This window comes from Azolla caroliniana, unplaced genomic scaffold, assembly GCF_043228905.1.
Source record: "Azolla caroliniana isolate FFs.n. ecotype wild unplaced genomic scaffold, voAzoCaro1.0.p SCAF_4, whole genome shotgun sequence".
In the NCBI taxonomy this organism is placed as follows: domain Eukaryota; kingdom Viridiplantae; phylum Streptophyta; class Polypodiopsida; order Salviniales; family Salviniaceae; genus Azolla; species Azolla caroliniana.
This window is the reverse complement of record NW_028230439.1, coordinates 14411635-14483723: the sequence shown is the minus strand read 5'-3', so window position 1 is coordinate 14483723 and position 72089 is coordinate 14411635. Positions and strand designations below refer to the sequence as shown.

The window sequence follows — 72089 nt, the reverse complement described above, 5'->3', positions numbered from 1 at the left end:
CTACTGTCTGTATCTAGAAGTCTGTTGTGTATACAATACATATATACATTCAACATTACACACAATTGAATGTACATATATGCATGTACCTTAATAAGATCAAAACATTTTAATGAGAATTTACACTCCTTAAGATAAGCAAAAATATACTCAAAAAGAATATTAGACATGTATATATATGGATATATATACTGTATTCTGGTTAGTAGATAGTATTATCTAACTGGAGACTTTATACATTCATGCTTTAGGACTTCTGATATAGACTTGCAACCACCACACTACGTCAATGGTAATGTAATTGTGCATCATAGTGAAATGATGTAAACAATTACAGAATTGCAAAAAAATGACACAAAAAATTGATATTGGGTACCTTTTGTATGGGTATACCTGAGAGTTAAATCAGTTTCATAGGAGAAGAACAAGCCTGGAGTCTTTTCCAATAGCTTGAGGAGACTGAAAAAGTGGGCTTCATCTTGTCTCTATTAGTTCAAAATGGGGAATTTATTTGAAGGAAAGGAGGTCAAACAATGTAATGCACAATCTGGTTCTGGTTTCAAAAAAAATATGGTTTACTTATCCACCTCCTGCCTGGTAAGCATTTTCAAGTCTGAGTTACAAAAAAGAAATTTCATTTCTGATATCCTATAAACAGCACTTCCACCATAAGAGCCAGCATACTCCCTCCCAGTTATGACAAGCATATAGGACCCTGTACGAAAATCTTAAAAGAGTAAAAAGCAGGTCCAAATCTGCAAATTAAAAAGCGCATAGGCCTAGAAGTGCTAACTATGAGTACATAATTGAAGATGGGGAAAAAACAAATACTGAATAGATACTAAAAAGGCTTCAAGTACACGATATGAAAAGTGGAGACAATTTTGAAAAGGTGCTCTCTGATTTACGGAAGGACATCCTTTCATTGAATCAATTCAAGTTACAAGGATACAGTAATAAACTCAACTTTGCAGTTCATGTGAACTGTAATGAGATTGGAACCAAATATTGTAGAGCAATGATTAAATTCTCAGGGTTGGAATTTAGTGTTAAACGTTTCCACAAAGAGAGGCTCAACATAATTTAAGTTCAACAAAAATAAGAACACAATAGTGTGGGACTCAGCAAACCACATAAACTCTTGTGTTCAATCGCTATCCTTGTATGAACTATTTTTTCCCTTCATAGGAGTCTTCTTTTCAGTAATCAGAGCTATTGTTTGAACTTCTCTGCAACTGAAATATTCTCTTTATAAATGCAATAACAATCTCAATCTTACACATCAATAATGAAACCAAACTTAAAAAGAAGAAAGGGCAAGAGGATACCTGCTAAAAGATTTATCACTCCAATCACTCCATAAATTGTGCTTTTGCTTAGCAACTCCTGGCCAGTAACTCCAGATATCTCATCTGGCAGAAAATAAAGCTTTAAGTTAAAGTAAAATAAACTTTTGTTCTTGCTCAATTAACAGCTGAAGAATGCACAACCTAACACAAATCTTAGATTTTCAATTCTTTATTGCAATAACCAGTTTAACAAAATGAACCAAACTCTGATTTTGCATCCAAGTAATGACGGAGACTGTTGTAGGCATAACCTTACAAACCAAAATATAGTTAATTTTAAGAGGTTAAGGGTAGGATAGTCGAGTAACTGGTTATCCTAGGATATCACAATAGGTCTTAGGCCTAGTCAAAATTACTTCTTGCATGAAACTCCTAATTCCAAAACTTTATCGACGGGTAAGTGTGCTAAATGAGCTGCACACTGTTGTGGACCTTTCACAGTCCTAACGTGTATTTGTTCAACTGTGTTGGAAATATGAGATGTTGCGCAACGGAAGAATGTTGAGGACCTGTAGTTAGTGTCAAGTAAACATAGATAAACTAGAGAAACAGATTATGCGCGGTAGGCAGGAAGAAAGAAACAAGAAGCACACTGTTAAGCTCTAATGGAAGACTGTATTATTCTCTCTGAAAAAACTCTCTTTTTTACAATATATCAATTGGGCATATATAGTCAAGCCCTAACTGGTTCGTGTGTTCACAGTGTAGATACAAATGAGTAGAGTCGGCCTTTTATGCCAACAATCTGCATATTTTCTTGATCTTCCTGATGGTGCCAATGTTCTTCCTGTTTTCCATGTTAGTCGCCTCAAAGAACTTATTTGTTCCAACAGCATAGTAACCATGAAAGATTTGGTAACTCATGAGGATTTATCTTGTAAACTCATTTGCCAAACAAAAAACTTGATTCTCAAACTAAACATTTAAAATGAATCTGAGAATTCAAAATTAGTTGATTGGATCAAACTAGAAGTGATGCCACATGGTATAAAGAGCAAGTTCTTAAGTCTTCCTTCCCTGATTTTGTTTTGTCATTGCAAGTGTAATGTTTTGGAAATGAGGAGTATGTTATAGAAATCAGCTTATGAACCCAGTGTATAGCTAATTTTAATAGGTTAAGGGTTGGATAGGCAGTATCAGTTACCCCAGGAACTGAGAAGAACCTATATGTACCGGGAGCCTTAGTTGTTGAGCTATATAAAGGGGATTCGCTAACCCCTACATCAAGACATCTTGAGACGTTGTCGAGACTCTATTGTTGAGGTTAATATCTCTTCTTCAGACCTGTTATTCAACAACCAAGGTATAGCAGAAGGTAATATTTGGTGGTACGGGATATCGATGGTATTTTATGTTTATCTCATGTCCTTCGCTTGGGGGTAGTCAGTGTGGTTAAGCATCCTTAAACTATTATTCTCCTTAATCTCTTATTCTTTTGTTCATCGTTAGTATGATCCATTATTGAGTCCTTATTACAATCTAACTTAAATCAAGGAATACATTATTGATTAATAAATTTTCAGATGAAAATATAGAGCTAGGATATGAGAATAGTATATCAATGTGGTATCTCATAATGTCTGAAACTTCCAAAGAACTTTCCCACTACTATTGAAAGTGTGAATAGTATTCATTCAGACATCAGCTACAGACTTTTTATTCTTTCTCATGTGTGGTTTTGCATCTTGTCTTGTTTTATTACTCCTACATGAAGTAGAAAGGAGATGGAGAACGAATTAAAGATTATATCAATTCCTATCAAGGATAGCAGGGCTCTCATAAGTGGATCTACAATCAATTGATTGCAGAGCTATTGATGTGGCCAATAATTCTCTCTTTGAAAAAATGATAAGGGAGAAAGTATGAAGTGACGTTGATTTTTTCATCATTTCCTTAAATGCTGCAGGATTTCGCTATTTCCTGAAATCCCCCAATGAAAGATAGAAAAAAAAGGGATGAATTGACCTTATTACAGTTCAGACCACACATAGAACTAAGAAAAAACATATGAATTGACAACGTGATTACGCAAATAGCACAAGTCACTTGAGCCAGGGTTGAACATGAGATTTGGGAAATGATAATAACTTAGAGACTTTTGGGGAATAAAGATAAAATCATCCGTATTGCAGAGTTTTTCCCAAATAATGACACCAAGTACAAAATAATGATTCTCTTTTCTTTATGCTCTATGGAGGAGAACAGAACTGTTCGTTGACAAATTGGTCAAAAAATCTTTTCAGTATTAATGATTGAACTGAATGCTCTATCAGCAACTGGAAAATAGGACCTTCGAAAGTGCAGTGAAGTATTAATGGTTGGATTGAGCTTTACATCAGCTGCAGGTAATATGAGACACAACAAGAGGACATGATGTGTCATTGATGTACATCCAATCAGCTGATACATTTCTCACCCATAAGCTACTCACCCATGCACACATGTCACACATACAAACACTATTATTCTAGCAATGCATGATATTCCTGGTGGGAAACATCAAAATAAGGTGCAAAACCACAGAGAATGTTTACAACATCTCAGATTAGAAACAACATTTCAAAGACTAGAGCATAAATATGCCCATCAATGTCATGGGACACATACAAATGTAAAGAATTTGCCAGAGAAAATCTAAATAGGTGATACAGATTCCAAAACAGATTGCCTAGAATTCATCTGACTATGAATTTGCTATACCATCCATCGAGCACTAAAATAAACCCAGATGCAGATACATACATACATACATACATACATACATACATACATACATACATGTATGTGTGTGTGTGTATACATGTATTTATAAGTAGATTTTCAACTCTTTCCTCTTCTTTTCGAGAGAATTAATCTAATCAATGAGAGATCAATAAAATAGTATGTGATTATTTAATTGTTTCGGTACGTGCGGATAGATCCCATCAATTGTTGATATATGCTGACACACACACATAGAGAGAGAGAGATGCATTTCCTAACCACCTCATATTTGTCAAATTTAATTTCAGAATTTCATTGCAATACGAAATATATATGCCACAGGTGTCAAAATATTGTAATTTTCACATCCAGAAACAAGTATAAGAAGCAACTTACCAAACAGCTGAAATCTCCCATCAGTTCGATCAAAAGAGAGGATTTGATGAAATTTTCCATCTGTTGGCTCAATAACAAACTGACCCGAGTATTCAGATAGACTCATTTCACTACATAATCCAGAATAAGTGGTACACTTTCTCATAATCTCTTGTTCTGCTATCTGTAGGTGGTTGAGTACATCTATTTAAGTTTCAACAAAATAGGTATTATTTAAATTGCTTGAAAGAGTGCCAGAATTCTAAACTTAATACTTGCATTACTGGCGGAATCACTGAAACTGAGATAAAAACCAACAGGCGTATCTATTTGGAAATTCGCAAACAAGGAACACAGCTTGCAATGCATTACACACTGTGTTACTCAAACATTATCCAGCTAACTTATCGAGTGTTTATGGCTGCAGCTAATAGAGGATTTCCAAAAGAAAACAATACAAAAAAACTACTGACCAGTAAGGGAAACAAAAACAAAGTTGACTTGCAATGCATGTGTATGCTATTGGGCTAGAAAGAAGGGGCTCTTTGGTATTCCTTCTCCAGTTAGGAATCTTCATGAGGAACAACCACATCTACAATCATTTACATGTAATGTGTACCGATATATACACATATTATATGCAGCTATATAATATGTATGTTGTTTCGAATTGGATTCATTATAATCAGAAAGAATGTGGTCATAATTGAGGATCTTACAGAGATTGCACCTTGAAAGAAACTGGCCTGATCCAACATTCATTAGATGTAGTAATTTGGCACATTTATTACCTAATCATTGTGAGATATATCTTATGTGAATTCATGTATCATGAAGGTTAACTACATGAAATTGAATTTGATTTCTCTTCTTCACAATTTTAGCCTGCAAAAGGCACACACATATTCCATATTTGACGGTTGATATTATCCATCATCAGTTAGAACTCTATGATTTCAAGTACGAAAGGCTAAGCCAAAGCAAAAAAAACATCAGGAATGATATTCCTGTAAATGAAGATCTAAAACATCTTAGGACACACCAAGAAAGAAGAAAGTCTTGGCCATGTAAAAACCTAAAATCTTAAGACAAAAGAATAGTAAAGAAATGCCTCAAATTTTGAAAAAACTCAAAATCTACAGGCAAACAATATAAAGGAATTCTTGATTGAAATTTCCAAAAATCCAAAACGAACTAAATGAAAGAAGATTTGACATAATGGAAAGGTTAACCATCTAAGACGAAGAAAATGAAGGTCTAGGGACAAATTTCTGCTTAAGGAAACGAATTACGAAAAGAAGAAAGCGTGGTCAATTAAAAACCCTAAAATTATAAGCCATAATAAATGAATAAAAGAATAAGGAAAAAAGTTGAATACTGGAATAAAACCCCAAGATAAAACCAAACATTGATAAAAGGCTTTGGTTGAAAACCTAAGACAAAACCAAAAATTGGATGAAAGACATGATTAAACAAGGACAAGATACATACCGTCATCGGAAATATCTAGCCTCGTGCTAATTTCGTCTTCTTCCATAGAATGTTCCCACATAAATGAGACCTCTGTCACTCTGAAAAGCTCTCTTCAGAATCTCTTTCAAAACAAGGACACAAAAAACTCTGTTAAAATGTGGGAGTGTGTGTGCCTGTTAAATTCCCTCTCTTCCTATGTCTGTCAGACTCTCAGTGACAGCTTGTTAAATGAGGAAGAAGAAGCTACGGACACATGTATCTATCTATCTGTCTGTCTGTCTGTCTGTCTGTCTATGTATAATGTATAATGTATAATATGTATATATGTATGTATAATGTACATACATGTATTTAATTATGTACTCAAAAGTAAGCGTTTGTTGGTTCCCTTCCCTTTTTTGTTTCGTGCGAGCGTGTCTGTCGTGTGTGTATGTATATGTATGTACATATGTGTTGTTTAAAGTAATCGAAATTACCGTACACTTTATCGATTACAAACCCACACAAAGATGTCACTACGACATTGTAGTGATCTCCTAGGACTTTCCTTCGTGCGTGAAAATTACTAGCTTTCTTTGCTCCTAACTTTTCTCCTGATTACCTGGCTTGGTACGAGAAGAGGTTGATAACTTGTGTGTATGTGTGTGGTATAACTTGTGTGTGTGTTGGCGACATGTCTAACTAGTACCAAATATTTAAGAGGGCAAGTGCGGGCGTGGACAGTGCAGGTCGCATCGTTGATGGCGCGTGCGATCTCCACCGTCCAATCTAGATAATAAAAAGCACGCACTCAAGTTTTCACTTTATGGGAGCCCGACTTACAAGAGGGAGGAGCCCGACTCTAACCTATATATATGTTGTTGTGTGAGAAGAGAAATTTGAAATTTTATTTTTGTTTTGAGCGAGGGCAGGGAAACAAGGAAACCCTAACAGTCGGTTTAGGGTTTATTATGCAATCCCTCTGAGAACAAAGAAAATAAGGAGACTTCGAAGAAGAAGAAGAAGAAGAGTAAGGAGACTTCAACTATTCTCGAACCATCTGAACCAAAACTTCCTCTTGATTCGACCTCCATCTCCAACACTTACTGTGACAAAGAAAAGGTAACTACTTCCTCTTCCTTTCTTCTTCTTCTAAGCAATTATAATGATGGGAAGATGTCCCCATCACCATCACCATCATCCATTATATTTTTTAATAGATAATGATGAAAAGGTACATTATTCCTCCTCCTCCTCATCTTCCTCTTCTTCTTCTGCAACCATTTTGTAATCATAATGATGGAAAGTTACAACTTTTCTTAACCTAATATCATCATTAGAAATAAATTTGTTTCCATTAATGTATTCATTCTTTCATTGTTATATTCTTGAATGAAGTTTTTTCGTCATTATTTAAAATTGTCTCGTGTTCAATCTCATGTTGGTTTGCTTTTTCTTTTTGCTTTTGCTACCACCTATCATCCACCTACATCCTTAGATTTCTCAGTTGAGGTCACCTTACTTTAGTGTACATAGCCAAGTTCAAGATAGAACCTTTACCTCTCCATGCCTTCATTCCATTATGAGCATGAGGCAAAAGGTTCTTTACTGAAACATTTATGTTGTCTCAGTTATTAGGTTTGTGGTAACTAACCCAATCCTTGCAACCCTACCTTGCCTTAGTGGAACATTGCTCTGGCTTCACAATTGCATTTCTAATACTTATAGAAAGACAGTAGAATATCCTATATTTGATGATGGTAGCCGTTCCTGGAAAATTGCAAGAACAGATGTTGTCACAGAAACGATTCTCAGTGTTTCTATTTGTCAAAGATTTATGATTGTACTAGATATAAGCCTGAAATAAATACAAAGAAGACTAAGTTTAAAGACCAAAACAATCAGATAGCAAGTAATTTTTAACTCAGATCCAGACCTCGATTTCAAGTACTATCATTAATCTAGAAAACAGTAAGTGTAATGACTCATTGAATGGATTTTCATAAAGATACAAATTATCTTACAGAATTTTCAAGGTGACCCTTTTTTCAAAATTCAGGTGAGTTGTATAACTGTAAATCGTCCATTCTGCATATGACACTAAATATAATAACACAATGAATTTATGTACTAAAGTTAATCTATCTTGTAGTGTAGATGGGTCGATATCCTCTATTGAAGTCTTTTTATGGAAGTTCACCAAGACTGAGGTTAATATTTTTTGTAAGTTTTTTCCTTTCTAGGAAGCATCTCATGATTACCTCAATAGGTGAGTTCCAAATGGAAACCTATGATTGTGAGAATTTGGGGTTTATGTGTAAAGGAATAGAGGTGCATTTGTAAGCCAGGACGAGAGTTTTCTTGCTGTATATAAATCACAAGCATAAAAGACAAGGATCAGAATGGTTATGGTTGTTTGTTTGCATTCTCTTTAGAGAAAGATACATATATATTACTATAAAAGGTATACCTCAAACCACTAGATGCAAAGTGTGTCAAGGCCTTGTCTCTATGACATGTGTATAAAATAGTTGTCTATATAAGAGAAGTTTGAGATGTGCCTGTGAAGCATCCTATAGATTGGAATTGACCCTATTAAATATATAAGGTTTAGGGTTTACCAAAAAACTTATTTCACTAATAGAGCTCATAATGTTCATCGAAGTATTACGAAGAGAACATTAAAAACGAGGGTGCAAGAGATTACTACCAGGAGTATATTGCCATTGGGAGATGTAATACTGGATGCTTCTAGTGATGAGGAAGCTCTTGAATTTCCTACCATAGCTATCAAATATATGGTCACAAAGAGCTCACAACAATAAATCTACCATAGAGCACAATCCAAACTAAGAACTTTCTTCCTTTGTTCAGTGATTATTGAAATGTTCCAATGTGGAGGGAAAACAACAAAGCGAATCAAGGTGGTTATTGAAATGGCATGTGGTTTGTACAGATGGCTAGTTGGTCCAATACCTTCATAGACTTTGATGCAGATTGGGGTGAAATAAAACCCTATGAAGGCAGGTATGGCCTGAATCATTTCTCAACTATATATTATGTATAAATAGTGATGTTTGTGTGCTAACTTGAATGATGGTTTAGGGTTTATGTAAGAAAGGGTGCTCGCTGCCCTAAATCCAACAATATGGATAGTGAAAACATCATTATTGAAAAGCCTATGAATGACTCGAACATGGATACGAACCCCATACACAATGTGGGGCCATTTGTTGAAGACGTCAAACTAAATGGTGAGTTTAGGGTTGCATTCTTGTAATCATTATTGAAGTAAGTATATATTGGGGTTTTCTAATGCAAATGTCACACCAATGTTGTAGTGGACCCTATGTCCCTCTTCAAGTGTGGAAGAGACTCAACCGGTATCAAATGTCGCATATGTATTGTTGGAGATTCATGTAGAAAAGAGGTATGATTGTTTCGCAAGAAAGCTAAGATGGAAGCTCACTTACAGAAGGCACATGGCATTCGTGTAATATTGCCTCGGGGGCTGAAATTAGAGGAAGAAGAGCAATCGACCTCCATGAAGAGCACAACCACCTCATTCTTTAGCAACTACGAAAGACATCGATCGATAAGGCATTTTTTGGATCCGGAGCTAAAGTACAACAGATCACGCCAATCGTACATGGGGAAGTTGAAGACAAGTGCGATTAAAATCTTCAAAGCCACTCTAGACACACTTCAAACATCCAAGGATGCTGATTTCATTGCCCGATTTATCAACCAAGAGATGGTCAGGTACGACGGGGGGAAGGAGCACCGGATGGCAAAATTGAAGTTGAAGATTGTGGTTGCATCTGAATCGTATGTAAGTATGGTAAATGATTATGTGTGCATCTTATGTGAGTCTAAATCTAGTGTAAATGATTATGTGTGAATCTTATGTATGAATTTCAGTGTAAGAATCATGGGTTTCCCATGCCCGAAGATGTGGGAAATGTAGAGACCGATGGTGGTCAGGACGAACTATCAGAATCGACAATCCGACAACCAAGGAGGTCGAAAATCCAAATTCGCAAGAAAAAAGTGGACCTAGCCAAATTGGACATTATATCATCCGACACAGATGAGAGTGAGGACATTGGGATTGTCTTTATTGGTCCTAGGACAATCACGAAAACATGGGATAACACAACAAAAAATAAGTTCACTAGGTATGTCATTATGGTGGGGGCATGAGATCAAAAGTTAACTTTATGTATTTTTATACTTGCTAATGTGGCCTAATAAACAGGTTTCAGGTGGCTTGCCGAAGAATAGATCTAGCGGTCTTTTTGACTGAGGTAGAACTATGTTCGTTGTGCATTGCAGGGGAGATGGCATCCACGTCGACAATGACCCTCTTCCACTTATGGATGGAGTACTCACTACCCCCTGAGATCAACAAGCGGTTTCATATTGTTGATCCATTATGGGTACAACTAGTAGAGCAACGTCATAAGGTAGAAAACATACTCACTCGGGTCCCTGAACGGGAATATGTCTTCATTCCAATATTGCACTCAGGGCATTGGCTTAGGGTTATTTTAATCATTCAGAGTTGTATTTTGTAACATCAAATACATGATCTTGATGTACTATCTAATGCGGTTGCTAGCCTTTTTTGTATATTATGGAACCAAGGTTGCCATCAATGTTGTATTTTGGAATCAAGGCGGCTTGCCTTTTTTGTATATTCTGGAACTAAGGTTGTATTTTGGAATCAAGGCAGCATGCCTTCTTTGTATATTATTGGCCATATCAATATAGTTAATTTTGTAATCTCAAATCAACATTTGAATGTCATTTTGGTTGTATATGACTCAATGTGAATTTATTTCATTCTTGATTCTTACCTATATAAACGGTGTATGTAATGCTTTAGTAAAAAGCCAGTTTCTTGGTTGGGGTTCTTCAAAGAGTTGAAATAATCCTCTGCTAGTGTTGCATACGCCCTAGTAAGTCAATACTGAAGAAGATCGGCTTTGTGAACACTACACAAGATTATGTTCGAAATCCTCACAAATTTTCAATATTCCAAATTTTCCACAATGAGGAGCCCGGCACATATCAAAAGAGGGAGCCTTACTGATTAATGAGGAGCTCGGCCCATATCAAAGGAGGGAGCCCTACTGATTAATGAGGAGCCCAGCCCATATCAAAGGAGGGAGCCCTACTGATTAATGAGGAGCCCGGCTCATATCAAAGGAGGGAGCCCTACTGATTAATGAGGAGCCCGGCTCATATCCAAGGAGGGAGCCCTACTGATTAATGAGGAGCCCGGCTCATATCAAAGGAGGGAACCCGACTAATTAATGAGGAGCCCGACTCATATCAAAGGAGGGAGCCCGACTGATTAATAGGCAGGTGCCCAACTACGTGAAATGATGGCATTGCAACGATCATACTAACGATCACACTAAATTGATTAACTACTAGTCACTAACTCATTCACTAAGAGCTGAAATCATTCCCTTCATTCACCGTCTATTAATCACTCGCACTGATTTTATTCACCGTAGAGATTAATCAAACCACAAATTCAATCATTCACGAACAGTTGGCATTCTCGATCATTCACTAAGAGTTGAAATCATTCTCGAAGTGCTGAAATCATTGAAGAAATTGAAATCATCCACTTCATTCATGTGCATTATCGATTATGTTCGAATTCATTTGAACTTCAATCATTGGCATTCATTTGAGTTCATTCACTTTATTCATTGGCATAATTACTCACATTCCCTTCACTTGTCGTAGTAATCGACCACAACCATCTATGGAGAGTACAATGCATCATGGTGTCTTTGCAATGTCGGAAGATTAATTGGAGGATACATCATGGTCATCCGGTGCATCGTTTGTATTTGAGGTCTTGGGGTTTTGTATCCATGTTTATCCTTTTGCTGGAAGTTAAAAGCTATATAACTTTTGAGGTTCATTTCTGACACGGTGGTGGTAATAGTGTCAGTAACTATTGGTGGAGTCATATCTGCTTATGTTGGCACATGATCCATAGGTAGAGTATTCCATGGTATAAAGTCAAATAATAAAGAAAAAGCCCAAATTATGAGAGTTAACTTTACTTGGAACATGAGTGAGTTGCATATTAAAGTGACAATCAAACATAGCCCAAATGGTAAGAGCTAACTTTACTTGAACAAAAGTGTTAAGGGCTCGATGCGGATTAGAAGGATCATAGGGTAAAAGATCTACAATTGCAAAAGACGAGAATTCATCATGTTGTCACTTGTAGATGCAAAACTATCATATAATAATTGTGGAAGCTAAGTGGCCATCTAGGGAGAAGTAGTGGGGCTTGCCATTCTATTTTTATTTGGCAAATGAGCTTTTGAAAGTTGGGCACAAATGTACGGTCAACAACATATGGTTAAGTGTTTGATGATGACAATTTTACATCTTTTAGACTATTATGGCACCATGAACACATTTGGTAATTAAGGTGTTGAATTAAATACCACTGTTATGACCCCTTAAATGTAAATGAAGTGTAAAGTGACTAGATACCCTAAAGCAAATGTCAAAACCCTAAAAAAGAAAGAAATCAAAGAAGAAGAAAACCAAAAAGAAAGAATTCAAAGAAGAAAAGGATTTGAACCATAGACCTAACATATCTTAGAAAAATCTATAACCACTACCCTATTCACTCTTATTTTATATCTCATTGTTTTATTCTTTATTAGTTTTATTTTTTGAGAGTTGGGCTCCTACCCAAAGTTGGTCAGGCTCCTCGTGGCAGAGGCTGTCCGACAGCGGGGCTCCTTGTGACAGAGTTGGGCTCCTGGTGACAGAGACTGTTAGAGAGTCGGGCTCCTGGTGACAGTCGTTGTCAGCTTTTTATCCACATTGGATGATGGAGATCGCACGCGCCATCAATGTCCACGCCCGCGATTCCCTCACTTGCCCTCTTTAATTTTTTGTTGTAGTTAGTCACGAGCGTGTGTTGGGGTTTGGCTAGCTGGCATACATAATGCACATATGTACATAAACCCACCCACCCACCCAATAAATAAAATGATCTTCTTCTTCTTCTTCTTCTTCTTCTTGCTAATAGAGGTGCCCCCACACTTGATTAAAACAAAAGACATCCAAAATCCCCCCCCCCCCTTCCCTTATATACCACTTCATAAATAATTAGAACTATGGGTTATGGCTACAACTACAACTATGACTATTGGCGCGACCCTTCATTTAGTTTGTGCAACCAGTCAGTCAATACTAGAACCCGTGAGTACCTATATCAAGATAGATATTGGAAGCTAGACAGAGGGTGGTTGGGCAGTATGTTCTGCGAGTCCAAATTCTTCACGTAGTAATCCTTCACACAATCGAGCAGCGTGGTCACGCGAGTCCGAGTCCCATCGGAGATCCACCCTAATCATAAAATTCCAATGGTGTAACCCTGCCGAATATGGGAATAATGGACGTATTCACACTATCCTATTTGGACATACTAGGTTTTAGGCTATTTATGTAAATAGTGGAAAGGGCAGTTGGACCTATTTAAACTGACTCTTGTAACCTAGTTTTAGAGGTTGTTCATTTTGTATATGATGTCATTGTAACTTTGAGAGAATAATACAATTAACACTATTCTATGTCTATTGGTGTCTTCTTCACTTCTTGTTGCCTTTTCTATTGATCTTGTCTATGTTGCTTTCTTTGTATACTGTGTCATTGTAACTTTGAGTGAATAATACAATTACACTGTTCTGTGCCTATTGGTGTCTTCTTCACTTCTTGTTGCCTTTTCTATTGATATTGTCTATGTTGCTTTCTTTATCTTCCATGTCATGACCATTGCGTACATGAAGGAGCCAATTGTCGGTGCATACGGTACCGTCTTAGTATCTTCCCCCCCCCCCCCCCCCCCCCACCCCCACCCAGACCGGATGTTAGGCAGTCTCACCAAGACAGTCGAAGACTAATTGGGAGCGCAGTCGACCTAGATTTGGCCTATTGAAGTCCGAAGAGTAACTTTTCCCGAAGTGCCAGCCCTTCATGAAGGTCTGGCCTATAACACAAGGTTGGCTTCACGGGTGGTCGAATCCTCTAACATCGATTCTACTCCAACCGATTCGGCACTGCCGAATATTTTTGCTTCGGATAGTCCGACCCAGACACCCGATCAGGCACGTCCAGTCATACCAAGGAGATCTGAAAGACTGTCGCAGCCTTTGGAGGAGTACTCTCCTGGAATCTTCTTCACAGACGTCGACAAACTGACATCATTCAAAGACGCATCAACATCAATTGATTCGGCGACATGGCATTTGGCGATGGAGTCAAAGATGAATTCCCATCATCAAAATCAGACTTGGGACCTAGCCGACCTACCGAAAAATTGACGTGCTCTTCCGTGCAAGTGAGTCTATAGATTGAAAGAGACGTCTAATTCAGCCACCTCCAAATTCAAGACCAGATTGGTCGCGAAAGGGTTTCGACAAGAATACGGCGTCAACTTCGACGAAATCTTTTCACTAGTAGTGAAAATGACAACCCTACGCTTTATGCTCGGTGTCATGGCAACCAAGAATTTGGAGTTGATTTACCTAGATGTAAAAACGACATTCCTCAATGGTGACCTAGAGGAGGAAATTTATATGGAGTAGCCAAAAGGCTTCATGGTATCCAGCCAGAAACATCTAGTCTACCGACTCAAGAAGAGTCTATACAGCTTGAATCAAGCACCCAAACAGTGGTACAAGAAGTTCGACAACTTCATCCAATCGGCCGGCTTCTCCAAGAGTGATGAGGACCACTGCCTCTTCACTAAAACAACTCGAGCTAGGGTCACCCATCTTCCTCATCATTTACGTGGACGACATGCTACTCTTCGCCCGACATGCTGGAGAGTTCGCCGAACTCATTCAACAACTATAATTGAAGTTCATCATGAAGGACCTTGGTTCGACGAGACACATTCTGGGGATGAAGATAAGGGGGCTTTAGAAGCGAAGACAATTGATCCTGTCTCAAGCCGACTGACTATATTGGATGTATCTTTGAATGCTTCAACATGCAATTGGCCAAATCTACTTCGACCTTGCTCCCAATTAGTCTTCGGTAGATATGAAGTCGGTACTGTATGCACCGACAGTTGCCTCCTTGATGTACGAGATGATCGCGAAATGGCTTGACATTGCTCATGTCGTAGGAGTCGTCATCAGATTTATGCACAATCCCGGTCGATCGCATTGGAACGCAGTAAAGCATGTGTTTAGATACCTCATGGGCACAAAAGACTATGGCATACTATTCGGCCCGAACAATACTTCAGGTGTAGTTGATTATACCAACTCAAACTTTGCCGGTTGTGTGGACAGTCGAAAATCGACAACCGGATACTACTTAAAATTCGGCAATGGAGCAATCTCATGGAAGTTGAAACTTCAGGAGTACAGTGCTACGTCAACAGCCGAGGCCGAATATGCGGCAAAAGAAGCCTTATGGCTTGGTCGGCTAGTGCACACGTTTCGACAAGTTGACTCCAACTTGGCTCCAGTTTTCTATAGTGGCAGTCAAGGTGTTGTCGCTCTGTTGAGAAATCCGGTTTAGCACAACACCTCGAAGATCATTGACGTGATATATAACTTCGTTCAGGACTGCATCATTTCGGGGAGAATCGGCCTTGGGAAGATACCTATAGCTGATAATGTTGCAAATGGGATGACCGAGTGTCTTCCGGCGGATCGATTTTGATCCCTTCGGCACCAGATGGGCGTAACGAAGAATAAGTCTGATTGAGTCGGACATTTAGGATGGTTTTGGACAAAAGTTGATTTGTTCGACAACCCTTTGTATAAATCTATATTTTTTGTTTATTCTCTTGATTATAGATTTTTTGTTGTATACACCCATTACGGGGGAGTTTCGAATATGGGAAATAATTGATGTATTCACACTGTCCTATTTGGACATACTAGGTTTTAGGCTATTTATGTAAATAGTGAAAAGGGCAATTGCCCAAATTAGTTGGTATTTAAACCGACTCTTGTAATGTAGTTTCAGAGGTTGTTCATTTTGTATAGTGTGCCATTGTAACTTTGAGAGAATAATACATTTACACAATTCTATTCCTATTGGTTTCTTCTTGTGAAGAAAAGAGGAGACAAGAGTGGTTGTAATGCAACGGAAGATGAGTGAGTGAGTGAGTGTGTGTCTCAAGATAGATAGATAGAGAGAGAGTGAGAGACAAACGGTATATTAACCAAAATTACATCAAAGCATAAAACATCCAACAATCACTAAGTTACAATGCGTTGGTTTATATACCAACTAAGCTAGGGCAAGTGCCCTTTCTACTATTTACAAAACTAGGCCAACATGTCCATGAGCTAGTGTGAAACCTATCTATGGGAAGTTGAGTTTGACTCTCAACACTCCCCTTCGAACGCAACTTCCATTTGTCAAAAAGTTGTTTCGGTCTTCGGGGTACTTCGATTTAAGGAGTCAGATTCTGGCTTTATTGCTTTACACTTTTTTTTGTGTGTTGCATATGTTGTCTGTGCTGCGTATGCGTACTCCCCCTCAAGCACGACAATGTAGATGTCGTGAGACCAAGGTCCGATGCAAATTGCCCAAGCTTGTAGACGCCTAGAGCTTTTGTAAAAATATCAGCAACCTGGAGGTGCGTACTGATGTGTTGTAGGTCGAGCTCTTCGGCCCGTATGCGCTCGCGGATGAAGTGGTACTGGACTTCGAGATGCTTAGTCCGCACGTGGAATACAGGATTCCACGCTAGGTAGATACTGCTCATGTTGTCGCAGTAGAGGCGAATTGGATCCTTGATGGGTATGCTTAGATCCTTTAGTACGTGTTTGAGCTAGATGGCTTCGCATGCGGCGACTATTGCGCCCCTGTATTTGGCTTCTGTGCTCGACAGTGAGACTGTCGGCTGCTTCTTACTACTCCAGGAGAGCGCTCCACTACCAAGAGAGAAGACGAATCTGGATGTGGATCGCCTGTCCGCTTTATATCTTGCCCAGTCTGCGTCTGTGTACTCTTCGAGTCGAATGATCACATTCGTCTTGTACATAATGCCGTAGTCCATTGTCGTACCGACATACCGAAGTATCCTCTTAGCGCAGTCCAGATGAAGATTTCGTGGATTCTACATAAACTGGCTAAGTAGGCCGACCGAGTAACTGAGGTTGGGTCGCGTAATGGTCAGATAGATCAAACTATCGATCAGTTGTCGATACTGAGTTGGCTCACTCTTAGTGGTTCCGGAACTGGCATCAATCTTGAGATTACGATCAAGAGGGGTGGACACAGGCTTGCACTCAGTCATTCCGAACTTGTAGAGTAAGTTGAGAATGTAGTGCCATTGAGAGATTATTATTCCGACTTGTGTCCGAATTACTTCAATACCTAGGAAGTAATAGAGCTCGTGTACGTCTTTCATTTCGAATTTGCCAGAAAGAAGCGATTTGACTTTGTTAATCTCGGCGAGATCCTTTCCTCCGATGACCAAATCATCCACGTATAGGATGATGATGATCAGGCTATCCGACTCGTTTTGAATGTACAGAGAGGTGTCGGATTTTGACATCCGAAATCCGACTTGGTGAAGATACTGCGTGATCTTCGAGTGCCAAGCACGCGGTGCTTGTTTGAGGCCGTAGAGTGGCTTCTTGAGTTGGCATACGGCGTGCGGATGCTTACGCGATTCGAATCCGGGTGGTTGTATCATGTACACCTCTTCTTCTAACTGTCCTTGGAGGAAAGCATTTTTCACGTCCATTTGGTGGAGGTGCCATCCCTTCGATGCGGCGAGTGCAATTACTGTTCGTACAGTTGTCATCTTTCCCACCGGGGCAAAGGTTTCTTCGTAGTCTATGCTGTGCGTTTGCGCGTAGCCTTTCGCAACGAGCCGTGCTTTGAAGCGATTTACGGATCCGTCGGCATTGTATTTTACTTTGTATATCCATCTGCAACCAATCGCTTTCTTGTTCGGCGGGTGAGGTACGAGATCCCATGTCTCGTTTTTGCATAGTGCTTCCATTTCCTCATGCATCACGTTGACCCATCGCGGATCATTTACGGCTTCGGAAAGCGTTTCTAGCTCCCGTACTGTTGCTACCTTCATCATAAAGGCGTAATGATACGCCATGTACTCGTCATGGCTGTAGCGGTTTACGGGGTTCTTGTCACGTGTGGATCAGCGTAGCTGTCTTCGCTCCATCTATGCAGATGTTGAGATCTTCAAATTCATTGTAAAGAGAGTGAAGCATCTCGGTCTCTTCTTGATCTTCATATTCCCACATTTTCGCCTTCCGTTTGTCTAGCTTCGGACTCGACCGAGATGTGCTTTCATCGCTCGCCGGCTCTGATGGCCCACTCAGCTGTGTTGAAATTGGGATGTCTTCTAACATCTGTGAGGGCCGATCCCCAACTTCTATTTCTATTTCAGTGTCATCCGCGTCGAGCGGGGTTGGAGTCGAGGTATTGTCATGATATGGCAAGACTCAAACCCATGACCTTATGTTATATGGGTCGAGCTCTTGACCATTATACCATCTATTGTAATACGTAGGATATTATTTTCATTTAAGTTTTATTATAGGAAATTAATGTATATTCTAGATTTCCCTGGAACATTCTAGAAGCTTCAAGATTACTCCTGAGAACACTATAAAAGAAGGCACTAGGCATTATTTTGAACCAAATTGGTTCAACGCCAGTCTTAAGCCTCATATCCCTTTTGTACTTACTCTTCACATAATATATCCTCTGTTATCATCATCTCTATCTCTCTCTCTCTCTCTCTCTCGTCCTCGCTATCTCTCTCTCTCCTCTTCTCTCTTCCTCTCTCGGGAGTCTTACGCAGTCTCGTCCTCTTAGTACTAATAGTACTTCCCTTTTCCAGTACTAATTCTCTCTCTGTTTTAGTACTATTCCTGACAGTTTGAACCAATTTTCCTCTCTAGTCTTTCTTTTGGTTTCCCTCATCCTCTTATCCTTTTTCTATACAATGGCTTCTGTTAGCGCCCAAGAATACCAATCCGTTTTCTTCGAGCTACAGTGTCTAAAAGAAAAATTTGTTGCATTGGAACAAGAAAACCTACGGTTGTTAGGGGATCTTCAACAAATCGCCCTAGAAAAACAACAAACACAACAACAACAACAACAACATGGGGAGTTAGCGTTACGTGTGCAACAACTCGAAGTAGCGTTGCAACAACAAGGTTCAAGTCCCCAAGGATTTCATAAAGAGCCCAAGATTTGACTTCCTGTGAAATTTGATGGAACACGATCGCAATTTAGGGGATTCCTCAATCAGGTACGCTTAGTCATTCAAATGCATCCTTCTCAATACCCCACTTATGCATCCCGAGTCGGCCTAATAGGCACGTTGCTTAGTGGCTCAGCCTTGGCATGGTTTGCTCCGCTTCTTGAAAAACAATCGCCCTTACCTAATAACTTTGAAGACTTTATTGGTGAGTTTAAAGCTTGCTTTGGAGATATAGACAACATTAGGAAGACGATCAACAAAATCCGACGATTGCTTTAAGGCGATCGTCCAGCCTTTGCCTACATGGCAGATTTCCATCTACTCGCCTCAGATATCCCTTGGGATGATCAAGCACTAATGGAGCAGTTTCGCTACGACCTGCAAAACGATGTCAAAGATCTACTTCTAACCTTCCTCGAAGAACCAAAGTGTCTTATAGAGGCGATCAGTCGAGCGGTTCGTTGCGACAACTGCCTTTTCGAATGGCATTCGGAACGTCAATTACAAATACCACGCCCTAGGCCGGAGCCCACATATGCCTTAGTCGTGGCTAAACCGTTTGCACGAGACATATCTCAAGCAAATACTCCGACACTGATGGAGATCGACACCATGCGTCAACGTGGCCCGTTATCAGAAGAAGAAAAGCAATGACATGTGCAAATCGATTATGTCTTTATTGCGGTGGATCAGGGCATATCGCAATCAACTGTCCCCATAGGCCAAGAAGTGTTGTTCGCCGGAATAGTAACCGACGGACAAGAGCATAGGAATAAGAAATAATATAAGATCATAACGCATGTCACGGTTCACGCAGGAAGCGTGAACGACTAAATAGACCCTGCGTATATAAAGGGTAGAAAACCTCTGATAGAGGGAGCGTGTAATTTTGGAATGTAAAAGAACGTATCATAATAGAATTCTATCTTCTCTGAAAGTCTGTGTATAGCTATGGCTAATCTACTGTATGTCTGGAATACCTGAGCGTGTAAGAACGTAAGTGTAACCATTGCTAAGGAGTCGGTTGTAGCCGTCTCCCTTATACGCTGATAGGTTACAGGGAACATTCCCCTACGCATTATGCATAGACACCTATTCGTTGTTCCACAACCACTTGGAGGTCTAGGTCGAAGGACTAACTGCAAACCGTGTTCCTAATCGGTAACACTTTTGGCACGCTTGGTGATTTGTGTCTTCTCACAGATGAGCAATGACGAATGGATGTTTAGCCGCAAATGCCCCAGAGAACCAACACGACAAGACCGGCCAATCACAAGGTCCGTCACACGCCAGGTAGAAGAACGCGCATGGCAAAAGCCTCGCCTCAGCGACCTCAGTACTACCTGCTATGATTACAAAGGTGAGTCTTCGCTCTCCAAATACCTCGATGAGATGCGGGGAGTACGCTCACCACAGCCACCCTGTGGTCTTTCCCGACCCGCCGTAGCCCCCAGCATGGCCTTTGCCTACCCCCGCTTTAACGGTGAAACCGACGCCGCAACCCATATTCGCATGTTCCTTAATGTCTGGAATGAGAACCACATGGCGCAGAGCCTTTCGGAGGTGGTAGCGCACCAGTCGAAAATGACGGAGTTCGGGTTAACATTGGACGGGCGAGCGGCGTTTTGGCATTCACATATGGATTTACCAGCAATCACAACCTTCGATCAGCTGCAGTCCGCTTTCTTGTGGTTCTTCCATTAGAGGGTTCCACAATGCAAAATCCTCGGACAGTTCTACACGATTAAGCAACTGCCGACCGAGACGATCACAGATTTCAGCTTACGTTTCCAAAATCTACGGCGGAAACTAGAACGGAGCCCCGCGGAGGACGAGGCTCGAGAAACATTTATGGCAGCATTACGTCAACCCATCTGGGCAACGCTCAACAACAATAGCGTGAAAGGGGAAACGACGGATATGGTCATTGAACAAGCGTTACAACTTGATTTGGACGAGGAGGAGGAAAGGTTTTCTATGTCCTCCTTACGACAAGCGTTACCCTAGGACGAGGAACGCCAGTTTTGTCAAGAAATCTAGTGCACGATTTGCTTGAACTTGGGGCATTCCGCAGTGGAGTGCAATATGCGAATCCACTGCCCAATCTGCCACTCAAAGGTTCACACAGTCGAACAATGCGAATACAATATGCTGAATAGAGCCACTCCCGTAGTCTGCAGCATGGACACCCAACGTCCACCATGCCAGACTGAACAAAGGAGGCAAGAAGACCGACCACGGTATGTGGATCGCAACCCATGGGATGACCGGCACCACTGGAATCGCCAAAATCACAACGACTCCAAGGAAGATGAACTAGATGACGAGGATTATCGTGGACATCCGAGTTATGCTAAAGGGGGCCGGCGCTACGAGAATCACCGACCAACAAACAAACGGGGCGGCTTCAATGGTTATCGTGGTAAGCCGCGACAATATCGAGATCACCGGCGTTATGACGAAAGCTCGGGAGATGAGCGACACTAGGAACAACGACGGGACCAATAGCAACCACCACGTGCATTCCGACAAACAAGGCCGGACCGCGAGGAGCAAGTAGCACCAGGGGGGCAGCACACACCACCAGGAGCTGAGAAGGGTGAATCACGCAATGCCCAACACGCAAGGGAAAGGGGCCCGCCGTCAATATGATTACGGCGGAAGTGCCGCAAGTCATGACACGCCAACAAACAAAAACGGCTTATTGGGCTGCGCAAGACAAGATACGATGACAAGCCCAGGCATGGGTGGAAAAAGCAAACGCGACCAATGTAGAGCGCATGTGGAAGGAGTCCGCGAACGTGAGGGAGCGAGCAGAGGACGAAGGACAGGTCCTGGACCCCATTTGGCAGGCATTAGCGGGCTGCGAGATAACGTTAACCATGGAGAAACTGTTGCAGCTAGTCCCACGCTTCCGCCAGACCATGGAAGAACGGGTGACAAGCATACCCGGGGTGAGCGTCATTACAAACCTTACAGACGTTAGCGACGGACCGCCGATAGTGGATCAACACAACCCGGCTATTACATTAATATTACATGGACAGGAAAATCCTGGATGCGTAATCGATGGCGGCTCAGGCGTCAATGTAATTAGCGCAAAAACTTGCGAGCAGTTAGGCATTTTAGAATGGGAGGCTTGCCCATTCTGGCTCCGAATGGCAGATACCCGCTTAGTACGACCATTGGGGTTAATTCACAAAATAGGCATTATCGTGGGCGGACATCGCTTCGACATCTCGGCGGTCGTCCTCGCCTTGGACGCCCCATGGGCATACCCAGTGCTTCTGGGCAGACCATGGCTTCGGGCAGCATATATCAAGCAGAGCTGGCAACACAAGTGTATCAGTTTCCAACACGGATTGCACCAAGGTTCGCGTACCTACAGAAGGAAGCACGCCACAACCCAAGGGTATAACACCATTATACGTAGAATATATAAATATATTGGCTGGGGTGGAGGATGCAGAATTAGAGGCATATCTAGATGAGCACCCACGGATCATTCCGCTGTTCGAAATCGATGTCATTGCAACCGCGACAAGATATGCCACGGCCACTATTCTCCACGATGAGGCTTACGAACCAAACCCAGAGTCCATAGTGGAACTCAGCAGAGCACGAGCGGCATTTGAAAGGGAAATGGAGATTTCACGACGAGTCACCGCTTCCACCCTGGAAGAAGAAAATGTGGGTGCGGAGTCGGAACCCCGTTTCCTCTCCATCGCAAAGGAATTAAGGCCGGACCAGAGAAACACGATGATCGCACTACTCACGAAATATAAAGATGTGTTCGCTTGGGCTCACGAGGACATGAAGTGGTTAGATCCCAAGTTCTATCAACATAAGATCAATTTAGCAACAGACGCAAAACCCGTCCAGCAGCGCCTCTACCGCATGAACCCGAACTATGCGACCCGCGTGAAAGAAGAAATTGACAAGCTCCTGAAGGCGGGGTTCATATGGCCAGTTAAACAAGTGACATGGTTAAACCCGATAGTGGTCCTTCCAAAGAAAAACGGCAAAATACAGGTATGCGTAGATTACCGAAAATTAAACGCCGTAACCATTACAGACACATTTCCTTTACCATTCACCGATAGCGTACTAGACGCCGTCGTGGGACATGAGATGTACAGTTTTTTAGATGGCTTCAATGGGTATAACCAAGTACGCATGCATCCCGAAGACCAAGAAAAGACGACATTTGTCACGGACTAGGGAGTCTATGTGGCAGTCGTCATGATGTTCAGACTAAAGACGACGCCGGCAACATTTCAACGGACAATTACGGAGATATTTGGGGAATACATTCCGGCATTCATGCAAGTTTCTTTAGATGACTTTGCGGTATATGGGAGAACAATAGACCATTTTACGCACTTACAACTGTGCCTGGAACGTTGCCGCACCGCACGCTTAAGCCTGAATCCCGCGAAATGTGCTTTTGGCGTGACCAGCGGGACTCTCCTGGGCCATATAGTCAGCACGGAGGGAATAGCAGTCGATCCGAACAAGATCATCGCGATTACACAAGCCAAAACTCTGACAAACACTAAATTGCTTAGCCGGTTTTTAGGACAAATACGGTGGCACAGTCGGATGATACGATATTTGGCGGACTTCGCCACGCCGTTACATGCTGCCGTACACCGGACTCCTTTCCAATGGACTGCAACGGAGGATAAGGCCTATGAGGCACTTAAGATAATGCTCACACAGGCCCCCGTCGTACAACCCCTAGTTTGGGCGAAGCCATTCTATGTGTTTGTCGACGCCTCGGACATAGCAATAGGAAGTGCACTAATGCAGCTCACCGAACCAAACTGGTATCGACCAGTGTACTATGCTAGTCGTAAATTATCAACAACAGAGCGTAACTATTCCACAACGGAGCGGGAGGCGCTAGGGATGATCTATAACATCAATAAATTCCGGCATTATTTACTAGGGAGGAAATTCACGTTCCACGTGGATCATTCGGCGCTGCTATATTTGGTGGAGAAACAAACCTTGATGGGGAAATTGGCGCGATGGATGTTGTTGCTCCAAGAATTCGATTTCATAATCCAACACCGACTAGGAGCGCAACACGCAATGGCGGATTTTTTGAGCAGACTCGAGAATGGAGAAACAGTACAGAAAGATGACAACGATTTTCCGGACACCGACATCCTGCGGGTAGCAGCACTAGCAGAAAGAACGGAATCGACCTTTCCGGACCGGTGGCTTATGCAAATGACGTACTTTTTTACTACGGGACTGCCTCCACCCCAATTACGCACGGACGAGAAGAAACGACTAGCCATCCGAAGCCGTCACTTCTGCCTCGTAGAAGGAGTTTTATATCACAAAGGATGTGACGGCATTTGGCGACATGGGGTATGTCAGGATGAGAAGGAAGCAGTTTTACGGGAGGCGCACTGCGGCACGGCAGGTGGCCATTACGCGGGCGATGTTACATCCCGGAAAGGCATATAGAACGAAGCAGATCCCGGATCCCTTCTTCCATGAAGTTGCCAAGTTCCTGTTAGAGGTCGGTTGCGTACATGTCAACGCATATGGGATGCCCAAGCAGAAGGTGGGCATCATTATCGATACCTTTGAAGGACGTGCGGTCGACTGGGGGGTCATCATAGGGCCAACGTTACGGAAAGGCATGCATGTGTATTAGGCAGGAAAAAAGCTCAGGCCGATCATACAACAGTACCTTACGGTTCTATTCCCACCTCGAGGCCTGCCGGCACCACAACCTAGCCGACCCACGCCCCCACCCCGATCCGCGAAACGCAGGTTAGCGGAGTTAGCGGCCCCAGAGTGGGAAGAGGAACCCCAACCCGCCCAGCAAGACACGCGGACAACACCTCCCGCCCAGCCAGACACATAGACAACGTAGGAGGAACAACCGACACGTTCCGTGGCAGCAGCCCCAGAGCCTGACATAGACACACGACAGGATAGCCCCAGACCAAAACGACGTAGATTGGACAGGAAAGATGGGCGGGGATTGGTCAAAGACGTCCCCATGGCGGCAGAAACAACGACTGACAGAGATGGCTCCGCAGCTACGGAGAACAATACCACCTTCGAAATCATCCGGGAGCCACGACCGATCATTACGACCTAGTCCTAATGAGTGAAAGCCGTATTGACGGTGGAAAGCGAGGTGTTGGCATATCCAGATATCCCGGATACGGCCCATGAGTTCAACGCCCTCTTACAATTCGGAACCTCTTTTGAGATCATGGAATTCCTGGCAACACAACAGATAAAAGCCTCCCAACGAATGGCCGAGGAGCATGGAAAGCGCCATATGATCGAGCGCGCCCTGACACAAACGGCGAAGAGCGACGATGAGGACCGGCTAGCTAAGGTCGACAGACAGAGGAACGCCGGGGTACGCCGAGTAGGGATGGGGCTACCCCCATTAAACATGGCCCTAGTCGACGTCCATAGGGAACTGGCAAAGGTCAACACGGGCGCCAAGGAGATGGCCATTAAAAATAAGAATGTCTGGAAGAAGGTGAAAATGACCCAAGCCGAGCTGCAAAAAGCCAACGAATGCATCGCGGAGTTGGAAGCTAACATGACTACGACGCCACACACAACTCCGCCACCAAACCACGCCATCGACTCTTTGAAGGAAGAAATTGAGGCTCAGACCGCCATTGCCTCGAAAGCAAAAAGGGTCGTGCAACTTGCGGAATCAGAAATTGACCACCTTTGAGCTGAACTGCACCAATCCTCAAACAGAGAAAAGGAGATCCGGGCTAACGGCTGGAAGGTAGTAAAAATCCTTGAAGAGAAACTCACTACGGAGGTAGCTTAACACATCCGGACAAAAGATGAAAACGCCCAATTACAGGATGAAGCGAAGAAATTGGAGGCGGCAATCGGAGGACTTCGGGCCTTATTAGAGAAAAAGAAGGTATGGTTCGACGAGCAGCTGGTGGTCAAATAGGAAAGAAGGCATCAGCTCGAAATCCGCCTAAACAATGAAATGGGGAAATTAGAAGAACAACATGCAAAGGAATCCCAGCTGTGGGCGGGGCGGGTCTGAAGGCCACGTACGAAGAAGCGGCGGCGGTTAAACAACAAGAAATTGCAAACCTCCAGAAGTCGATGGAGGGCGCACACAACCGTTGCCAGGCCATCACAGACAACGTTGTCGTGCCTTTCGGCTTCGGATCGTTGCATGAGTCGGGTGGGAACCGCAGAGGTTTTGGACTAGGAGAAAGAAAAATACAAATAAGGCTAGTAAAGAATAGGTATAAAGAGTTATAAGATAAGAATCTCGTGAATCCCACGAGTTTAGTATATTTAGTCAATATTTAGGTAGTACGAGAAAAATATTTTAGCAAATTCGTGAATCCCACAAATATTTTAGATTGATTGATCATTATAGAAAAATAATCAACAAAAACTACAATGTGCTCCCCATCCTTATATAGTGATGGGAGAGACTAAGCATAGCTACATGCTTTTTCTCATATGTTCATGCACACTAAATGTGCATGTGATGCTTTTCTAATCCTTGCTTTTATTTGCTAAATATAGTGCTCATGCACGCTAGATGTGCATGAGTCACTTTTTAGTTGCTTGCGTTTTTCTATAAAATATTCACGCACTCTAAAAATGCATGATTTACCTTTTTAATAAAGGTAGGCGCAAATAAAGCACTTATAGTTATTAAATCTATTTATAAAACACTAAAGATAAGGTAGCATAATGGTAAAGTTGAGGTTTGGCTACGTGGAGGTACAGGTTCGAATCTTGCCCTATGCACGTGATAAATATCTTGATATATTATTTTATTTATTTATATGTAATTAAATCGGTTATATTATTTTTACTTTTTCACATAGTGTACGAAATACACTACGACAACGTGCGTATCCTTCTCCAAAAAAATTGGGAGAGGTTCACAGTGCAATTGAAAATGGCGCTGGACAAAGGATGGATGGCGTGGGCAACCCAGGCAGCGGAATTGTACGCGTATCGTGCAGACTGGGAGAACCGGCGAAAAGACAGCCGAGGTTTCTATAAACTAAATGAGGAGAGCATTGCGGTCGTACGAGAGGACCTAGCGCAAGACTATCGTGCACTAGCAAACCAACACTCTGAAGAACTCGTGCAACTCTTAGACGATTTTGGTGAAAGCTAGGAGGAGCTATTTCACTAGATCACACAAGCCGGCAACACGCGAACAAATGAGGAATCCAGCGAGACGCCAATCTGGGCACGGCCGAAGAACAGGAACCTCAGGCCAGATCACCAAAAATTACAACGACGGTGAACTGCGCGGACCGATGAGCGGAGTCCCCCACAGTACCAAACAACGAAACCACTGCCCAAGAGGAGGTTCATCCGCACGAGCCTACGCTATCATCGGACCACACGGAGAACGGTGTGGGCCAGGCGGAATCGCAGCCCCACTCCCCGGAACGTACAAAGACGGCCGACACCGCGGAGGAAGTAACGATTGAGACAGTGCCGCAGTCGATCGCAAGCATGACGACGACGGAGCCCAACCCACTAGCTCAAGAAGAGCCCACCGTACCCGGACCAACCACACACGACGACTGCGAAACCGGGAGAAACCATTCCGACCAAACAGGGGAGCCCCACCACGATGCACCTACGGGCCGGAAGAAGATTAAACCTTGGTGGCCTGAAATGTAACCTTTTTCATCTAGTGAAACAATCACTAATATCCCGATTAAGCCACTATGTCGCCTCCGGACGCGGACACCGCAACAGAGCCAAACATCCGGGCCATTTTGGAAGAAGATTATCAGGATGGGTCCAACGTGCCAGGGCAGTGTCCCACAAGCGTGCCAGGTGTTGTCCGCCGGAATAGTAACCGACGGAAAAGAGCGTAGGAATAAGAAATAATATAAGATCATAACGCATGTAACGGTTCATGCAGGAAGCGTGAATGACTAAATAGACCCTGCGTATATAAAGGGTAGAAAACCTCTGATAGAGGGAGCGTGTAATTTTGGAATGTAAAGGAACGTATCATAATAGAATTCTAACTTCTCTGAAAGTCTGTGTATAGCTACGGCTAATCTATTGTATGTCTAGAATACCTGAGCGTGTAAGAACGTAAGTGTAACCATTGCTAAGGAGTCGGTTGTAGCCGTCTCCCTTATACGCTGATAGGTTACAGGGAACATTCCCCTACGCATTACGCATAGACGCCTATTCGTTGTTCCACAACCACTTGGAGGTCTAGGTCGAAGGACTGACTGCAAACCGTGTTCCTAATCGGTAACAAGAAGACAGGTAAATCAAATCGTAGCCTGTACTAAACCCGAGTTAATTCTTCCCTTAGGAGTGTCTGATAGTATTAATAGTACTACTAGCCCAAGTATCTCAAACAAATTTGAAATCCTTAGTCAATTAAATGAAGAGTTAAATGACTGAGTCCAGCCAAAATAGGAGCCGTTTGGTTGGAGAACCCTATATCTGTACAACCCATTAGTGGTTCCATTCCCTCCAAGCAAGTTAGCAATGTGTTCCTAGCCCAAGTCATGGTTAATACTAAAATTACTCCTCCAGTATACGTCCTAGCACTTCTAGATTCCGGAGCCAATTCCTGTTTCATGGATCGAAATTTTGCCCAAGCTTCTCAGATATCCTTAAGAAAACTTCCTTGCCCCGCATCTGCAGTAGTCATTGATGGTCGTCCCATTGCTTTCGGGAATATTGTAGAAGAGTCAAAACCCATTCAAGTTGTCCTAGATAGTTTTCTGTGTAGTAAAATTCAATATAATTAGTAGTCCAGAGCATCCCATTGTCCTGGGATTACCTTGGTTTGAATTACATAATCCAGACATAGATTGGAGAACAAGAGAAGTCTGATATTGACAACCCCAAGAATCTACTCATCGAGTTTGGACCATTTCACTCCATCAATTACGCGAAGAAGGACACAAGGAGGCAATGTTCCTATTTGCAATATCAATACATCCTTCTAGCACTATTAAGAAGGAATCCCTAGTGCAACTTCCGGCGAAATATCATCCTTATGCCGATGTATTTGACAAGGTAAAAGCCAGTACTCTTCCTCATCATCGTCCCTATGATTGTCCCATTGATTTACAACCAGGAGCAGAGCCACCATGGGGACCAATCTACAACTTGTCACCCAAAGAGTTAGAATTCCTTCGAGCCTACATAGAGGAGAACTTGGCAAGCGGGTTTATTCGTCATTCGAAATCTCTGGCCGGTGCACCCATCTTCTTTGTCAAGAAGAAAGATGGCTCACTTCCTCTCGTCGTTGATTACCGCGACTTGAATAAAGTCACCATCCGGAATAGGTATGCACTTCCTCTTATATCAAGTCTTTTAGAGCGAGTTAATGGTGCCAAGTTTTTTACAAAAATCGATCTACGAGGAGCGTATAACCTCGTGCGAATCCGATCAGGAGATGAATGGAAGACCGCCTTTCGCACGCGGTATGGGCATTTCGAGTATACCGTTATGCCATTCAATCTAACCAATGCACCCATAGTCTTCCAACACATGGCAAATGATATATTTAGAGACCTCTTGGATATCTGTTTGATCATTTATTTGGATGATCTATTGATTTATTCATAGACCCAGGAAGAGCATGATTCTTATGTACTATTAGTACTAAAACGACTCCGCGAGAATGGACTTTATGCCAAGCTAGAAAAATGTAGCTTTGACTGCAAGCAAGTGGAATTTCTAGGCTACGTCATCTCCTCAAGGGGCATCTCCATGGATCCAGCTAAAGTCCAAATTGTGCTAGAGTGGCAAATTCCATCGGTACGAGATGTACAATGTTTTCTAGGTTTTGCTAACTTCTACCACAAGTTTATATAGGATTACTCGAAGATTATTTTACCTCTCACACAACTTACGAAGAAGGGACAAGCATTTCTTTGGTCCAATGAAGCGGACATGGCTTTTCGGCATCTTAAGTAAGCCTTTACATCAGCTCCTATTCTAGCTCATGTGGATACAAACAAACCATTCATCATGGAGGCCGACACATCGGATTTCGTCCTTGGTAGCATCCTTTCTCAACAAGGAGATAAAGGAGAGTTACATCCTGTGGCTTTCCATTCGCACAAATTCGATGCCGTAGAAATCAACTACGAAATACATGACAAGGAGTTATTAGCCATCGTGGATTCCTTTGTCAATGGCGGCATTTCTTAGAGGGCTCTCCACATCAGGTCATCATCTTTAGTGATCACAAAAATCTTGCTTATTTCTAGAACGCTCAGGTGCTAAATCGACGGCAAGCTCGGTGGGCTCAATTCCTCATGCGTTTTGACTTCAAAATCACATATCGACTGCGGAAGTAGCAAGGAAAAGCAGATGCGCTATCACGGTGTTCATATCTTGCACCTCGTCCTGGTGATCTAGCGTTTGATAATCAAAAGCAAGTAGTCTTGGGACCAACATGATTGCACACAACAAGGATTTTTCACACCCCAATGGATTCCCGGATTACCGATGCCATACGTGCGAACTTGAAGACAAACAGTTTTGCTCAAGACATTCTGGTGCACATTGATACCTCTCGGGCATCATGTTCCCAATCTCAACAACCAGGTATGGACTACCAACAATTCGAATATCATGATGGTTTGTTATTCTTTAAAAAGCTTGTATATGTCCCTGATTTCTCATGTCGCCTTCAAATCATTCAAAATTGTCACGACACCCATACGGCGGGACATTTCGGTAGTACTAAGACGTTGGATCTCGTTCAACGATCTTTTTGGTGGCCCCATATGCGACGTTTTGTCAACGACTACATTCGGACTTGTGATGCTTGCTGCCGAGCAAAGATGCCCGGACACCATCCATATGGCTTGTTGGAACCCTTACCGATTCCAAGTAAGCCATGGTAGTCTATTTGTCTTGATTTTATCACAGATCTGCCGGTCTCGAAGGGGTTTGATGCTATCTTAACCGTCGTCGATAGATATACTAAGATGGCACATTTTGTGCCGTGTACTAAGGCCATCACTAGCGAGGAAACCGCCGCCCTTGTCATGCGTGAGGTATTTCGGCATCATGGCCTCTCAAACAGTATCATCAGTGACCGAGGACCTCAATTCGTCTCCAAATTTTGGCAGCATCTCTTCAAGATGCTCAAGGTCTCTTGCAACCTCTCCTCCGGCTACCATCCCCAGACCGATGGGCAGGCGGAACGAACAAACCAAACGTTGGAACAATATCTCCGATGTTTTCTGAGCTATCAACAGGACGATTGGGCTGAGATTCTCCACTTTGCGGAGTTTGCATATACTAATGTTGTTCAGTCCTTGACTCGGGTCTCCCCATTTTACACTTATATCGGTTCTCATCCTCGTTGGTCGGTGATCGACACCCCGGAGCTACCTACCAATCCTCGTGCCGAGGATCATTTGGAGAGGCTATGCAAGATCCAGATGGATCTCTCTACTCATCTTCGTCATGCTCAACACACACAGAAGACTTATGTGGATCGTCATCGGCTTCCCTCCTCTTTTGCCATCAAAGATCGAGTATGGCTCTTACGTCGTCACATCAAGACTACTCGACCGTGCAACAAGTTGGATTATCGACGACTTGGTCCTTTCCGTATTCCTAGTAAGGTTAATAATGTCACGTTCCGCCTTGATCTCCCTCCGTATCTTTAGATACATCTGGTTTTCCATAGCTCTCTTCTTGAACCTTATAAAGCAAACACTATTCATGATCGTGTTACACCACCGCCGCCCCCACTTGAGGTGGAAGCCGGCCCGGAGTATAAAGTTGTTGTCGTCCTCGATTCCAAACTTGTTTGCAACAAACTTTATTATTTGGTCAATTGGCTCGGCTATAGTCCGAGCGAACGTACTTGGGAACTCGTCGAGCATGTCGCCAATGCTCAGGATCTTCTTCCTGAGTTCCACCAAAAGTATCCGGACAAACCTGGTTCGCAATCAACGCCGACTCGTTCCACTCGTCCTCTTAAGGGGGAGATGATGGCAAGACTCAAATCCATGACCTTATGTTATATGGGTCGAGCTCTTGACCATTATACCATCTATTGTAATACGTAGGATATTCTTTTCATTTAAGTTTTATTATAGGAAATTAATGTATATTCTAGATTTCCCTGGAACATTCTAGAAGCTTCAAGATTACTCCTAAGAACACTATAAAAGAAGGCGCCAGGGATTATTTTGAACCAAATTGGTTCAACGCCAATCTTAAGCCTCATAGCCCTTTTGTACTTACTCTTCACATAATATATCCTCTGTTATCATCATCATCTCTCTCTCTCTCTCTCTCTCTCTCTCTCTCTCGTCCTCGCTATCTCTCTCTCTCCTCTTCTCTCTTCCTCTCTCGGGAGTCTTACGCAGTCCCGTCCTCTTAGTACTAATAGTACTTCCCTTTTCCAATACTAATTCTCTCTTTGTTTTAGTACTATTCCTGACAGGTATTTTCTAGTGCGTACCAGGATGCGTATTCGTCAAAGACTACGTCTCGACTTGTTCAAACCTTATGGGTAGATGGGTTGTAGCATTTGTACCCCTTTTGTTCGAGTGAGTATCTTACGAGGATACATTTCTCCAACTTTGGGTCAAGATTTTGCCGCGTATCGTCGGGAATATTTATGTAGGCGATAGAACCGAAAATACGGACATGTGACAAGTCCGGCTTCTTTCCGAAGAACTTCTCATGCGGAGTTATATCGTGTACTCTTGAGGTTGTGCACCTGGTCATGAGATATACAGCCGTATTTGCCGCTTCTGCCCATTATGATTTCGGCAGGTTCTTCTCGTTCATCATGGCTCGTGCAATTTCTACTACATGGCGATTTTTGCACTTTGCTACACCGTTTTGCTGAGGCGTGTGTTGACACGAGAACTCTCATCGGATTCCTTCTTTTCGGAGATACGCCGTAAATTCATCCGAAAAATAGTCTTTGCCTCCATCTGATCGAAGACAACGTACATGCCGACCCGAAGTTTTTTCGACTTCGGCTTTGAATGTCTGGAAGTGCCTGAACACTTCACTCTTTTGCTTCATCGGATAGATCTAGGTGTTCCTAGAGAAGTGGTCGATGAACGTGACATAGTATCGGCATTCGCCGAGTGTTGCTGTCTGGGTTGGTTCATTATGAACATTTCGTCACGGTCGCCGTAGTCGGAGTTCGTGGCGTAATTTGTTAGTTGTCAGCCTTACTCATGCTTCTTCTTTCGACACTCCTCTTCGTAGTGGCCAAGTTTTCCACAGTACCCGCACTCAACTGGGTTCCTACGGTTGCTTGGTCCGACGTGATGACTCCCCCTTCCGCCGAACTCTCTGGGGCCGTTTCTGTCCGCTTGCCATTAGTGGGAGTTACGCTCTTGGTTGTGTCAACCTTGGCCGAATCAACCTCTCCTACCGCGGCTTTGTCCTCTTCCTCCATCGAAGTTCGAATATAGCATTTTTCCTTAATGCGCGTTGTTCCTTTGACGCATGTGATTCGCTTTGACCAGCAACAATGATTGGAGATCAAAAGAGGGAGGATTCTCTCTCACGAGAACAACCAATCTTATTGCGCCAAAGCGCAGTGCCAAGCCATTGAGGCATACCTGCACCATTTCTTCATCGTCAATGCTAACATTGATTGATCCAAGGGCATCACACAACTCCTTGATCTTTAAGGTGTAGTTTCCGATTGACATGTCCCTTTGTTGAAGATTGTTCAGCTTCTATCGAAGTTGGAGCTTTCGTGCGGCCGTATTGGCTGCAAGAATCTTCTTGAGGTTTTCCCATGCTTGCTTCGGCCTTTTTGCCTCTCGAATGTAGCCAAGCATGTGATCATGAACGCATGATGCAAGGCAATACAACACACGGCTTGCGGCCTGCTCCCAAGCGGGATAGTCGGCGTGTGTTGGGTTGGGGTGTGATTCGTGAGTTCCTTCGATGTAGCTCCAGTAGCCTTTTCCGACAAGATATTGATGCATCTTGTATTTCCAAGATGCAAAGTTCGTTCTGTCGAGCTTCTCGGTAGGAAGGGCGCTTCCCATTTGAGTATTCATGGTGATTCCTTCTTTGTCGATGGGTCGGTACTGTTGATCGTCGGCGTGCAGCACAACACAGTCGAAAATGCTTGATCAGGCAACCACACGCTCTGATACCATGTGAAGAAAAGAGGAGGCAAGAGTGGTTGTAATGCAACGGAAGATGTGTGTGTGTGTGTGTGTGTGTATGTGTGTGTGTGTCTCAAGACAGAGAGAGAGAGAGTGAGTGAGAGACAAACTGTATATTACCCAAAATTACATCAAAGCATAAAACATCCAACAATTACTAAGTTACAATGTGTTGGTTTATATACCAACTAAGCTAGGGAAAGTGCCCTTTCTACTATTTACAAAACTAGCCCAACATGTCCATGAGCTAGTGTGAAACCTATCTATGGGAAGTTGAGTTCGACTCTCAACACTTCTCTTCTTGCTACCTTTTCTATTGATCCTGTCTATGTTGCTTTCTTTGCCTTCTAGAATATGTTAATATATCTCTGTATTTGTTATCAACTCGATGGTCTTCATCTGAAGAGTGATGATATTGTTTCGCACCTGACGGCTAGTTTCAACAACCCCCCCCCCCACCCCACCAAAGGTCATCATCATTAATTAAACTTGGTTGTGGAAGAGAGGTATTTGGGTGAATAGAGAAGAACTCGAGACTTGTTGAGAGTTTTACACAAGATAAATATATTTCTTCAACTTAAATTTACTTTCTGTTTACATGTTGACCCTATTCAATTTAGAGTCATTTTCACTATGATGCAATAAGCATACAGAATCAAGTTAGATCACTAATATTCTCCATTTCCGCTTTTTGTCATTTGCAATTACTCCATATCATGTCCAAGTGTTCTTGCCGTGCACAATCAAATACCTTCATCTCCTTGCATGATAAATTCATCATCATTCACATTGGTTTGGAGTTAGACCATATGATTCTTAGTTGAGGACACCCTTCATCCCTAATTCTTAGTTTGGCAGGTGCTATTTCATCCCCTAGTGCCAAATATTTTATTCTAAACTAAGGGGCTGAATTTCATTTGTTTGTTATAGGAAAGTAGGCAAATTAGTTGTTATTGTTGTGTAATTTCTTCTTGATTTTTATTTTATTGTTAAAGAGTGTTTGCCTAAAGGACTACGGTAAAACTCTCTATGCTCTTTCAAACAACATATTTCAATTTATTAAGTATAATTTTTTAATAGGCGAATTCATTAAAATGTCATTCTTCTATCCAACCCATAATTCCACACATATTCATGCCTTCATCAAAATTCCACTCTCTTTAGGATAGTGTATGAGAATGTGTCAACTGAATTCATTGATTCCAATTTTTATTGATTGATCAAGATGTAGGTGTGTCTAGTGAATTCGTCATAACCTATTATGCAATTAATTGCTCCCTAATGTATTCTTTCTATTATTTGTTTACTAGATTTGGGTTAGCAATGTTCTAGTACTTAGTCAACATTAATCAACCAAACCATTAAAAATTATAATTTGTGTTAATTGAGAAATGCATCTCTATTAAATTTATTAAGTAAGAAGCACATCACAAACGACCTAATTTATGAACAACAATGCTAGCAATTAATCTAAACTTAATGAAGGACTCAAATCTTGGAGAAGGCCCACAAGGATTGATCATGATGTCATAACAAAGTGGTACCTAAAATTGTAGAGTCATGGTAGAACGGCTCCTCTTCTTGCAAATGCTCACTAAGGACATAACACTCTCACTATTGAAGGGGTGCAATATCAAGGAGTTATCATTTATAATCCGCTACAACACCTCACACAAGGAGAATGAATAATATCCTTTCCACTAGTTGTGATCCTATTGGATAAACATAATTTCCAAAGGAAAATAAGTTTTTTCTTCCACCATCCCTCAAATTTAGTGATTTGCCAAAGAGCATTTTCATGCCCTTGGACCCAAGGAGATGGGAAGGCATAGCTTGTGAATTCTTTATGACCTCATTGGACACAAAAGTTACCTCACTTCAAATTTCAATAAAAAAATCTATTTTATGCTTCTAAAGGTGACATGAGGGTAAATGCTTGCAATTATTCCATTATTTTAGACCAAATTTATTTGTGTTTGAGGACCTAAATTGTATCTTGAAATGTTAGTGCATGCCCTTTGCCATCACTATTTCTTTGCGATCGAGTGTTTGTCTCCTAATGGATTGGATTGAAGTTAAGCCCTCCCCCATTCGCTATGCAAAATGCCCTACATGGCTCCACATTGGCTAAAGGGTTATCAAAAAGAGAATTCCAATGGATACTCAAATTTCATGGAGTTACTAGCATACATTCCCTTGTTCAAACAAAGCTTTTGTGGGATTAACTTCTAATCTTTGTCCAATTTGGTGCTAAAGGGATACCCTTTGGTACAAACATTAAACTTGCCAACACGCATTTCCCAACAAGTGATTTCCCAAACACCAAAAGTAGGAGTTTGAAGATGTACTAACAAACAAGCCAATATTTTCATACACTAGAGACTTTGTTGGGCTAAAGTACGTAGCAACCAAGCTTTTCTTATAACATGTATATCTTTGATTGAATCAACTTAAATCCATGATTGCACCAATCAACAAGCAATCAATACTCGAGATAAGCCATTAATCTCGATTGCACTATTCCTAAATCAACCTGTAATAGTCCGGTTCTTTGGTTGCTTTGAGTTTTCTTGTTTGTTGAATATTAACCAAGAGGATACCCAAAATGCCTTATGGTCTTATTTGGATTATATGCCTTGGCCATACTTGTGCATGTCAACCATATGTGTGCAAGATTGAGAGTTTTGATGTAGAAATTCACATGCAACCTAACAACAAAGGCCATCAACTCAAGAGCATCCATTACTCTTTGCATATTCTGTGAATGCGCATGGCATAAAATATGAGTCATCCAAATGCAATTGGCTAAATGTCACAAGATTATCCATTTGTAATAACAATGGGCGTGTTGCAATCATGTAGAATATTGCACTAATGGAGCTACCTTGATGTATTGAACTATACTATGTTTAATCAAACCTTTGGGCAATGTTTAATCAAATCCTCTGTCCCATGTATAAGGGATTCTACAAATCTTCCCAGGTTTTATTTGCAATGCATAATTTGGCCTTCTTCAAGCAGTCCCAAAATGTGATAAAAAATGGAACAATAATGTCATCCCATCTTGATGCTTTCCACCATCCTAACCCAATTCTTGCCTCCAAAGTGCCATCCTTTGTAATAGTTTGTGTTGTGTTGCCTCTATGCATAAGGTTTCTTCCACTATAAGAATGGGTTGGACATGATAAAACAATGTGTTGGTCAAGGTCTAACATACATAATCATTGCATCTTGTATTGGTTCCCTCTTATCTTTATAAAGGGTTTAGCATCTCCGTTTAAAAGAACTTTTATCAAATGCCATTGTTTTCCATTGGATAAATTTTGGGCATTGGGAACCATTTGAATAACTCAAAACCATGTAAAATTTTGACAACTAACTTTTGATGAATTTCATTTCCAACTCTTTGAGACTATCTTTATGATTGCCTCCTTTTTGCCAAAAACTTTCTACAACTATGTCAGCTTTATTTTGAGTGCTTTTGAGCAATGAAATTTTTTATAACTTTTGTTAGTTTTTAACTCATATTGAGGTTTCCTACCAGCAATGTATGTATTGCTAAAAAATGGTGCAGTACACATCTTTGAGATAGGGAGAAACGAAACAGTCGTAGCTTACATTGGTCAGGTTGTCTGATAGGGACCTCGTACATTATGTTTCTGGCCTACCATCATGGATACTAAAATATCGCCATTATCTCCAACATAATATAGTCAAGTTTTCAGTCTTGTTTTAGAATCATGTTTGATTTCCATTAATGAATATCCTTGTTCTAATGACGCATTTTTTCTTTTCCTGTACCACATGATAGGGAACTATTAAAAAATGGCAAAATAAGTAGCAAGTTCCTAAAACAACAATCCCTGAAATAGCAAGTCTCATCTGAATACAATAATGCAAGTGCCTTACAAGAGAGGAAATCTGAATAGGCTGGTATTCATCCTTCCAAATAAGTTTTTAGTACACTGTTCCTTCCAGTAGGAATAAATCATCAAGTAACAATACAAAAACTATTGATTGTGATGTCCAACTAGCTAGGTGAGAGGCTGTTGACAGCGGTATCACAAAATTCTCTAACATAACCCTACGTCATATCATAGAATTCTCTAATATAAACTATGTTTGCAGGTGAGCCAGATGAAGGTCCTGAAGTTCTTTAATACAAGCCACATTGTTGAATCAGGGAAAGAAAACAAATACAGAGTGCCTATTCACATTATGAATGGACCTTTGGATTCCAATTTTCTCTCATTTCAAAAAATATCCACGATGATGATGCTGCTTCCACCTCTCCATAGATGCTTGTGCACATTAAAGCTTTGTGTGTGTATATATATATAAGGGCTGATAACCATATGTTGGAAAGCTACATGAATAGATTCAAGTTCTATCCCCAACTTTCTTTCCAAAGTAATGTGCCTGTTGGAAATGTAGTGGTTCATTTCCCCATGAAGTCCACTCTGGATTCATATCCCTTGCAAACAGCTCTAACCCTCTAACTGGAGCTTGCTTGGGCATAAATTTTGAAAGTAGCACTGCACGAAGCAAAAGAATCCAAATAAAGTGAGACAAGTAACACACCTATAGGATGACTGTATTTAAAAATGAACGTAAGAGATGGCATATGTACATGGTAGTGGTGGTTTCCGTGAATGATGACCTGGAATGCTGATGAAAACATAGTTTTCTGGAAGAACCTTCGACAAATGACTTTGCTAAAATAAGTGGAATGGAAATAAGAAACAGGCATTGCAATAGGAGGGGAATTGCTCAGATAGCTTATAGAAGCACAAACATTCGTTTTAACTTTTAACCTTTAAAAAACAAATAATACAAAAATCTTCCTTTACAATATTGAACCTGTGAATCAGCTGCAGCTATTTGAGGGGAAATGAATCCTAGAAGTAAACATTCATAAGGCTTCTGACGTGAAAGATCCAGCTCACTAATCATTTCTCCGGAAGATTTAATCTGTAAAGCAATAAATAAATCAATAAATCAATAAATCAATAAATCACAAGGTACTGAAAATATAAGTAGCACATGCCAAATAGGCATGTACATCAATATCGACATTGTACCTTCAGCCAATACCATGTTGTGCAGTTGACCATGCCCCATGTTGGGAAAAGCTCATTATCGACAAATGTCCGCAATTTCTCACGATTAGTAACCCATAAGCCTACTACAGCACCGTCACTATGTGCCAATTCTTTCAAAGGAAGAGAGAGGAGATATTTGTCTGGCAGTGTGGGATACCTGATACAAAATTTCAATTGATTCAGAAGTATGGTAGACTACAAATATTCCAAGATCATTAAATTTCAATACTCACAACCCATGTCGATGTACACTCTTATTCTCCCAGGGTGGATCTATCAATATGAGATTGTAGCCATTTTCTTTCTGACCTATGGAAGTAGCATATTCTGATTACTTTTATCACTTACAGTGAAATGTACATTCAATATAACACCTCAAGCAGTGTCTAGTAATATCTTTTGCAGCACAGAAAAAAAAAGGAAGGATGTGCAACTGAATGATTCCAAAGGCCAATGAAAATCTGTAAATATTTTCACCTACGAGATAGCCTAACATCAAGTCATTCTTGAAGTAGATCATATCAAGAACTGGTCTTAGACTTGAAAACCAACAGTTGACCATACAACTATCAATTGAAATGGACACATTCAATCTTTCTTTGATGTCATCCACACTGCGTATGTTTTTTGTCAATCCCACCTTCACTAGCTTGGCCCTGGTCTCATACCATGCTCCCCACCTTTTTGTGATTCCGACAATGAGCTTATTTTATCTACCATTGTTCTTCGAGTTGTGGTGATGCCATCAAACCTTAATGGAGAGTTCTAATAGACCTTGAAACCAATCCGTGATTTGTCTCTGTGAGTTCACTTGACACAATTTGAATACGAAATTCTTTATCCAGGGAATGCGGATGGGACAAAAATGGGCATTCTCGTAGGGGAGCTTAGACAAGACAATGATAAAGGAAATGGAAGAATGTAAAGGAGCATGGTAATGAAGCTGTAACTTACCATTCCTCATGACTATGTAATAAAGACAAACTTCTTCATATCTGTGTCTTAGTCTCTGTTTATTCAACTGCTATGCTAGGTTGTCAATCTTGGTCTTGTAAATTGTCAGTCTACCAAGCATTAAATGTTAGCTTTGTGTTGATTCCTGAATAAACAACAAAAGGTCAGTTGGGCTCTCCCTGGTAACATTGCCTCTACAGATTCTGAGATGCTATATAGATGGTGGAATCCCCTCATTGTGTGGTCCTTGTGAAACAGTCAGGCAAACGGTTTATATGCTGGAGGAACTAAGGTCTACAATCCCCATGATTGACCTGTGGTTGGTCCAGCTAGCACTGGGTTCTGATGCGGAGGTGTCCAATCATAAAGTCGTGCCTAATAAAGTCACTGAAAGTTATGAACTACACAAAGGCACTTAGAAGTGATAAGTGAGAGGGCTAACTTTTTTTGGAAGAGGTTTCACTTGGCAAACAAACCTCTTGACACTAACACTTGACTTGCCTTACACAAACCCCTTTTGATATAGAATTCAAACTTCTATTTTACATCGAATGGAGTCATTTTGTAATGCTGAAATTTGCAGGCCTTGTAACTGATTTGTGCTATTTTTTACTGTGCACAGTTTGTTTTGCTTTCTTTTGTACTGTGCTGAGGTGTGAACTTGTTCAGATCTAGCTTCCTGAATGAGAAATTAAATCTTCACGAGTCTAAATCTTAAGGAGATGTTTCTTCATTTATAGGACTTATGCAATGATGAAATTCTAGTTAAATTGGTGGTTTGATTCATGTTTTCGAAGTTCTATAGGATGTTTTTAGTTTAAGCCTTTATTACAAAGCTTCCGTAAGGTCAGGGTTACACTCATACTAGTAAAGTAAACATGTAAAAGCATTGGATTTTACTTCCAAGCATTGGGGCAGAATTTGTATATGTCATAAGATCTTAATAATATGTGTGATAAATACTATGTAATTATCTTTACCAGTTTTCTTGTGTGGCAACTGGAAAGTTAGTTGATCAATCCATATGAGGTGGGAAACCGTCAAGTTTGTTTCTAATGAAATTCTATATCTAAATTGGTGGTTTGATTTCTATAAGACAATTTCTAATTTAGACTTAATACTTGGTTTCCGTATCAAACAACTACAAAATTATGCATTTAAATTCTTACGACCAGAGTGACAAACTTCAGAATATAGGTCCTAATACTCATAATAGTAACAGCAAATATGCAAAAGTACTGGAAATTTACTTCCAAGCATTGGGGCAGAATTCTTATGTGTTACATGATCTTCATAGTATGGCTGTGGTACTATGTGCCATTATCTTTAACAGTTTTCTTGTGCGCTAACTGACAAGATAAATCACCTGAGAGTTTCACATTTTTTTCTTACCAATAAACTATAATTGATTAAAATGCTCATGTATACACTGCCACATTTGGGAAATTACTTTCCTTGAAATTGTTATATATATGGCAAGTTACATGTATAGGAATTATTTTGAGGTTTCCCAAATTTTGGGTCATTCTAGTAATTTCCCAATAGCCAATCGTACACAATATGAATTATAGTGAATAATACCTAAAAATGTGGATTTATTTGGTAATCAATTTAGAATTTCCCTTGTGGAATCATGATCAAAATCATACTTGAAAAACTATTAATAGAATATGCATGGGCTTGTTGGCAAGTGCATGGATGTGTATGTGGGTTGGCAAGATTGTATGCACCAGAGAGAGTGTGCGAGTACATGTGTGTATAAGAGACAGAGAACATACAAGGAATGAGCTCCTGAATGTCTGCAATATCAGACTGCTCAATTCAAGAAGCAAATACAAATTAGTGACATTTTTCAGTATTGCCATTTGCAAGTAGTTGTAATGCATACATACTCACCATAAAAAATCGGCTTTTCTTGGGAATGACATATGAAGTGTCAAAACTTGTTCCAACCAGTTCTTCATCATCATTATTTTCAACCATGTATTTGAATAATGGGAAAGTAGGTAGATCATCGTATGTCCCTGTCAGAACAGGAAGAAATTCAAGAATGGGCTAGTAAATCATAAGAAGTTAAATTTCTACATCGTAATCATGATTTATGATCAGGAATATATTGAATCAATGCAAATTTTCTCATAAGTCATGTTTCATAAATTTCCTTAGCCTGAAATAGCTCTGAGTTTTTCTTTATTCCTCAAAATATCCAAGTTTTCCCTGCAAAAGTGCAATGTGTTATTCGAGCAAATGCATGGTCAATTCATCCCCTTTTTGCTCAAATATACTGTGCTATTTGATCAATTATATGGTCCACTTATCCCCTTTCTCTTTCTTTCATGGGTTGACAAAGGGCATTTGGAGAAATAACAAGAACTCAGCAGCAGTTTTGGGAAATAAGGAAAACATCAGGAGTATTTCACAGTGTTCCCAAAACATCTGTAATATGCAACCAGATAGATCTGAAAACAATGTGGCTCAACTTAATGGAAAGAAGGATCTATAAAAGGTTACCACTTCCTCCAACTTTTGAAAATGTCATCTCACAAAGAGAAGCTTGCCATACTGTGCCAAGTTCCACAAGGTCCATACCCTTGATCTCTCTATTCTCTTTTGTACTCTGGTCTAGATGATGAGCTACTTCATTTGTTGTAGATCTAAAGATCCGGGCTTCAATGTTCCTCAGAAGGTTAGTAACTCCAGGTGACTCCAAGAATGCATTATGAGCATCAAAAATCAACTTACGTATCTCCTGCAGGAACAAAGTAAAACCCTAAAAATATGAATATTCTATATGAATATTTTGCGTATATTTTGTGAAAACTTTCCTAGGAACAAAGAGCCCCAGGCATATGATGGGTATTTAAAATTTTTGCATTAAAAGGAAATTCAAATATTTAAACTTCTTTTTCCCCTTTACTTCTCCCCTTCCATTTAAGTTTGTCACTTTGGAGCAATCACAAGTCTTTGTAGTGTTTGGCCATCCTACACAGAAAAATTTCCTTTCCTATATGCAGACGACAAATAGATTAAGGTACACTGAGATAGATGACTGAGTCCATACAACTGAAGGCTGTGGAAAGATGTATCCTAGGCCCTTACAGACATGGTCATTAGTTTTCATCTTCCTCAGATAGGGTCTCCATTGCTTTCCAAATTCTTAAGCAGCGAAGATACAAGAGTTTTTTCAGTGTGGCCAATATTGGAATTTACTAAATTTCTTACAAAAGTTTCTTCTTCAATGTCCTGAAAATCACCTTCTTGGTCTATAGAGGGCATCAAAATATGTGTATTCTGGAACATTGAGCAATGCATTTTCTCTTTCTTAAATGAGAAATTCAAGGAGTTACCAATGTCTTCTGGTGTATATTTCTTCTTCCAAAATGCCTGTTATAAATCACACGGCATAGGAATTTTGCACATGCATGTGCAAGACATTCGAATTGATACAATAACTGGTGCAAACCCTCTAGAAATAACTTATAGTCCTCAATGGAAAAGAAAATATTTGTGCATCATCAGATCAAATATTTTCCAAACATTCAGGAGACCTCACAATCAACATCCTCAGCTTTATTAAACTTGCCACTAAGGGAAGTTGACTAACATAATTGGCAGATGGACGTATTTATATCCCAAAAACAAGGGACATGTTCTTCCTCTTGCTTTTATAAGGTTCCTGCTGTCCAAAGACACCATGGAGTCTAAATGGACAAAAAATGAAAATATGGATCTTAACACGCACGACGAGGGTCCAGATCCATGGAAGACCCCAAGAAGATACCATAGACGAAAAGGACGGGATGGAAGCACCCCGAATAGGGTTAGAAGGGCGCACAAGGCACCCAGAACACAAGCCCCATTTGACATTCCATTTGATGTCGAAAATTGGAAACATGATCTATTACACCATTTGATTGCACAAGAGATCAATTTAGAGAGGATATAAAAATAGCACTAAAAGAAGAAATGAAAAAGGAGATAGAGAAACAAAAAACAGAGTTGTATGCCTCTCTCAGAACTGAGTTATTAGAAGAGATGCGGAAAGACATAATAAGCCATGTGAAGATATCACACTTAGAGTTCAAGGATGACATGACACAATAACATAAGGATGAAATATCCTCAAGTAAGGTTGAGTTAGGAGCTATAAAAGTGGATTTAGAAAAAGGACAAGAAGTGAAGGGCAGTATGAGGATTAGGGTTTAGGTCAACTACAGAGGGAGAGAGTCTGAGTGAGAGACAAAGGGAGAGAGAGAGAAAGAGATGCACGTTGTCTTGGGTACAAAGAGTGTATCACTTTGTTGGTTTTTAGATATTATGTATATACAAGTCAAAAATGTGCTACGAGTGCACGATGGCCCTTTATTCCCAACAACCTCCCACCTAAAGGCAATGTGCTGTGAGACAAAAAAAAAAGTCAACTAAGTCCAAGTATGTACAAAGCTGAACTACATACATCTATCCAACTCCCATCATTTGTTGGCAATGAGCAAATCACTCAGCTGGAAGATCCTTCGTGAGTAGATCTACAGGATTATTATTTGTATGTACTTTGACAAGCTCAATGTTCTTGCTGTCAAGTACATCTCTGATGAAGTGATACTTCACTTGTATGTGCTTCGTCTTTGCATGAGAGACAAGATTCCAAGCTAGCATGATAGCACTCTGACTATCACAATGAAGAATAGGTAACTTTGTAATGCCCAAATCTCTCACTAGATATGAAAGTTGTAAAGCCTCCTTGCATGCCTCAGTGGCTGGTACATACTCTGCCTCTGTAGTAGATAATGCAACACATTTCTGTAGTCTAGAGATCCAAGAGACCGCTCCTCCTGTGAAAGTAAACACATACCCAGAAGTAGACTTTCTGCAGTCCGCGTGACCAACATAGTCCGCATCCATAAAACCAACGACAGATGCCTTTTGCTTTCCAAAGCAACTGCACAAGTCCTTTGTGCCTTTGAGGTATCTCATAATGCCTTTCACCACTTCCCAATGCTTTTTGCCAGGATTTTCCATGTACCTACTAACCACTCCCACTGCAAAAGCAATATCAAGGCGTGTAGCCTTATTGTTGTGGCGAAGCCTTGATATGAATCCAGAAGGGCGGCAAGAACTTTAGAAACTAGCTGCTTGTCTGAAATCATTTCATCAATGTTGAGTAGTTGTTCCTTGAAATCCTTGATTTTTGTTAAGAATGCGTCCATGGATTCACCTTCTTGCATCCTTGTTTCTTCAAGTTGTCGCTTAAGCATAGCAACTCTTGCTTCATTCCTTTGAGCATACAGGTTCTTTAACACATCCCAAGCACTTTTTGAGGTCGTGTAAGATCGGATATGTGGAACAATGTGATGTTTGACCGATAATGCGATGAGAACATGGACTTGAGTGCCCTTAACATCCCACTTAAGTTGTGAAGAAGTGGATTGTTGAGTGGAGCTTGAAGCATTGTTTGCATCAATTGTTCCTGAAGGGGGGAGAGAGTTTGGAGAAGAACTTGAAGCTAAACGTTCATCGGACCCGATGACAATGTCCCATAGTTGCTTTGCTACCAGTACATGTCTCATCATGTACACCCACATGGGATAGTTAGTACAATCCAACTTGTCTTCAGTATTAATCATAGAAAAAATATTAGTTTGCTCAGTCATTGCAGAAGCAAGAAATATGGATGAGATATTGTAGTACTTGGTGCTAATATTCACCAAAAATGTACTAAAGCAATATAATATTGAAGAAAAAGATGAGAGATAAGAGTCACTTTGTTGTGCTGAAAACTTATTTTGTTGTGGTAAAAACTGGTTGTTGCAGTTGTTGTGCAGTCAAGGTTTGAGATTGCTACAAAACTTGTTTCGACTGTACCTCTAAAACCAAAAATCCAATTTGGGCGTGCAAGTAATCAAAAGAATCAAATCATAATCTACTTTTTGAAAATGTGAAAATAGGGAAAGATCGCCTCTGCTGCAGTTTTTTGTTGTTCGAACTTTCATTGTTGTAGATGGAGGGGTTTGATGTCTTCTTAGGTGGGAAGAGATAAACAGAAAGATCTGTGTATGCCTATTTGGAAGGATAGGATAGAGAAAAGTAACCTAAACCTGCTCTGATACCATATGTAGAAAATGCAGGGATCTTAGACTAACTCTCACAAGAAGCACTAGAGGTTCGGGAGGAGTGGTTGTGCTATACAAAAAGGAGCTCCACAATAGAGCGCATGTTGTCCATAAGAATGTAGATGCATGCTACATGTGGGTATGAATCAAAAGAGGGGATCTTAGGGAGCTATATATTGCAATTTGCTACTTTCCACCTGCGTATTCAAGGTTTGCACCTCTAGGTGAATCACCATATCTACCATTATATGATGATATCATAAGATTTGCTACTATGGGGGACATAATACTATTAGGAGATTTTAATGCACGAACCAAGGATGAACGAACGACTATGGTTAACACCAACAAGGCTGTTTATGAAGAAGTTATGCCAGAAGAGGTTGGTCTAAAGCGACAACCTCAAGATATGAGTGTTATAACTGAATATGGAAAACACTTTCTAGCCTTGGGAAGTGCGCATGGATTTGTGATATATAATGGCTTGTCACAATGGCCTGGATTAGATGCTTTGACATGTTGGAACCCAAAAGGAGGTGCAAGCGCAATTGATTATTTAATGGGATCTCTATCTCTTATACCTGAAATAAAATAGTTCACTATATCAAGTAGACCTATTGGCTTGGCAACAGATCATGCATCTCTACGCTTCGAGGTAAAGGATGTATATGCTATGGAGAATGGGCTGGCTAAGTATCTATTTACTCGCGAGACAATTGATGTGTATAGTTGTGGTGTATACAATGGCATGCTCGATTTGGATCCTTTCGCACCCCTTGAACTTACCCTAGCATTGTCAAAATCATTGCATAAAGCAGCCACAAATGCCTTTCCTCACACAACAACCAATCCCCCCAAACTTGGTAGAGTAATACAAAATAGTTGGTATGATGGGGAATGTCGTGATACAAGGAGATGCTTGCAACATGATGTAACTCGGGGCATTTATACCCACAAACAAGCGAGAGCAACCTTCCAACGCCTTGTAAGGAAGAAGAAGAGATTGTCTTTGGCTAAATTTGAAGATCATTTGTATCGCTTGTTTCTAGGACAAGAAAGTAAAAGAGCATGGAAAATGTTTAATGAGAGGCAACCTACCACACAACTGACCTCACCTCAAGATGGCATGAATATGCAAAGGCTCCTCTTCCCCACCCACATGGCTCATGCCCACATGAATCAACCTTTTTTACTCCACAAAATGTAAGAAATGCAATTGATCGGCTACAATTTGCTCCCATTGCTAGCACACACATTTAATAGAGTCATGTGTGAAGGTTTCCCTACTAGATGGACCCAACATACCATTGTGCCAATCCTCAAGAGTGGCGACCCCATGATGCCAAGCAACTATAGGACAATCATGATTGGCCATTACTTGGCTAAACTATATGGCTCAATTCTAGAATCAGAATTGAGTATATGGGCAAAGCGGAATGGCTGCCATTCAGTTGGTTTGTTGTTCTCAAAGACGAGCCAACACTTAAGATGTAATCTCTTGTTTGGTCTTATAGGCCATTTTGGCCTCTTAAAAGACGTTAATCTCTCTCTCTCTCTCTCTCTCTCTCTCTCTCTCTTGTTTTTGATTTGTTGTTCTCAAAGACAAGACAACACTTAAGATGTAATCTCTTGTTTGGTCTTATAGGCTAGTTTGGCCTCTTAAAAGACGTTAATATTTCTTTCTTTCTTTCTTTCTTTATCTTTTATTAATTTTTTATCAACTACTCCTAGGCAACATACAAAATTTCTTGAATGAATGAAATGCACATTCATAACTCGCCCTTTAGAGTTCAGTCTTTCATATTACGGTGGATTGAATAGCCGATAGGCTAAACCACGAAGTTTTTATTAAGTGATGAATAATATTTCCAGCATATATATTTTTCTAGCACGAAATTATTGAGAGATCATGGGAGCAAATTGATTAAAAACAATTACAAATGGCAATATAATTGTCCTGATGAAGGATGTCATTTCTTTCAAATTTCAAACAATTGGCATCTGTTTGCAAGTAAACTAGATAGAGTGGGTCACATCTAAAGACGTTACCATGTGAAGAAGCAAGGCATTGGTTTCAATTTTCGTCCCTTCGCATGTTTTTGCAAATTAAGTTTCAACTAGGGCATATGCATTTGGATATGTCTCTTTGGTGACGACGCAAAGCATTTCTTTCAATTTTGTAAGGTATTAGTCGTTTCTCCAAACTTAGCCAGAAACAACATATCTATTTGTGAAGAACATAGAGATTTCGTCCAATTTTGACACCATTTACATGGTTTCATAGTTGAACTAGATATCAAACATCTAGGTATGTACCTTTTTGTTATGCATAGAGAGTTATAAATACTTTGGAATTGTAAAGAAATGGACTAGATCTTCACCAATAACAAAGACAAGCATTGATTGATGTTATTGTCTCTCATTGATATGCAAACTGCATAAAAATGGAAAAGAAATGGATCAATTCTTTATCAGCAAAACATTTGCTAGAAAAAAGGCATCTCTCAATATCATTTTGGCCTCATAAAAGACATCAATATATCTTTCTTTTTTTCTTTTTGGCTAACATGCAAAAAAGCATGCAAATAGTACAAAAATTGAAAAGAAACTGATTGAGTTTTCGCCAAAGGTTTATTCTTCTTGGATTCAATCCCGCAGTAACTGATGACTAAGCTACTATAGTTATGGTATTTTGTACATATTAGATTGTGTTGGAGGGTGGAAGCTCCAAACCTACACTCTCTTTCATCTTTATTATCTCTCTTCTACATTCTCTCTCTTCCTAGATTCTTCTCTCTCTAGAATTTGCAACTCTTTAAATGCCTTCTCTCTCTTCCACTTTTCCAAGATATTCCCTCGTATTCCTCGTTTATTGTACCTGTTTGGTAATACAAGAGTCACTTAACTACCAAACAACCATTTTATCCACGTTCCATAATTTTGTATAAATAGGCTATACCAACATTTTTTGTAAGAACTTTATTATTGCTGCTACTTGCAAACAAGCTCTATTCTTTGGCTATGTCTCTACTTCTTTGCAACTATTTTTGCTATTGCTGTCTAACAGCCTTCTCTCACAGCTTGGCTCTGTGTTTATTTTTTCTAACAACTGTTCCACTACTGCTATTAACAACTTTTGTAATAGCTTGTACCATCATCAGAGTTAGGCCACTTTCCCATTCTGATGATTTTTGGAACAACTTCTGTAGAGAAAAAGAGAACATAATGGAGCACTTCTAAACGTGGTTGGGCCCAGTTGAGGTGCAAGAAGCATACAAAAATGGTTTGGAAATGGAAAGAAATGGCTTACTCCTACTTCTTTGTTTCTAATAAACCAACAACTTCTGGTCAGAAACAATTACAAATGGTTTGAAAATTGAATGCAGTGCCTCGCTGAACACCTCTCAATTGAGCTGCAAAGTATATACAAATAGCTCAACAGAAAGTAAAATTTAGCTTTTTTCTCCAATAAAAAATGGAAGTAGTAAACATTTGTAGATGTGATGTTGTCTAGTTGAGCTGTGAAAGGCATGAATGCATACATTTTCGCCGCTCCAATCAAAATAAAACTACTTTCTTTCCTGTTACTTTTGAAAACTAACCTTGCCTTTTCGCCTCGTGTTTTAATGGTAAGAATGAATCAGAGCTTACCTGGTGACGTTTCAAAGCAAGAAGCTCCTTAGAGTTGGGAGACTTCTGCCTTTTCTTCCTTTTCCTGATCCTCTTCTTCTCCTTCTCCATCTCTTTCAGATCTCCGCTGCGAGAGCCTAGTTTCGTTGAGGGAAGCAGGAAGAAAGAGCGAGAATAGTAGAAAGACGGGAGAAGGAGATGGTGAGAGTAAGAAGCAGAGATGAGGAGGCAAGGATCGAGGAAGAAAACGGAGGAAGAATCGTCTGTGCGAACGGGAAAGATCCCGTCTAGAAGAAGTAGCTGCTCCGTCAAGGCCATAGACATCGTTTGAACTTTGAACCAACGAACGAATGGCCCTCCCCTCCTTTTTCATTTTCGTTTTCTTTAAAAGTTACGTACATATATATATACATATCTTATGTATGTTTTCTTTTAAAGTTACGTAATACATATCTATATGATCCATAGAATGAACCATACGTATCATACATACATGCCTTCGCATTCGAGAATGATTCAATCAAGCGTGTATGGTAAATAATCTCGAAGTTGGATTGGATTGACTATGGTCTATATTGTATATTGATTCACTCTCAATCCCAATAAGTGGACTCTAATCCATTGTGAACCACCAACATAAGTATGGTTGCAATATTTGCATTGTATCACATGCATACCTTTGGGATGCTTCTTAAGAATCAAGACATCTCTATCCTCCTCACTTTAGAACTTTACAAAACAATGAGTATGAACTATAGAGATTGAATCAAAATATGTCATTATAAATTATAACCAAACGTTCAAAAACTATAAAACATATATTCGAGAATATGAAGAAAAACATGACGTAGGTCGTAGTAGCATAACAACTTAACACTAGGGTTAGCTAATTTCTAATAACAAAGAAACAAAAAAAAAGGAACATGACACTAACATAAAAGTTTGCCATGACATGACACTAACGAGAGGATATGAGAAAATTGGGAATTGAACCCAAAACATAAGCAATAATAACATGACAACTTACCACTAGCTTGAGGTAATTTCTATCAATAAGGAAAGAAAAAAAATGCTAACATAAAATTTTGCTATGACATGACACAAACGAGAGAGATGAGAAAATTGGGAATTGATGCCAAGACATAGACAACAATAGCATGACAAATTACCACTAGGGTGAGCTAAAATGTAAGGATAATAAATGAAAAAAAAAGGAGCATGTATTTTTCCCTTTTCAAACGTGTTCGTTTTCAAACGTTTGAATGCTTGCACAAACACATTTATTACATTCTATGATTATAATAAATACATGTCCTCTAGCGTCGCTCCGGATGAAAATAGAGAATTGTTAAACTTGGACATTTTAAAGCCGATTTGATGAAGATATTGGGTTATATTCGAATGTCATGCTCTAGGCACTTGTTTGAGGCCATAGAGAGGCTTTTTGAGTTGGCATGTAGCAGTCGGATGCGTATTCGACTTGAATCCGGGTGGTTGTAACGTGTACACCTCCTCATCTAATTCGCCTTGGAGAAAGGCGTTCTTAACGTCCATCTAATGGAGGTGCCACCCTTTTGTTGTTGCAAGCGTGATCACGATTCGGATGGTAGTCATCTTTGCCACCGAGACAAAGGTCTCTTGTAATCGACCCCGTGTGTCTCCGCATAACATTTTGCTACAAGTCGGGCCTTATACCGATTGACGGCGCCATCAACATTGTGCGTCACCTTGAATATGCATCGGCATCTGATTGCCTTTTGATGGTGTGAAGAGGGGATGAGATCCCATGTCTCGTTTCGGGAGAGTGTTTTCATCTCCTCATTCATTGCTTCGGAAAAGGTTTTCAACTCTCGATTTGTCACCACCTTCATCATGAATGCATAATGATATGCCATGTAGTCATTGTAGCCGAATCGGTTGACTATGTTCTTCTCTGGGGTGGAGCGACGTTGTCGTAGTGTAATTCGCACACTACGTGAAAAATTACATTTTTGTCTCTCCGGATAGGACATGGAGGAGAACCGGAAGGAGGAACTGGTAAGGACTGAAACCGGTAAGGAGACCCGGCAAGACCCGGATGAAGAAGGCCAATGAGAGTCGGTGAGAAACGGACGAAGAGATCGGTAAGGAGGTCCCGGTAAGAACCGGATAAAGAAAACTAACAAGCACCGGATAAAACAGAATCGGCAAGAGCCGGATGAAGAAGGCCGGTGAGAATCTCTCACCAGATGAAGAGACATATTTGTAAATAGAAGAAAGTATAAAATATATATATATATATTACATGCATAGGGCAAATTTCGAACCTTGCACCTTCATGTTAATAATGTTAAGCTTTATCACTATACTAGCATATTATGAATTTTAAAGTTATACTAAACTTTATCCCATGTAAATATTCTAGATATGCATGGTACAAAAAGTTATTCATGCATACACACTCGAGTTAAAAGAACTGATGGGATAGAAAGCTAATCATGCACGTGCAGTGTGCATGAAAACTAAAGTTAGGAAAAGCAAGATGCCTGCATGTGATAAACTTAGACTCCTCCAACACTATATAAGGAAGAGAGAAAGATGTATAGGGGTTGTTGCTTATTTTACAAGGGTGGATTAATATAATATAATCGTGGGATTCACGAATTTGCTAACTATTTTTCTCTCTTAATCTGAGTACTCACTAATACACTATACTCGTGGGATTCACAAGTTTTTCATATCTTTCTTCCTTACAACATATTTCATATTCTTCATTGCCTTAGAATTTTCTTTTCTCCTAGTCCAAAACCTCAGTGGTTTCTGCCCGACTCACGCAACGATCCAGAGCCGAAAGGCACGACAACGTTGTTGTGTGGTTCTTCACACACGATATGAAAAATACCAAAATAATTATTTTGTATTAGCTTAATGGCTTGGTATGGAAAGATGGACATCCTCAAGAGCTTACGAACGCATTTTACTACATATGAAACGAACAATTATGTATCAAGTTATGTGAGTATGAAGTTGGAAAGATGAGGAAAACAAAACTGTGAGATATCCCACACAGATAGGACAACATTAGATCCAACAGTATCTAAGTAGACCCATAACTTGTTACTTCATATCTATGTGTTTGGAGCACAGAACGGTCCTAGTGATTTGGCCAAACTGTTCGGATGGATGGATGACGTCAAATTGCTTAGATGGATGGATGCGGATGAACTGCTTGAAACGATTTTGGAAGACGGTTCAGAACGTCCGGTACGGCTCAGTCACCGACACACCGGTCGCGCGGATTGGGCAGAACGACCCGTACAAATCATGCACAGGTCGAACTGTACGGTTGCATGCAACTAAAGTAAAGGTCATGTGTGGACGCATGCAACTAAAGTAAGGTCATGTGTGGACGCATGCAACTAAAAGTAGACGTCATGCAACTAAAGTAAGGCCATGCATGAACGCTATTATTAGAAGAAAAAGCATGGATTATTATGTGCTAAGTCTCCCATCATTATATAAGGGTGGAAAGATAGATATATAGATAGAGAGGAGCATAGACAAGGGAACAAGAGAGAGAGAGGGTAGACAAAAGAGAGAGAACTAAATTATGCTTCCATAATTGGTGTTGTTCACCTTGATTGTAATCAAGGTGCACCGAAGTATTTATACAAGAATGTGGTGGTATGCATGTAAGCTAGGAAACATCTAGAGAGTGCATGTCTATGCATTCACTAGAAGTTCTTGAAAGTTCTAGTGATTAACTTACAATGTAATAAGTTGAAACTTATACAATACAATAATGTATAGATGGAATGTAGCTCAATTGGTAAGGTTGCCCAATAAGACCAAGAGGTCATGGGTTCAACCCCCTACATTCCATCGTGTCTATGACATTATCTTCCGTCTAAGGCCACCTCCCAGGACTCGCGGCTGGCTTATGTGGGTATCATTGATGAAAATCGCCAATGGCCTCCGGAGAATTTTGTAGATGTGTAACTAGTTCCCATGTGGTGTCCGAAATGGGGTAACCTTTCCATAAGACCAAATATTGGAGCTATCGACGATGATATCGAGAGTCGAGGATTTGGTCAACATCATATTCTTCGCCCGTCGACAATTCCACAGGTGGCGGTGGAGGAGGGTGTCACCTTGGAATTTGAGAAGGATGGTAGAGTTTGAGGAGGGAAACGTGAAAAACATCGTGAATCCTGAATGTTGGAGGAAGTGCTAACCAGAAGGCGACTGGGTTGATCCGCTCGATGATACGAAAGAGGCCTAGTCTTTTGTAGTCCAATTTTGCATAAGGATGTGTGGTGGCAATGTGACGACGTAACAGCCAAACCATGTCCCCAATGCAAACGTCGGTGCAGCTAAGCGATGTCGGTCCGCTTGATCTTTATATTGGTCACCAGCAACACAGAGCTCCAAGGAGAGGTCACGATGGACATCGTGTAAAGCGCGGGCACGCGTATCTACTGAAGGATTGACTGAAGATGCAGGTATGGAAATGCTGAAACGAGGGTGAAATCCATAGTTTGCAAAGAAGGGGGAAACCTTAGTCGAAGCATGGATACTATTATTGTAAGCAAATTCTGCCATTGCAAGGAAGTTCACCCAATCCTCCTATTGGTAGCTCACGGTACACCGAAGGTATTGTTCGAGGATTTGGTTGACTCGCTCCGTTTGTCCATCAGTTTGAGGATGGTATGTTGAGGACAAGTTGACAGAAGTCCCGAATGTTTGTAGAAGTCATCGCCAAAAGTGGGAAATGAATTTGAGAACCTCGATTAGAAGTGATATCCTCGGGTAAGCCATGTAATCGAACAACATTTTTAAGAAAAAGATCAGTTGTCTCTACCCTGGAAATGGTTTTGGAACATGGAACAAAGTGAGCCATCTTCGAAAACCGATCAACAATGACTAGCATCGTGTCATGTCCACCAACCAGAGGGAGGTCGGTGATAAAGTCCATGGATAGAGAGATCCATGGTCGACGTGGAATGGGGAGCGGGTGGAGAAGACCATATGGCCGATGGTGAGGTGTTTTGGACCGAGCACATACATCACATGTCTTGATAAATTCCTTGACAAACTTCCAAGATAGCAATTCTAGGGTTTTCGTAACCAACTGAGCTAATTTGGGCCCATCTATGGGATATCTGAACCCAAACTTGAGGCCCTTCGCACATATTTGGATGAAAACCTTGCCAAGGGCTTCATTCAACCTTCCAAATCACTAGTTGGAGCCCCAATCTTATTTGTCAAGAAGAAGGACGACTCATTATGCCTATGTGTGGATTATCGGGCTCTCAACAAAATTACGGTATGTAATCGTTACCCCTTGCCTTTAATTCCAACACTTCTTAATCGACTTCGAACTGTTGTCTGCTTGGCCGGACTAGCCTCAACACAGGTGTCTATCCGACACTTCTCCAAAGGGGTGGTAAGGATTGGATGCTAGGTTACACGCGTAAGATGATTACAATTAAGCACAGACAGTAAACAATACGAAGATACAGATAAACACGCAATAATTACTATTGTATTACTTCCGTCAAACCCTTTACAAATCATCGGATCCTTTTATAGGCATCCGGCAAGGTTACAATCGGTGCGCTTATGCAACCGACATCCGAATCGGTCCGGATCCGTCCCTCCGAATAATAATTCTACTATTATTTACTTCCTATTATCCGATCCGACTCCGCCTTCCCACTTGTCCTTGCTCTTCTGACCGGCCAACACATGGCACGCCCGTGGGAAAGTGCCTTGCACTTCGAATCCACTCCCGGCCTCATTCTTCCTCCAAAATATCGAGCACACTCTGCTCGATGGTTTCAAGTGGTGCTTCTTCCTCCTGTTCCTGTTCCTTGCCTGCCTGGTCTCCGACCTCCAGTTGGGTGGGCTGTTCCGTAAAAATTTGCTGCTCCGGCTCTGCTTGATTCTGTGGTGCCGGTGCTTCCTCACCGCTTCGTCCGGGTTCTTCCTGTTCTCCCTCTGTTCCAGGCTCTGTTCTGTTACCAGTGTCGCTTTCTCCGGTCTCGACTGGTTGGCTCGGTACGCCTTCTTCCTCTGCTCTGGTGTCTTCCGGTCTCAGCTCTTCTTCTTCTCCGGCATCGGTCTGCTCCTGCTCTTCTTCTTCTCCTTCGAACGGAAGTTCTTCTTCGGGTATTCCTCGTCGGGGTTGTTCGGTGTTGGTTGGTTCAACTTCAGCCGGTCGCTCTCCCTCACTTATAGTGATTGGCGTCGTTCTTCCCTTAGCTTCCTGTCGTAACCGGTCCTGCTCGTATCTCTCCAACTCCAACTGAGTTGCGAGCTGCCCGTCATCCAACCTCTCTACCAACCCTCGGATTTCTTTGAGATGTTCTTCCGCTAAAGCGTAGAAATCCTCCGACAATTCTTCCCGAATGGCGACGGTACTTTCTTCATCCATCTTGTAGAACTTGTCACCGGTCTTCCTCCGATTCTCGACATCCGCTCGGAGTGTCTGCAGCTCGGCTGCCTGTTGTGACCACTCCTTCCATAACTTTTCCGTACTTTCGTTGATGCTTGCCTGAGCTCGGGTACTCCAACCTGACATGATGAGCTTGATCCGGTCAACCCCCGCCTTAGCATGCGCATAAGCTTCTTGCTTTTCCTTCCTTGCCCGTTTTATAATGTCGGCCATTATCTGAGCCTGGGCCTCGTAATCCGCTTTCTGCTTTTCATAGGTACTTTGCAGTTTGCTGATCGTGAAGGTCAAATTTTCCTTTTTTTCATTCCTGATCTTGGTCAGATCCAGCTTTTCCCGCCTTAGCGCCTCTAATTCCTTCCTTCTCTCCGTCGCTTGGGCTATTTCCGCCGACAATGCTTCCTTGTTGGCACTGACCTCATCTATTGCCTTAGCCAGGTCTAATCGGGTCTCTTTGAGCTGTTCTTTCAACTTCTCTATTTGCCGGTTGTAGTCTGCTGCCCGTTTCTTGTTGTCCGACTCGGCCTGCTTGTGATCTCGGTAGAGACGGTCGAAGTCCTCCGTCTTCTGCTTCAGGCGTCGGTTTGCCTGAGCTCTTAACCGATCGTCCCGGTCCTTCTGTTGTCGGAGTTCTTCCTGCAGTCGTTCTATCTCCTGCTCGGCATGTCGACGGAGTCGGTCCTTCTCTTTTTGCAGCTTCTCTTTTTCTTCTTGCAGTCGGTCATTAGTGGCTCGACCTTTCCGGAGGCCTTCTTCCATTTTTCGTCTGTCGTCCTCCACCGCTTTCCGCTGCTCCCTTTCTCTTTCCCTTAATGCCTCCTGAGCTTTTAACTCCTCTCGTAAGGTTTCTATTATTTTTTCGGTCTCAGGGCCGGTTTGCAAGGCTACCGGTTCTGGTTCTGGTTCTGGTTGCTTCCTTGTTGTCCCGACCGGCTCGGTGACAACTTGTGCTTGTTGAATTCCTTCCCTTGCCTGCAACAGCTCCCCTTGCATTTCCTCGATCTGTGTTTGGAGCGCGACCAACTCCTGAGTTGTTATATGCGTCAGTTGTTGCCTACACGTTTCTTCTTTCTCTAACTGGTCCGCTACTCCCGATAACTGCTCCGAAAGCCATCTCAGCCATTGTGGCTTTGTTCTTCTTGTGTCGGGGTGGCCTTGCTCACTTAACTCAGGTTGTTTTTCCGGCCTTTTCTCTGGCTCCGGCGCTTGTTCATTCTTCTTCTCTGGGATGACCGGTTCTCTGAAGTCCGGCACAACCGGTGTCGGTGCTGCTTCCCTCGGTACGGGTTCCGGTACTGCTTCCGCCTCGGCTACTGGAGGTGGTCCTTGCGCCCTCTGCTGAGTTTTGTTAACTGGTGGAGCCGGTCCTTTCGCCCGTCTCTCCCGACCCTGTCTTGCTGGGAGTCTTACCAGTGGTTCGGATGAGTCCTCTGTTTCAGCTTCCTCCTTCGGTGCGGCTACCAGACGGACCTTTTGTATAAAGACCTCTGGTTCCGGTTCCGGCCGTCGCAGCGTTATATTGATTGGTTTGCGTGCTACCGGTTCCTCCTCGGCCGATTTCCCTTTGCCTTTTCCTGCCGGTTTTGCCTTTGTTGCCGGTTCCTGTTGCTGTCGGGATGGTCCTTCCCCTCGCTGTTCTGCTTCTTGCTGGGTCCATCCGGGGGTGTGTTTCTCCAAGATCTGTCGGTGCTTTGTGACCTTTTTCGACGTCGTCTCCTGCCGACCTCTTTTCTTTTGTGTGATGGGGAGCACCGATGGGACTAACACCGTTAGCCATTGTGCTATCCCGGCCCATGGCTTTTTTTCCTTCCACAAGATTCTTGATGGCCTCCTTCAATCCTTCGGTTATGAAATGGAGCCAGCCTACTTGTAATCCTTCGTATGCTGCTATTAAGAACGTTGCCCGGTACCTGGCTATGGCCGAGGGACGAGGATTCACGAATCCGTATTCCATCATGGCGCGGGCCACTTCTTCGAACAGCAGGTTCTCTCCGCCCTGTGTTCGGTACGCCTTGCTGCTGATAGAGTACTCACCGAAATATTCGAACAAGATTTCACTTGAAGGGTTTTCGATTGTTTGAAGTCCTCCTGCTTTTATCCCCGTGAGCGCCTACACCGCTCCTTCCGTGATTTCTGATAAATCGATCGATGCTGCCGCCTGCTCTGGTTCTGCGTGTGGTGGAGCGTCGACGATCCGCATCAATCCTTTTAACCCGTTCTCCCTCATCCATTGGCATGCCTCCTCCGACAGTACCATTGTTTCAAATTCTTCTTCTGTTGTCTGTTGTTCGGGATCGGGCTGTGTGTGCGCTGTGCGTCGGATCGCTCTTCTGTGCTTCTCCGCCTGTATATAGGAAAATTCGTAAAAAGTGAGTCCTTCGCAGGCCTGTGTCTTATATAGTGGCTTTTGCCTCGAGTCGCCCTTTTTCGTTTCCCGCGCATGTTCCTCTCCCGCCATAATTAGTATGTCCTTTCTTGTTTGCCGCATGTGAGTGCCCACGTTCCATGCTTTAAATAGCAAGTACGCGCACGTCCTTCTTTAATGCATGGCGCCTCTTCGTTGCATGGTGGCGCTCCCACCTCTTGTGATATCCCCATCATTACTATGATTCGCGTCGATTTTGCCCACGTCTTCTTCTTTTTTTTTTCTCTTTGTTTGGACCACGTCATTTGCTAGTCCCCCCCGATTTGTTCGGGTCAGTTCGTGTGGATACCGGATCCTTCTGTCGGTTTTCCGGGATAGTCTTTGTCAGTATTGGTGTCGGTTCTTCCTCGGTCCGAATATCTTCAGCAGTGTCTGTCGGTGTCGGTTCCTCATCTTGCCGGATTTCCGGGTTTTGCTTGAACGGGTTGGCTGGCATATTTCCCTTATACGGCTTTAGCCGAAACCCATTTGCCCACTTGCCGATGACATCTCCAGACAACGTGCCGAGCTGATACGACCCATTGTACTCCTTGGTGATCCAGAACGGTCCGGTCCACCGAAACTGCAACTTTCCTGGCATGTTCCCCATCCGTGTCTGGAATAGTAGCACCGGTTTCCCGACTTCGAACTCCTTTTCGTTGCCACGCCGGTGTCGGTCCACGAAAGCTTTTCTCCTCCTTTGCTCCAGTTCGAGTTGTAGTAAGCTGGCTATTTGATTTTCTTCTAATTCCAACAATGTCGCCAGCCGGATTCGTTCGGACTCGTTCTCACTTAAGCGCTCCTTTACCTGAATCCGTAAGCTGGGGATCTGGAACTCTACCGGCATGACCGCTTCTAAACCGAATGCTAGTCGGAACGGGGTTGTCCGGATGCTGGTTTTGTACGTTGTTCGGTACGCCCATAGCGCGCTTTGCAATTTCGTATCCTAGTCGGTCCGGTTCTCGTTGACGATTTTTCGTAGGATGTTCTGCAGAGTTTTGTTCGTTGATTTTGCTAGTCCATTGGCTTGAGGGTAGTAGGGAGTACTCTTTTTATGTACCACCGCGTAAAATCACGTCAGGCTTTCTACTACCTGCCCGAGAAAATGTCCTCCTTGGTCACTTATAAGCTCAATCGGGCATCCATACCGGCACCATATGCACTCGTACAGGAACTTTGCCGTGGACGCGGCCGTGTTGTCCCGTAAGGCCTTTGCCATTTGGTGCAATAGTCGGTCGCCACTATAACATACCGATTTCCGGTTCGCATTGCCGGTGGCTTGAAGGGACCGACAAAGTCCAAACCCCACTTTTGAAACGGTTCCAAAGGCAAGACCGGGTGGTGTGGCATCCGGGCCTGCTCTGTGGGTTGGCCCAGTCGTTGACACAAATCGCATTCTCTGCTATACTTCACGACATCTTTTAGGGTGGTGGGCCACCACAGTCCGCTCTGCCATATTTTCCGAGCGGTTGCGTCGCCGGCATAATGCCCGCCGACAATTCCACAGTGGACTTCCCTGAGGATTAAATCCTTCTCATCGCTCCGCACTGCTCGTCTCCAGATGCCATCTGCCCCCTTGTGATAGAGGGTGTCTCCAACCAAGCAGAAATGTCTGCTTCTTACTGCTACCCTCTTCCTTTCATCGCGGTCCATGTTCTCCGGGGGAACTCCGGTGCTCAGGAACTGATGCATCTCAATTAGCCACGTGTCTTCATCGGCTACCGTTGCATCCGTTGCCGGTTTCGTCGTGATCCGGAACAACTCGGCGTTGGGAAACTCATCCTGGACGCCGTCCCCTGCTTCTCCGGATTCGAGTCTGCTTAGGTAGTCTGCTACCGCATGCTGCGCCCCGGGTCGGTGGAAAATGTCGAATTCAAATTCCTGTAACAGCAGTGTCCATCGTGCAATTTTTCCCGTCAGGGATGCCTTCGAGACCAGGTAGAGTAGTGCCGAATGGTCGACATGGAAGGAAAACTTCCTTCCGAGCAGATAGTGCCTGTACTTTGTGACACTATACACCATTCCCAATGCCTCGCGTTCCGTCGTAGAGTAATTCCGCTCGGCTTTTGAGAGTTTCCGGCTTGCGTAGTACACCGGTCGGTACCATTTCGGCTCCGTGAGTTGCATCAGAACGCTGCCGATTGCTACGTCCGACGCGTCGACGAAGACGTGAAAGCTTTTACTCCAATCCGGTGGTTGCACCATCGGAGCTTGCGACAGTATAACCTTCAACGCTTGGTAGGCTTCCTCCTTCGTCTCCGCCCATAGGAAGGGTACCCTGTGTACGGCGGTATGTAATGGTGTAGCGAAGTCTGCGAGGTGCCGTATCATCCGGCTATGCCACCTTATTTGGCCTAGGAACCGGCTTAAAGCCTTTGCGTTATTTGGTGCTAGTGCCTCGAGAATTGCCTTGACTTTATCCGGATCTACCGCGATTCCTTCCTTACTCACCACGTGCCCTAGTAAGTTGCCGCTTGCCACTCCAAAGACGCACTTGGCCGGGTTCAGGCTCAATCGGTACTCGCGGCACTTCTCCAAGCACAGCCGGAGGTGATCGAGATGCTCTCCGTGCCGGCTGTAGACCGCGAAATCGTCAAGGAAGACCTGCATAAAACCGGGGATATATTCCCCGAAAATTTCCATTATTATCCTTTGAAAGGTCGCTGGAGCCGTCTTTAGTCCGAACATCATCACGACCGCGACGAACACTCCCCATTCCGTCACGAACGCTGTCTTCTCCTGGTCGGCTGGGTTCATTCGTATTTGGTTGTAGCCGCTAAATCCATCCAGGAAGCTGTAAACTTCGTGGCCGGCTACCGCATCTAACACCCCGTCCGTAAATGGTAGTGGAAACGCATCGGTCACTGTTACGGCATTTAGTTTTCGGTAGTCCACGCATACCCGGATTTTGCCGTTCTTTTTCGGGACCACCACTATCAGACTCAGCCAGGTTGCCTGCTTGACCGGTCGGATAAATCCGACCCGGAGGAGCTTATCAATTTCCTCCTTCACCTTCGCCGCATAATTCGGATTCATCTGGTACCTGCGTTGAGCGATCGGTTTCGCGTCCGTACTTAGGTGAATTTGGTGCTGATAGAGCTGGGGGTCCAACCCTCGCATGTCTTCGTACGACCACGCGAACACATCCTTGAAGTTTGTTAATAATGCTACCATTGCCTTCTTTTCTTCCTTCGGCAATTCCTTTGCAACATTTACCGGTCGGGGCTTGTCTGTTGTGCCGAGGTCCACCTCCTCTAGTTGGGATGCTTTTACCCTCTGGGATATCGTCATTTCCCTCTCTAGGGATTCCTGCGCTTGTCGCAGTTCCCGGATCGCCGCTTGGTCCGGTTCATCTGGCGTCGTAATGTACGGTTCTACTGCCGCCGTGATATCCACCTCAAATAGTGGGACGATTCGTGGGTGTTCCTCGAGGTACCGCTCGACTTCCTTGTCCGGTAATCCCTCCAACATGTTAATGCTTTCCGCATACAATGGAGTTGCTTCCTTACTGGTGATCACCCGTGGTTGCGTCGTTACTCGTACCTTTGTTTTCCCTCGCCGGAATGTGATCATGTTCTTTTGCCAGCTCTGCTTGATATGCGCCGTTCGCAGCCATGGTCGTCCTAGCAGTAGGGGGTACGCGCCTTGTACATTCAGCTGCAGCACCACGGCTGATATCTGGAATACATGGCCTCCGATCGTTACTTCCAAATCCCGGATAAGCCCGGTCGGTCGGACTGAGCTGGTATCCGCCATGCGTAACCAGAAGGGGCATGGTTCCCATTCCCGGATGCCCAGGTTGTTGCATGTCTGTCGGCTGATGACATTTACCCCGGAGCTTCCGTCAATAATCGTTCCAGCAATTTCCTTTCCTTTCACGATTGCCGTGATCGCCGGGCTACTTGTATCGACCACCGCTGGTCCTTCCTCCGGGTTGGAGAAGAATGCCGGTGCTGGCGTCGGCTTCGGTTTGCTCACGGATGCCTGTAAGTCTGCCGTAAACCGTGGCACCAACTGTAGTAGTCGTGCTAACGGCAACACGATTTGATAGTCCTGTAGCGCTTGCCACGTCGGGTTTTCTCCTGGCTGTATGATTTCTTCGTCTTTTGGCATATTTTGGTCTCTTACTTTGGCCGCATTCTGTTCATTGGCCTGCTTGATCCATTGTGCCGCTTGTTTTCTGATTGCCTCCTGGGCTTCCCACTCGGCGGTCTTTCCCTTTGACCGGGTTGTGACCTGCTGTACTTCTGTTATTTCGGCTGTAACCATGTTGACTTCCGGCTGCTTGTCATTGGTTTTGCTTGGGCATTGGTTACTATAGTGGCCTTCCTTACGGCAGTAATAACAGTACACCTTGTGACTGTTGCTCGTTTCTCCTTTGTCCCCGGTTTGGAGGGTGGGTATGCTCCGGCGGTCGTCTTCGGTTTTTCGGTTATCCGGTACCGATACCGGGTTGTCATTCCTCGCTGCCTCCCGACGTTCCTCTCTTCGGAAAAATCCACGCTTTTGATTCCGTCGGAAATTTCGGTTCCCTTGTCGCCTCTCTTCTCTGCGTCATTCGTATTTCGGGGATTCGTCTCGGTCGTACCGGTCCCGGGGGTAGCTATCTCTGCGTCTCTCCTCTCGGTCATAGTTATCGCGTCTTCTATCAGCGTATCTGTTACCACGTTCGCATTGGTAGCGGTCGTCTCTCCGGAATCGATCCTCGTTCGGGTTCTGATTGCGCGGTTCTATGTGTCGAACCGGTGCTGCCTGCCGATTTAACAGGTTATATTCGCATCGGTCCGTTGTATGGGCTCGAGAGTTGCAGATCATACATTGTGTCCGCAGGGTGCAGTCTACTATTGAGTGCCCTGAATTTAGGCATGTTGTACATTGTAAGGCCTGTCGGAACCTCAGGTCTTCCTCCTTCGGGAGTGCCCGGTGTAACATCCCCATCGACAAGAAGGGGCTAGTCTTGTCCATTTCTAAAACCCGATCAATAACTTGGTCCATTGTGCTGGTTTGGAAATCAAGGACTCCGCACATTGTTCGAAGTGGCTCTTTCAGCGCGGCCAAAAAGACTGCTTTGGCTTCGTCTTCGGGTGGTGCTCTTGTCAGTTGGCTGTGCAGGGTCTGAAACCGAATGATGAATTGTGGCACAGTCTCGTTCTCTTCCTGCCGGGTGGTGTAGAACTGCCCGACCAATTCCCTTTGCTCAAATTGTCTGTGAAAAAGCCTGAGGAATCTGGCCTTCAAGGCATCGAAAGTGGCAAAGCTGCCCGGTAAGTGCTTTGCGTGCCATCGGGCCGTCGGTCCTTCTAAGGTTATGCCGAATTCGGCGACTTTGGATCGTTCGGCTTCGGGCTCCGTCAGTCTTTGGGAGACATGGTTGGCTTCCCATGTTTGGAGGAATGCGTACACGTGTGCCTCCGCGTCGGCCTCATCCCGGTACTTTGGGTATGGGTACGGCATCGTGTCGTCCAACTGACTCTCCTGCTTCCTCCGCTCTCTGTCCGCTGTTGGCGTTGGTGTGAGAACCTTTGGTTTCTCCGCGGGTGTTGCCGGTGTCCGGTCCTTTGGTTCCTCCGTGGGTGTTGTCGGTATCCGCTCCTTCGGTTCCTTCGCGGGTGTTGTCGGTATCCGCTCCTTTGGTTCCTTCGCGGTTGTTGTCGGTATCCGGTCAGCCTCCCTCGGCGATTGCCGGTCACCGAATTCCAGGGTTATTTCTTCCTCTGGCTCCGGTGTTACTGAGTCTTCCGACCCTTCTTCCTCCCGGTCATTTGGTGTGTCGTGGCTGCTTTTATACGCTTCCGTCGCTTTCCGACTCCGCCTCAAGTGTTGCGAATGCTTCCGAGTCCCCGTCGCCCCCGGCGAGCGTCTGTAGTATCGTTTCCACCTCTTGCAGGCTTGTTATGCTACTGCCTTCGTCGGGGATTTGAAGAACCCGGAACTGCAGTGCTTCTTCTGCGACTCTCCGAAGAGTTTTGGAGAATGACCGATCCCGCCAGATCTCGTCGACGGCTTGCTGCAGGGCTTCCCGTCGTTGCTCGCGTTCGGTGTATCGTCTCCCTCGTTCGGTGATGTGGTCGTCGTTTGGTCTAGACATCCATCCCTCGGTTGTCCTCTGCACTTTGGAGGAATCGTGGTCGCCAAAATAGTGTTGTCTGCCTGGCCGGACTAGCCTCAACACAGGTGTCTATCCGACACTTCTCCAAAGGGGTGGTAAGGATTGGATGCTAGGTTACACGCGTAAGATGATTACAATTTAGCACAGACGGTAAACAATACGGAGATACAGATAAACACACAATAATTACTATTGTATTACTTCCGTCAAACCCTTCACAAATCATTGGATCCTTTTATAGGCATCCGGCAAGGTTACAATCGGTGCGCTTATGCAACCGACATCCGAATCGGTCCAGATCCGTCCCTCCGAATAATAATTCTACTATTATTTACTTCCTATTATCCGATCCAACTCCGCCTTCCCACTTGTCCTTGCTCTTCTGACCGGCCAACACGAACCGGGCGTATCTTCTCCAAAATCAACCTTCAGGGAGCCTACAATCTGGTGTGTATCAAGCCAGGAGACAAGCGGAAAATGACCTTCCGAACACGCTATGGACATTTCGAGTACAAGGTGATGCCTTTTGGTCTCACCAACGCCCCTGCAGTCTTTCAGCACATGATGAACAATATATTTCGAGAGTATCTCGATCACTTCATGGTGATCTACCTTGACGACATTTTTAAAGTTTTTTCTTCCAACATAGAGGAGCACACCCGACACGTCCGATTGGTCCTATCCAAACTTCGGGAACATGGACTTTACGCCAAAAGTGAGAAATCTGAATTCGATCGGACCTCTGTCGAATTCCTAGGCTACGTGACTTCACCCTCTGGGATCACAATGGATGCACGCAAGGTAGCGGCAATCACTGATTGGCCTGTCCCTACTCTGTTGAAAGAGGTACAATCATTTATTGGTTTTAAAAATTTCAATCGACGATTTATCAATGGTTTTTCGTCTTTAGTACAACCTCTAATTATCCTTACAAGAAAAGATACTCCATTTCTTTGGACCTCTACGGCACAACGTGCTTTTGATGCCCTCAAGGTAGCTTTTCTCACAACCCTAATGTTGGTCCACCCCGACCCCACAAGGCCCTTCCAAGTCGAAACCGATGCCTTCGACTTTGCCATTGGAGCTATCCTGTCCCAACCAGATGACGAGGGCACACTACGTCCTGTTGCCTTCTACTCTCAGAAGTTTACCGCCCCAGAAATCAATTATCCAATCTACGACAAGGAGCTAGCAGCAATCATAACTGCCTTCACCGAATGGCGACCCTATTTGGTTGGGGCCCAACATCGCATCCAGGTGCAAACTGACCACAAAAATCTAATTTATTTCACCACCAGTCGTACATTGAATCGGAGGCAAGCCAGATGGTCATCTTTTCTCGCCGACTACATATCTGCCTTCACCGAATGGCGACCCTATTTGGCTGGGGCCCAACATCGCATCCAGGTGCTGACCAACCACAAAAATCTAATTTATTTCACCACCAGTCATACATTGAATCGGAGGCAAGCCCGATGGTCATCTTTTCTCGCCGTCTACGACTTTGAGATCTTGTTTCGACTCGGAGTTCAACATGGGAAAGCTGATGCCCTCTCTCGGCGACTTGATTTTGCATTGAGCCCAGGAGATGATGCATATTCACAACAATCCTATTGTTTGTTGTGGCCCGATCAACTTTAGATGTTCACCACCTGCATGTTACATGATGATTCTTTGCTTAACGAGATCGCCATGGCAACCGTGTCAGACCCATTCGCCAAAGAAATCATGGGTTGCATTAATGACCCATCTCCGGACATGAAAAGCTCATATCTCAACCAATTTACAACCCAGGATGGGTTACTATATTGTAATCATCTCTTGTACATTCCCGAATGATCGTGTCATACACGGGTTCTACAAAACTGTCACGAACGTAGACGAGGGCAAGGACAAGTAGGTGAGCTCAATATTAACAAAGAGAGAAAGATAGATATATAGATAGAGAGGAGCATAGACAAGAGAACAAGAGAGAGAGAGGGTAGACAAAAGAGCGAGAACTAAATTATGCTTCCGTAACTAGTGTTGTTCACCTTGATTGTAATCAAGGTGCACCGAAGTATTTATACAAGAATGTGGTGGTATGCATGTAAGCTAGGAAACATCTAGAGAATGCATGGAAACTTCTAGAGAGTGCATGTCTATGCATTCTCTAGAAATTTCTTGAAATTTCTAGTGATTAACTTACAATGTAATAAGTTGAAACTTATACAATATAATAATGTATAGATGGAATGTAGCTCAATTGGTAAGGTTGCCCAATAAGACCAAGAGGTCATGGGTTCAACCCCCTACATTCCATCGTGTCTATGACAGGAGGATCCTGTGGTCCACTCAATTTGGTTGTGATTGGACTCTCCTTATGTGTGAGCCTTAGTTGATCATCGCCTCCGAGTCTATCGAAATCGGTTTTGATTGGATTGGATGGAACTGGGTCGACTGTGTACCAAGAAGTCGATTCTTCAAATATGACATCCCTACTCACTCGTACTGTTACCGACCGGCGAAGGAGTCCAGAGTGTGAAACGGAGGAGTTATTTAATTATTAGGAATGGTTGGAAGTAAGCTATTAGGGTGGACGGACGGACCGGAATCGGTATGCCGTTCCGGATCCGGACCGATCTCGAACAGGTGCGGATGACACCGTTTTGTAATACAGACCGAAAACCTATTTAAAGGCCCGGATACAATGTAATGAGTAGCGGATAATTAATAAAGATTAGTGTTTTTATCTCTCTGTGTTAATTGTCGTTCTGCATTCATTGTTATATCTTACGCGTGTGATTATTAAGGACGATCTTGCTAAGTAACCTAATTAAGTCGGATTAAACGTTGAGCCTAATCCTCTTGCCGTAACACCCCTTTGGTGAAGTGTCTTCCGTAGACACCCTGTGTTAGGCCATTGTCCGGGACTCCGGCCCTAAGAGTTAACACAGTTTTTGGCGACCACGATTCTTGTTTTTGCAGCGAACGACGGCACGAATGGATGACTAGATCAACGCACGACCTGGTTACAGATCGAACTCGACACCTTGCCAAAAGGCAAAGGAGATGTGAGGCTTTCCAGCAAGCAGCACAAGAAATTAGAGCGGATCGCTCGTTTTCAAACGTAATCCGGAGAGTAGCGGAGGAGTCCCTCTGGTTACAGCAAACATCGCACCCAGACGATGGCAGCAACCTAAGCAGCCTCCGGGAAACCGAATCCCTTCTCCAGGCGTTGGCAAGCGGAGAAGGCGAAGCAGAAGCCTTTTCAGCATATGAATCCGATTCCGAAGGGGAATACAACTTGTACACGAACTACCGTAGTAGCAACGAAACCCCGGGCGGACCGGAGGACGAAGGATCAGACACCTTATCGACACCGGAACCGAAAGTGCTAAGGCTGGAACCTCCGGAACCAGAAGCAGAGGAAGAGCGACCTCCGACACCGGAAGTCGAGGAGGAGAGGCCTCCGTCACCAAAAGAAGAGGAAAGACCACCGACGCCGGAGAAAAACCAGGAATGACCACCAACACCACCAGCCCGCGCACCGATACCGGACGACGACATGTCGTTCCAGTACTCCAAGTATAGAGATGATCCGGACGTGGAAGCTCATGTTCACGCCTTTGAACAAACATGGGAAGCAAACCATGTGTACCATCGTTTGACCCCGAAAGAAGAGGAACGCTCTAAGATAGCGGAATTTGGCGTCACATTGGAAGGACCGGCAACAAGATGGCGCCGGACACAGAACCCGTCTACCATCACCACCTTCGCAGATTTAAAAGCTAAATTCTTGCATTTTTTCCAAAAGGAGGTGGACCAGACCGAAATGGTGGGCTTGTTTTATACCATCCGACAGGAGGCAGGAGAAAGCATTCCCCAGTTTGTCATCCAGTTTCAACGGATGCATAGTCAGCTTGCCCTCGCACCCCCGGAGGAGGAATTACGGACTATATTCCTAAATGCGCTCCGGGAACCCCTACGCACCGTTTGCACGGTAATTGACTTCCGCGCAAGTACCATCGATCAGGTCATTGACCGGGTAAGAGAGATGGAAAAGACAAGCTCCTGGCTCACACTGGGAGCACTCCAACAGGCGTTACCGTCCGATGAAGACCTCCGGTTTCGGCAAGCAATACAGTGCACAACCTGCTTGAATTCCGGACACTCGGCAATAGAATGCACTATGAGGACGCAATGTGTAATCTGTCAATCCAAGGGCCATACGACGGATAGGTGCGAGTATAATCTATTGAACCGGCAAGCACCGCCCGTCCGACAAATAGAGCCACGCAGCAGCCGGGATGAAGAAGAGGAACGCTAGCGGCGAATGGACCGATACCGACCGGCACAGGATGTCCGGTATGACGATCGACGGGATAATAATGTCCGGTACGGTGATCGGTGGGATAACTACGATCGGTACGATAGAGATGATCGATATCGGGATTACAATAGGCGATACGAACATTACGACCGGGAGCACTCCCTCGGGTATCGTCAACAACAGGAGGAATACGTCAGATATAACGACCAACCTCGTCAAGAGTACCGCAATAAGAAGAACTATAACAAAAAACGGCATTTCAAAAAAGGTGGCCACCCACGGGATCCGGAACAAGGAGCTTCAAGCAGCCAACCGGCCCAAAACCTCGTGCTTACCACGGGACCTGCCCCGGATACAACAGACAATGCTGAATCTAGCAATACCTGGAAAGCCTACTGCTACTACTGCCGACAAGAAGGCCATTATAGTAATCAATGCTCGGCGAAGAGTTATGACAAACGACCGGCAGTAAATATGGTAGTCCCTGAAGTGGCAGATCTGCAGCAGGTGACCACAAGGTCGAAGGGCATGGCCAAGGAATGGGAGACGCAGGAGACCATCCGGAAGCAAGCGACGGAATGGGTGAAGAAAGCTAACGAGCAAAATGTCACAGACTTACAGCGGCAAAAGGAGAACATCGTAGGGCTTGCCGGCGGTAGTCACTCCGAGAACGAGACATGGCAGGCGTTGCAAGAATGCCAGATTACGCTGCCACTAAGAAGACTCCTACAGCTCGTGCCGAGATTCACGAAAGGACTGAAGACAGCCATGACGGAAGGAGAATCATCACCGGCACCGGTACTCTTCTCGAATTCGGAGGAGGGACTAACGGTGGTGGACACCAACAGTCCGGTAATTATTGCCATTGTAAAAGGGAAAGAACTTCCCGGCACAGTAATAGACGGAGGCTCCGGGGTGAATGTAATAAGCCTCCGGACGTGTGATGCCCTGGGAATCCACGAGTGGGAGCCGTGTCCGTTCTGGTTACGGATGGCCGATACAAGCTCAGTGCGGCCGATAGGATTAATATGAAAATTAGAAGTCACCGTTGGCGGTCATACATTTCACATCTCGGCAGTAGTGCTACAATTACAGGCACAAGGCGCGTACCCGCTATTGCTGGGGCAGCCGCGGCTGAAAACGGCACATATCAAACAGAATTGGAGGAAAAATATAATTACCTTCCGGTGAGGAAAAGCCAAGGTACGCGTACCAACACAGCCAAGGATGAGCACGGGCAAGGAATGTACACCGTTGTATGAAAAAGCTCAGTACTTGTAGGAAAACCCGAAGATCGTACCCCTCTTCGAAATTGACATTGCCGAAGTAGTAGCGCCATACTTACCACAGCCGGAAGAGACTGAAGCAGAACCGGATAAGGACGCAATCCGAGAATTACGGCAAGCGCAGGAAGCGTTGGAACGGGAAATGGCCGTTTCATAGCGCGTAAAAGCGTCGCAACTTGAAGAGGTGAACCTAGGGACCACGGACGAAGCAAAACCGGTGCACATCGCCAAGGAGATGAGGTCCGAAGACAAAACAACGATGATCACACTTCTCACGGAATTTCGCGACGTGTTTGCCTGGTCATACGAAGACATGCGAGGGCTCGACCCTTAGTTATACCAGCATCAGAGTCACTTGAGTAAGGACGCAAAACCTGTGGCACAAAGACGGTACCGGATGAATCCCAATTATGCCGCAAAAGTCAAGGAGGAAATCGACAAATTGCTAAGAGTGGGCTTTATCCGTCCGGTAAAGAAAGCGACATGGTTGAGCCTGATCGTAGTCGTACCGAAGAAGAACGGAAAAATTCGAGTTTGTGTGGACTACCGGAAACTCAATGCGGCAACGATAACGGATGCGTTTCCACTTCCGTTCACAAATGGAGTGTTGGATGCCGTCACCGGCCATGAGGTCTATAGCTTTCTAGACGGATTCAACGGGTACAATCAGATCCGGATGCACCCCGACGACCAAGAGAAAACGGTTTTCGTCACCGAATGGGGGGTGTTTGTGGCCATGGTGATGATGTTCGGACTCAACACGGCACCGGCAACATTTCAACGAATCATCATGGAAATCTTTGGTGAATATATCTCGGCTTTTATGCAGGTTTTCCTTGACGATTTCGCCGTCTATAGCCGGGAGGAGGACCATTTTCAGCACCTCCGTCTTTGTCTAGAAAAGTGTAGAGCGTACCGGCTAAGCTTGAATCCGGCAAAGTGTGTATTTGGCGTGTCCAGTGGAACCTTACTAGGACATATTGTGAGCCAGGAAGGTATTGCAGTTGACCCGGACAAAGTGAAAGCCATATTAGAAGCACCGGCGCCGGCAACGGCAAAGGCATTGAGCCAGTTCTTAGGCCAGATCCGGTGGCACAGCCGGATGCTCCGATACTTGGCCGACCTGGCTACACCGTTGCATGCCGCCGTACATCGGACACCATTCCGGTGGACTGACACCGAGGATAGGGCGTATAGGGCCCTCAAGGTACTATTGTCGCAAGCACCAGTAGTGCAGCCTCCGGATTGGAGTAAAGAATTTCATGTATTCGTGGACGCCTCCGACATCGCAATCGGAAGTGTATTGATGCAGCTTACGGAGCCAAAGTGGTACCGGCCAGTGTACTATGCCAGCCGAAAGCTATCCCAAGCGGAACGGAACTACTCTACCACGGAACGGGAAGCTCTAGGGATGATCTACAGTGTGACAAAGTTTCGGCATTATTTATTGG

At 43.1% G+C, this 72089-nt stretch overlaps 2 protein-coding genes and 1 long non-coding RNA gene across 11 annotated transcripts in view; 1 reads left to right on the top strand and 2 right to left on the bottom strand.

The window, feature by feature from the left end:
- LOC147865118 (phosphoinositide phosphatase SAC8-like) overlaps nucleotides 1-6120 on the bottom strand; it is a 19218-nt gene extending 13098 nt beyond the window's left edge. For 6 of the 8 annotated variants that reach the window (XM_087317859.1, XM_087317856.1, XM_087317861.1 and 3 more), the window contains exons 1-5: nucleotides 5919-6118; nucleotides 4449-4631; nucleotides 1329-1412; nucleotides 588-715; nucleotides 394-485 (exon numbers count right to left, since the gene is read on the bottom strand). In XM_087317859.1, coding sequence (XP_087173985.1) covers nucleotides 394-485; nucleotides 588-715; nucleotides 1329-1412; nucleotides 4449-4631; nucleotides 5919-5979 — 548 coding nt within the window. In that variant the 5' untranslated portion in view covers nucleotides 5980-6118. Of the gene's footprint in view, nucleotides 1-393; nucleotides 486-587; nucleotides 716-1328; nucleotides 1413-4448; nucleotides 4632-5918 lie in introns of all 8 variants that reach the window. The other 2 variants (XM_087317863.1, XM_087317864.1) reach the window with 2 other exon arrangements.
- A 32045-nt stretch (nucleotides 6121-38165) lies between these two features.
- LOC147865116 (Methyltransferase MT-A70 family protein) lies at nucleotides 38166-50421 on the bottom strand. Of its 2 annotated transcripts, XM_087317865.1 has the most exons (9): nucleotides 50116-50421; nucleotides 42866-43103; nucleotides 42251-42378; nucleotides 42133-42166; nucleotides 39634-39709; nucleotides 39380-39557; nucleotides 39159-39269; nucleotides 38929-39013; nucleotides 38166-38833 (listed from the first exon to the last, which is right to left on the bottom strand). In XM_087317865.1, exons 1-9 carry the CDS (start codon nucleotides 50416-50418, stop codon nucleotides 38679-38681), a joined length of 1308 nt encoding a protein of 435 aa, XP_087173991.1. In that variant the 5' UTR covers nucleotides 50419-50421; the 3' UTR covers nucleotides 38166-38678. The 2 variants fall into 2 exon arrangements, with proteins under 2 accessions (XP_087173991.1, XP_087173992.1); XM_087317866.1 differs by lacking the exons at nucleotides 42133-42166; nucleotides 42251-42378.
- LOC147865117 (uncharacterized) lies at nucleotides 41416-42167 on the top strand. The gene is made up of 2 exons (XR_015529619.1): nucleotides 41416-41478; nucleotides 42046-42167. It is a non-coding gene; the product is annotated as an uncharacterized LOC147865117 (long non-coding RNA).
- Nucleotides 50422-72089: the final 21668 nt, after the last annotated feature.

Coding starts and splice junctions, on each gene's coding strand:
- LOC147865116 (XM_087317865.1), bottom strand. CDS start 50,418: ATGTCTATGGCCTTGACGGAGCAGCTACTTCTTCTAGACGGGATCTTT. Junction 43,104..50,115: donor TTGCTTTGAAACGTCACCAG/GTAAGCTCTGAT, acceptor TTGTTCCTGCAG/GAGATACGTAAGTTGATTTT. Junction 38,834..38,928: donor ACGGAAACCACCACTACCAT/GTACATATGCCA, acceptor TGCTTCGTGCAG/TGCTACTTTCAAAATTTATG.